The sequence below is a fragment of the Oncorhynchus tshawytscha genome, linkage group LG07 (assembly GCF_018296145.1).
Source record: "Oncorhynchus tshawytscha isolate Ot180627B linkage group LG07, Otsh_v2.0, whole genome shotgun sequence".
Taxonomy (NCBI): Eukaryota; Metazoa; Chordata; class Actinopteri; order Salmoniformes; family Salmonidae; genus Oncorhynchus; species Oncorhynchus tshawytscha.
This window is the reverse complement of record NC_056435.1, coordinates 23596642-23668730: the sequence shown is the minus strand read 5'-3', so window position 1 is coordinate 23668730 and position 72089 is coordinate 23596642. Positions and strand designations below refer to the sequence as shown.

The window sequence follows — 72089 nt, the reverse complement described above, 5'->3', positions numbered from 1 at the left end:
CAATTTAAACATTGAGAGATATTTGGTGAAATATACCAGCATGCCTCTTCCACAGGAAAACAATGGGGGGAGTTCAGCATTCCAAGGGCAAAAAGTATTTTGTGGCTAGCGATCGATGACAACGAGATACACTGCCCAGCCTTACATAATTAGAAAGAAGAGATTATCCTGATTAACGGGGGGAGCTCAAATAATGTTACCTATGTAAAGAAAGTGTTTTTAAATACTTAATTAAATCTATGGTGTTCTTGGACCATCAGTTTAATTGTTATGCTGTAAATGTTTTATTTTATGATTGTAATTGATTAAATAATCTAGCAAATATTTTATTTCAAGCATTTCTGAGTCATTTCTATTTCAGTAAGGATATACACTTTATTCAGTGACCTTAGGTATTGTCACACCCTGACCTTAGTATTCTTTGTTTTCCTTGTTATTTTGGTTAGGTCAGGGTGTGACATGGGTGATGTATTTGTCATCTTGTCTAGGGGTTTTGTATGTTTATGGGGCTGTTTCCTTTCTAGGTATATTGTATGTCTATGGTTGCCTAGATTGGTTCTCAATTACTGTTGTATTTGGGTTTTTCCACGTTTGTTGTTTTTGTTATTGTGTTCGTGTTGAGTTTCTCATATTAAAAACCATGAACTCTAACGACGCTGCATTTTGGTCCTCCTCTCCTTCGACGGAAGAAAACTGTGACAGAATCACCCATCAGTACAGGACCAAGCAGCGTGGTGACAGGCAGCGGCAGGAGGAGCAGCGCAATCAGGACTATTGGACTTGGGAGGAGATACTGGGTGGAGATGGACCCTGGGCGCAGCCGGGGGAATATCGCCGCCCCAAGGCAGAGCTGGAGACAGACAAAGCGGAGAGGCGGCGGTTTGAGAATGCAGCACGGAAGCAGGGCTGGAAGCCCGAGAGTCAGCCCCAAAAAATTATTGGGGGGAGTCACACAGGAAGTATGGCGAAGCCAGATAGGAGACCTGTGCCAACTTCCTATGCTTACCGGAGAGCGAGAGGGACCGGGCAGGCACCGTGTTATGCTGTGGAGCGCACGGTGTCCCTAGTGCGGGTACATAGCCCGGTGCGATACATACCAGCTCCTCGTATCGGCCGGGCTAGAGTGGGCATCGAGACAGGTGCCATGAAGCCGGCATACATGGCACCAGCCTTACGCATGGGTGTCCCCGGTTCGCCTGCACGGTCCGGTCTATCCAGTGCCACCTACACGCACCAGCCCTCCGGTGGCAGCCCCCCACACCAGGTTTCCTGTGCGTGTCCAGAGCCCAGTACTCCCTGTTCCTCCTCCCCGCACTCGCCCTGAGGTGCGTGTACTCGGCCCAGTACCACCAGCGCCGGCACCACGCACCAGGCCTACAGTGCGCCTCGCCTGTCCAGCGCTGCTAGAGCCATCTCTCCAGCGCCGTCAGATTCTTCCGTCTCTCCAGCGCCGCTAGAGTCTCCCGCCTGTCCAGCTCCGTCAGATTCTTCCGTCTCTCCAGCGCCGCTAGAGTCTCCCGCCTGTCCAGAGCTACTAGAGTCTCCCGCCTGTACAGAGCTGCTAGAGTCTCCCGCCTGTCCAGAGCTGCTAGAGTCTCCCGCCTGTCCAGAGCTGCTAGAGTCTCCCGCCTGTCCAGAGCTGCTAGAGTCTCCCGCCTGTCCAGAGCTGCTAGAGCCACCAGAGCCGCCAGTCTGCCAGGAGCCGCCAGTCTGCCAGGAGCCGCCAGAGCCGCCAGTCTGCCAGGATCCGCCAGAGCCGCCAGTCAGCCAGGATCTTCCAGAGTCGTCAAGTAGTCCAGAGATGCCCTTCAGTCCGGAGCTGCCCTTCAGTCCGGAGCTGCCCTTCAGTCCCGAGCTGCCCTTCAGTCCCGAGCTGCCCCTCAGTCCCGAGCTGCCCCTCAGTCCGGAGTTGCCCCTCAGTCCAGTGGGGCCATTTAGTAGGGTTGCCAATCCTAGGTTGGTGGCGAGGGTCACCGTTCCTAGGAGGAGACTAAAGCGGACAAAGACTATGGTGTGGTGGGGTCCACGTCCAGCGCCAGAGCCGCCACCATGGACAGACGCCCACCCAGACCCTCCCCTATAGGTTTAGTTGTGCGGCCGGGAGTCCGCACCTTTGGGGGGGAGTACTGTCACACCCTGACCTTAGTATTATTTGTTTTACTTGTTATTTTGGTTAGGTCAGGGTGTGACATGGGTGATGTATTTGTTTTTGTCTTGTCTAGGGGTTTTGTATGTTTATGGGGCTGTCCCCTTTCTAGGTATATTGTATGTCTATGGTTGCCTAGATTGGTTCTCAATTAGAGGCAGCTATCTATCGTTGTCTCTGATTGGGAACTATATTTAGGCAGCCATATTCTGTGGGTACTTTGTGGGTGATTGTTTCCTGTCTTTGTGTTCTCTGCACCAGATAGGTCTGTTTCGGGTTTTGCCACGTTTGTTGTTTTTGTTATTGTGTTCATGTTGAGTTTCTCATATTAAAAACCATGAACTCTAACGACGCTGCATTTTGGTCCTCCTCTCCTTCGACGGAAGAAAACCGTGACAGGTATAGACATTTTTTGACAGTTGTGTTTTTTTAAGAATGAACTGTGTTTACTATCTCTACAATGACTTGTTGGACTTCACGAGACTCACCCAAAATGGAAACAGGTTAGTTCAAGCCGTTCCTGCTGATCTGAATGTCATTCAGTTCAATGCGGGATGTAGGGCATTAAGTCCAAACAGGTTACAGAACCATTCTGGAGAGTTCTTGGAAAAAAAGATTCTTGCAATGAACAAGTACAGTATGCTTGTTATAAAGCTCACAGAGCGGCAGGCAGACAACAGCACCTTCATTAGAGGCGAGGCCACTTTGTTTGATGACGTAGACGTCCACAGAGGACCCATCTTCAACAAACTCATAGCACAAGAATCTGAAGTGTTTGATGACATGACAAAATAAGCTTGAGAGCAAATTTTTGCTAGTCTAGTGAAAGTGTGCTGTAGGTTGATCACCTAAAGCATGGATGGTATGACAATGTATCTGATGAGCAGAATAACATGTTAGAATCTGCTCCAAAAACTAATGTTGCATGTGAGAGGGATTTATCAATTAATAAGATTAAAGATTAGGACAAGCATAATAGTATTAGAGATACCATTCTTGGGAATGGTTGGCTAGCTTAGGTCCTGAGAGGAAAGCTGAGGTCCTTGAAACATCTAGGGCATCAGTTAAAGGACAGAGAGCCATATATTGTGAGTGCATGTTCAAAATAAGAGAGACTAGACTGCAGGCACATAAAGAGAAACAAGATAGACAAAATCAAAAAGACCTTCAGGGAGTCAGTAAAAAAACAACAGATTACTGTAGATATGGGCAAATATGGTGGGTTCTGGACCAGTGTGGATGAAGTGGATGAGCAGATAGCCAATTTAAGTGACGTGGATAAAATACCAGCTGTGACTGTATTTCATAGAATTGTGTTTGTTATAATATATAACTCTGTGTCAATACAACGTAGCTGCTTTAGGACTGGCAGGAAAGTGATATGAGACAGGGAGCCTACAAGGTAACTCTTTGTTAAACTTGAATGCCCGTTTATAAAATGTAACTTCAGTCATTTGATTAGATTTGCATTCTAATATATGAAGCTCTGTTGCTCTCGCAAACCCAAAACAAAGGCTCTTTTAAGAGCCAACTCCCACCTTCCCATTCCCACCCCCTAATCATACTCTTTTAAAAGACTATATATATATATTTATTTATTTGTGTTTAATTAAGTATGTACGGTTGAAGTCGGAAGTTTACATACCCCTTGGCCAAATACATTTAAACTCGGTTTTTCACGATTCCTGACTTTTAATCCTACTAAGAATTCCCTGTCTTAGGCCAGTTAGGATCACCACTTTATTTTAAGAATGTGAAATGTCAGAATAATAGTAGAGAGAATGGTCTATTTCATCTTTAATTTCTTTCATCACATTCCCAGTGGGTCAGAAGTTTACATGCACTCAATTAGTATTTGGTAGCATTGCCTTTAAATTGTTTAACTTGGGTCAAATGTTTTGGGTAGCAATTCTACCAGCTTCCCACAATATTTTGGGTGAATTTTGGCCCACTCCTGACAGAGCTAGTGTAACTGAATCAGGTTTGTAGGCCTCCTTGCTCGCACATGCAATTTCAGTTCTGCCCACACATTTTCTGTAGGAAAATCAGGGCTATGTGATGGCCACTCCAATACCTTGACTTTGTTGTCCTAAAGCCATTTTGCTACAACTTTGGAAGTATGCTTGGGGCCATTGTCCATTTGGAAGACCCATTTGCGAGCAAGCTTTAACTTCCTGACTGATGTCTTGAGATGTTGCTTCAATATATCCACATATTTTCCTTCCTCATTATGCCATATACTTTGAAGTGCACCAGTCCCTCCTGCAGCAAAGCACTCCCACAACATGATGCTGCCACCCCCGTAATTCATGGTTGGGATGGTGTTCTTCGGCTTGCAAGCCTCCACCTTTTCCTCCAAACATAACGATGGTCATTGTGGCCAAACAGTTATATTTTTGTTTCATCAGACCAGAGGACATTTCTCCAAAAAGTACGATCTTTGTCCCCATGTGCAGTTGGAAATCGTAGTCGGCTTTTGTATGGCGATTTTGGAGCAGTGGCCCTTCAGGTTATGTCGATATAGGACTCGTTTTACTGTGGATATAGATACTTTTGTACCTGTTTTCTCCAGCATCTTCACAAGGTCCTTTACTGTTGTTCTGGGATTGATTTGCACTTTTCACACCAAAGTACGTTCATCTCTAGGAGACAGAACGCATCTCCTCCTGAGCTGTGGTCCCATGGTATTTATACTTGCCTACTATTGTTTGTACAGATGAACGTGGTACCTTCAGGCATTTGGAAATTGATCCCAATGATGAACCAGACTTGTGGAAGTCTACAATTTGTTTTCTGAGGTCTTGGCTGATTTCTTTTGATTTTCCCATGATGTCAAGCAAAGAGGCACTGAGTTTGAAGGTAGGCCTTGAAATACATCCACAGGTACACCTCCAATTGACTCAAATGATGTCAACTAGCCTATCAGAAGCTTCTAAAGCCATGACATCATTTTCTGGAATTTTCCAAGCTGTTTAAGGGCACAGTCAACTTAGTGTATGTAAACGTCTGACCCACTGGAATTGTGATACAGTGAATTATAAGTGAAATAATCTGTCTAAACAATTGTTGGAAAAATGACTTGTGTCATGCACAAGGTAGATGTCCTAACCGACTTGCCAAAACAAGTTTGATAACAAGAAATTTGTAGAGTGGTTGAAAAATTAGTTTTAATGACTCCAACCTAAGTGTATGTAAACTTCCGACTTCAACTGTACATATATACTTTTTTAGGTTCATAATGTAGTTAACTCAAAGACATGCTAATCATACTCTTTACAGTATATTATGTTAATATGACTTTTATATTGTGTCTGCCTCTCACTATCTAGTGTGGGTTATATTGAAATGCCCCAAAAAACGTTTTGTTCTTGTGATTACATTCACTAGAATATGAGTGTTGGTGCAACCTTCTTAAACATAATTTTCTGTTACAAAACCGAATGCTCTTTTAAGAGCCAAATCATTCATAATAAAGGTCTAATTTCCATTGTATGTGTGTTAGAGTTGAGCTATTATAACAGCTACAGAAATAGTTTTGAACTGATTACTGTGAATGAATGACCCTTAATTTGTATTATTACCTGTATTCATGTGCATGTATTGAAATGATACTTAATTACTATTTCAATAACGATTATCAATAATCCTGAACATTAATTCAGTCACCTCATATTGACACTTTTAAGTGGGATGCCCGTAAAGAAACCTCCTGTCTTTGCTAACATTAACCCTCAAATTCAATGGATATGGACGTCCCAAGGAACCTGGATAGCAGGATGGCAAGGACCAGAGGGCACGTCATCGGGAAGTTTCCCACCTGGAAACGGTAGCCAATCAGATACATGCATTTGATTTGCTCGAGTTGAAACCGACTGCACGCAAGTGCATGCATTTCATTAGGCATGCTATTAGCATGCAATATCACCAATTTATATAACAATATAACAAAACTTTCTCATGAGGTAAAATTGACGGTCGACCACATCCCGAGTAGCTTAGATACACGGTTTTACAACCATCCAAAGATATCTGCAATCTAACATATAGTCAGGGCGCCTCGTTCATTCTTAGCCAGACATACAGGCATATTTATTAATGTTCATGGTTGGGAGAATTTCAGAAATCACATGGGGGGGAATGTATGTAGCATGCTTGTGTTGTAAACCCGATGGGGAAAAATGCAGTCAAGGATTGCACTGATAGCAATATGTCTTACACTATAGGCCTGTCAGAAGTTGCACTAATTCAAGTGAATAGCATCACAAGAATGAGGCAATTTGGTGCATTTTAATGTTTGGCAAAAACACAGCAGAAGCCAATAAACACTGTTTGTAAACGTTTCATAAATTGACAAAGTGCAGCAGTTCTCATATTCAAGTGAACGGCATCACATGAACGAAGAGATTTGGGGCATTTCAATGTTTGGAAAACAACAAGGAACATGAACACCGGATAGCACAATAAAACCTCAAATCAATGTAAGGTCAAATAAAAAAAATCTGAGGTAACTCAAAAAATAAATGCAAAGAAAATAACAGAAATAAACTGACTAACCTACCTCATGTAATGAAACAAAAAAACGCTGCAAATAATCAAAAAGCCTACCCTTACCGTGACAATTCAGATGAAGCTGGTCATTGCTATAAAGTGTGTGATTGGGTTGTGAGTGCCTCCGAAATTATCTATTAGTTCTAAAATAAATGACACCATCGTTTTCATGTGACAGATGCCCCAAAAGCTGTTTTGTTTCCTTAACTACACGTTTAGTGGTAGCATTGTCCTTCGGCCTCATACCGATACTCCCTAACTCCGATGATCAGTTCCTGCATCCTACTGATAATGTCATAAGGAGAATCCCCTTGAGCTACATTGTTTGTGCCTATGTGTACAATCAATAGCAGTGGACCACTGAAGATATGCAAATGATACAACTGCTGATGTGTTGCTCACTCCAGAGAGGTGTCAGGGTGCACCCGGCAGTGTGCATCAGGCAATGCATGTTTTGCGCCTTGAAACATATAATCTGCAAGAACACAAACACTGAGTCCTGTTGGGGAAAACATTAAGGTCATTCAAAAGGAACAGATTTCGGGTTGATTGAGATTACACAAAACAAATACTAGGCTACATGCCTGCACCGGCTCCACTGGAGGCAACGCGCCAGCGCCAGGCGTCTCTAAAGCCCATAGGGACGTGCGGGGGCGTATCTTTGGTTTTGCATTCTATAATATGGCGACCGGTACGGCTACCCTATATATCCTATATTATGCAAAACGAATGCCCCGGGCCAATCGCTATTGACTGCATACTATAGCTGACAGCCCCCCAGCTCCCACGCCCCTTCGTTCTCACAGAAGAACTCCCGCACACGCTTTTTTCTGTCCCTTTCTACACTGCTAATGCAAGAGGAAGGACGGAAACAGCATTTTTAACAGATTAATTTACAGTCAATAACACAATAGAAAAAGTATATATACAGTGTGTGCAAATGAAGTAAGATTAGGGAGGTAAGGCAATAAATCGGCCATAGTGGCGAAATAATTACAATTTAGGAATTAAACACTGAAGGGATAGATGTGCAGAAGATGAATGTGCAAGTAGAGATACTGGGATGCAAAGAAGCAACAACAAAAAACAATATGGTGATGAGGTAGTTGGGTGGGCTATTTACAGATGGGCTGTGTACAGGTGCAATGATCTGTAAGCTGCTCTGACAGCTGATGTTTAAAGTTAGTGAGTCAGATATGAGTCTCCAGCTTCAGTGATTTTTGCAATTCATTCCAGTCATTGGCAGCAGAGAACTGGAAGGAAAGGTGGCCAAAAGAGGAGGTGGATTTGGGGGTGCTACGGGCTACCTGTGCTATGGGTGGGTGCTGCTATGGTGACCAGTGAGCTGAGATAAGGCGGGGCTTTACCTAGCAAAGACTTATAGATGACCTGGAGCCAGTGGGTTTGGCGACGAATATGAAGCGAGGGCCAGCCAACGTGAGCATACAGGTTCCAGTGGTGGGTAGGATATGGGGCTTTGGTGACAAAACAGATGGCACTGTGATAGACTACATCCAATTTACTGAGTAGAGTGTTGGAGGCTATTTTGTAAATGACATCGCCAAAGTCGAGGATCGGTAGGATAGTCAGTTTTACGTGGGTATGTTCGGCAGCATGAGTGAAGGATGCTTTGTTGCGAAATAGAAAGCTGATTCTAGATTTATTTTTGCGGGCAGCGATCGGTTGAAGAGCATGCATTTAGTTTACTTGCATTTAAGAGTAGTTGGAGGCCACGGAAGGAGAGTTGTAATGGCATTGAAGTACGTCTGTAGGTTTGAGGATCGGTGTCCAGCTAGCCGGACAACTTCCGGTGAAACTGGAGGGAGCGCAATTTAAATAAATAATCAGAAATATTATGGATTTTAAAAATGTAGGTACACATAAGTGTCTTATATCGGCTGAAAGCTTAAATTCTTGTTAATCTGACTGCACTGTCTGTTATACAGTAGCTACTACAGCTAAAAAAACATGCCATGCAATTGTTTGAGGACAGCGCCCCACATTCAAATATTTTTCCACCGGCACAGGTTTCATACATTCACATATAACGATTAAATACTCACATACTGTTTGAAAATCTTCCTCTAATTTGTCATCCAAAGGGTCCCAGCTATAACATAGTGTCGTTTTGTTCGATAAAATCCTTCTTTTATATCCCAAAAACTCTGTTAGTTGGCGCCATCGATTTTGAGTAATCCACCCGTTCAACTTGCAGAGAAAGGAATCCGAAAATCTACCCCTAAACTTTGTTTCAACAAGTCAAAATACATTTCTATTTACTCCTCAAATACCCTAAAATCTAATCAAACTACAATATTTATTTCGGAAAGAAGTATGTTCAATAGGAAATCAATTTTAGCAGGTGCATAATTCCTTCAAGGCGATCGCAAACACACATTTCCAAGACTGTGTCCTTCTACTAAAACTGTTATTTCTTATTTGTTTTTGAAGTAACAAGCCTGAAACCTTTAACATAGACTGCTGACACCTTGTGGAAGCCATTGGAATTGCATCCAGGGAGCTGATTTTCAATATGTCCTTTCTCTTGCATTTCTAAGAGGATGGTCTCTCTCTCTCTCTCTCTCTCTCTCTCTCTCTCTCTCTCTCTCTCTCTCTCTCTCTCTCTCAATAAAACAATTATGGTTGGTTTTTCTTTGGATTATCTCCTACCATATCTAGTGTGCTATATTATTATAGCATTATTTTAACATTTCTACAAACTTCAAAGTGTTCTCTTTTCAATGGTACCAACTATATGCATATCATGGCTTCAGGGCCTGAGCTACAGGCTGTTTACTTTTCCTATTATATTCATTGTCACATTCTCATTGTCAAATTCATCAACCAACATAATCTAGCCGCTCTGCCTTCTCGCACAAGTAGCCAACTCAACAAGCCCTGCCAAAAGCTCATGCTGTCAGCGGCAGCGATCACTCTGTCTTCTCGTGCAAGTGAAGGGCATTTTAATTTGTTAACTGCGAGGGTTGCATTTAAATACATTTTTCGCAGGCTGTTGAAGAGGCAGTCTTTTGTGTTTTCTGTTATTGTTAAATGAGGTATTAAGATGGTTACATAATGCATGTATACTAGAGTTGAGGTTTGCGCATCTGACTAGTGATTATTTGTCCGGGTTTCAAAACTTGCTATTATACTGTATATATATTTTTTCTCTCCCAAAACCAACACAGGCCTAATACGATATATATATATATATATATATATCATGGGACATATAGGATTTTGTTGCATGCTATATTATGTCAATCAGGGTTAGGGTTAAGTTTAGGGTTAGAAAAATGGTACCATTACAGCTATAGGTGCATTGTGTTACAAATCAGGGTTAGGGTTTAGGGTTAGGGTTTTTAAGGCAAAAAACAGTATGGGTTTATAGCTCTCTTGCTCCTCCCTGTGGCCTTCTGTGGGTACTACATTACTCATTCGTAACACTTGTTGGGTTCATAATCTGAGGTAGCAACTGCATCAGATCTGCAAATCAATGAGCTAGACCTATCCATTTGGTTTGCAACTCAGTGAAACTGCGTAGCATTCGCTCAATTTGATGCATATGAACAAACATATTTAGACGCATATCAGATTCCCCAGCAGCCATTTAGAAACAACAAATCGTTAAAAACAAAAAACAAAAATCTTAATTTAAGAAATGTCTTCTGGCTGTTTAAATCGGCCACATCTTGAAAAAGAGGACAGCGATATGCCTTTTGTTCAGGTTTACACCTTTTTCTGAAAAGAATATGGTTAACCATGACCATAGAATGTTTAACATTTGATGTCTATGCGCCAGTCATCATTAACTCAGTGGGTCACAAAAATGTGTACCCAGGCGAACAGTGAGCTTGCTCACAAAGTAGTTGTAACCTTTTTTAATAATGAATCACCTGAGGTAAGCCTCCGAGTTCAATGTGGGACGTAGAACAATGGGCTGGGAATAGAATGTTCGGAAGGCAAGTTGGTTCCACGGTGCTCAATAGAACTAATAGGAGCTGGCAGGGTGAAACATGCCCTAAAATAAGGCCTGTCTTTTTGTGATTACTTAAAAATTATGGCAAGCAGCTGGGACATATTGCAATATTATGAAACTGGGCTCCACGGCGGATGCAATGAACTAGTTTTTGTCCGAAAAAAGTGTTGTTAAGAATTTCATCTGTCTAGCCTAACAGTGGATGTAAAGAATCTAGCTAGCTAAAGCATTTACTGCAAATTGAATGTACGATTTTGTAAGCTTGCCTGGCTGATATTTGCCATGCAATGCAGATAGATGAAATAACGTAGTTAGCTATGTTCTTGCTTATTGTGCAGTGGAGGATAAAAATACCTGTATGCCTGTGGATGTGTAGCTAGCTATCTAGCCGATCTGTGTATGGACCCAAACATTTGGTATACGTATTAGGTCAGAACCTAGTTATGAACCTCAGCTATCATAGCTAGTTGTATCAACTTCAAAACAGTCTGAATGACATTAATGAACCCTATAGATTGAGTACAATATAATATAACTTTGTGCCAAGGATGCAAGTTGTATATACATGTAGTTATTACCATGCATGAGATCCCCCACATTGTAGCCTGTACATTTAATATATTCACCGATCATGTACTCTACCTTGGCAAATAAAGGTGAAATGCGGGTATGAATGTCTTTGAGATTCTTTTTCAGTCATATCCAAATTCCAGTCTTTGAATTATGCTGTGTCTGCATGTATGTATTACAATTATACACTTCAACAGTGTTTACCAATCTTGGTCCTGGCACATCAATTGTTACACATTGTAACCAATAGACTGCAAACAGGATTTAACTAGTTAAAGGCTGATTTGTAATTCATATATACAGAGATGGAATTTAAAAAATAGTACACTACACTTCTTATGCATCATGTAAATACTCTAAAACCGGTTCATCTCAATGTCTAACATCCTTCATCTGCATTGATCTGATAAACACAAGATGGGTGTAGTATTTAATCAAATGAGAGACTTAATTTCAACCAGTAGAGAATGTGAAACACTTCATTATCCAAGTGTTATAAATTCTTGCATTATACATATTATAATTGTAATATTATAAATACAAAATCAATCTGTACTTCAATGCACATCTGTTGTGCATTATAAAACAGAGGAAGAACGAGGAGGTAGCGAGAGAGGTGTACAAGACAGAAAAGGAAAGCGTTAAGGACATAGGAGCAGGGAAGGCAGCATATGCTCAAAGAATCACAGTGCTACCCAAATATTCTCTCAGTTCATCACAATTGCATAGTGTATCTAGTTAGCTTGAAGATTATCTTTAAACTGTGTGAGCTGGAGATGATGGGACTGAGGGCTGGCATCCTCTCTCACATCAGAACATATCTGCAGACGAGAGACCGATGGAGGGGGAGAGAGAGAGCATGTTTAAGCCTTGTGTTTTTATTCTAACATTGCTAATCATCATAATAATCAGGAGGTGAAATGCAAAACTGACCTTGGATCATTAACTCTGGGACTACTGCAACTTTATCTGTATTTCAATGTAAAACATCTCTTTAACAATACTTCCTGTTGACCTCACCTCTGATCATGCTGTGTCCTCTATGTAGCCAGTTCAGATGCGGGAGGGGTTCTTCGACACAGCTGATATGACCTATAGGATTTAGGGAGAAGAGGAGAGAGGGGTGAAGTGAAGGAGAGAGACTGTTATTGAGAAAACAAGGTAGTTAAAGAGACAGTGTTCAACAGGAATCTTTGTGTGTGGCCTCACCTGGTGTCCACACTAAGTGGACATGCTGAAAAACATGAATGGACACACGAGGACAAACAATATAGAGTACTTCTAGAAATAATGAAGTGTCTTACTATTCTCCTTGGTTGGACCTCTTGCCTATTCTTTTACGGTGGAAGGAGCCACAGTTGTACACCTGAGCCTGCTTCTGCACAACACAATCCATCAATCAGATTGCTACATCAGTGTGTAGGTGTGGGTTATAGGGTGCCTAATTGTTCTACACTTTTTCAATATGGGTGATTTTAAAATAGCCTGTTTTGTTTTTGTACAGACATCACACTCTTACCTAAACAGCACCCTCACCTGAGAAGTAGAAATCAAAGGGAGAGAAACTGGGAATTGAATAAATGCAGTTGTCATAGCTAAGTAAATGGAAGAATACTCTTATTGCAATGTGAATGTCTCTTAAAAGAGCCTTTCGTTGTGCATAGTGTAGTCTATGGTGTTGCCAGGGAACAGCACCCTCTTTGAAGAAATAGGAGGTGAAGATCTCCCGCACACGGATAGCCTCTCTTGCTGCGTTGTTGTACCCCATCCTTGAAACATCCTGCAGAGCAGCAGACTTCTCCTCTGGAACATGTCGGCAAGCTGCAGATCCCCTCCTTGTGCTCGTGTCCATCCTCATCAAGTTATGCAGGACACAGGTAGCCTTCACACACCTGAATTCCTCCAGGAGGCAGTCCCAGATACCCCTGGTCACCCAACCTTGCAGTGCCCTAGATTTTAACTGTAGGCAATCGTTTTGAAGGAATCTCCAGTTACAAGGTATTTGTAGGAATATGGAAGACAATGTAATTATTTGACTTTTACATCACCAGGTCATGGTGGATTACTAAAGTATAATATCCCTGATAACGTCACAAGCTGCAATTTATCGCTATCTAGTGTACATGCACCGTAGGGTTGTTCCGAAAGCTCTGACCTCACAACAACAGTCAAGCACCCAAGCTAACTGGCTAACAGCGGCTAGCTACTTCCAGACACATGATGAGAGAACACCCGACTCTGACCATTTTACTGCCACTATCAGAGCTGGTTAGGCAGTTTTCATTTCATCCAAAGCATTGGTGACCTTAACAGTGCTGCTGGCAAGAATTTAATTATGCTTTGTTGCCAACGTTTACTGACACCGGACATATTTAACGGGTGTTGAATGATCAAAAATCCATCAGTTATTCTGTGCTCTGGCAAACAAAGACGAGAGTCTTTTGTTAAGAAATTTAGCTAGATAGCTAGCTTGGTAAACAATGAATCCCAATGCATGACGTAACGTTAGTTAGCGACCAGCCAACTAACGTCAGCTAGCTAGCTAACAGTACACTAACTTGAAAATACTTTGTCAAAATTAGAGTGGAGTCTTTTGTTAAGACGTAGCTAGCTAGCTAGTTTATCAATGGACTATAATCACAACTCATGACGTTACTACCCTGCATGAATTTGCAGGTAGCTAACCAACCAGGTTCAATGGCTATAACTAACGTAAACTCACCCCATTCCGTACAAATGTGCGCAACCGCAACATTCAAACAAGGCTACAAAGAAAACTAATGGGACTGTAGCGACTGTGTTGACTTCAAAATCGGGGGTGTGAACTAGGTTTCTATTCAAGCGTTGATCGACATGGTCATGGCTCTATAGTATTGGAGAAAAGTTGAAAAAAACTGACCCTCCGTTACATCGTGACGTGTCATGCCGTAACGTACAGCACGCATAAAGCTACTATTTATGTCTTACAATCTCTCTCCACCAGGTGTAGCACTTATCTCATCCTTTAAAAACAAGAAATGGACAGTGACAGGCGTAAGGGGGGGATACCTAGACATTTTGTGTCATCATTGTATGCGATCATCATTCTCAAAGCCGCTGTTTACTTCTAAGATCACTTTAGCACCTCCCTAAAAACCTGATTCAAATTATAGTGTTTTATTTACATTTTAGAGGCGATAAGTTGGACAGATCGAGTGAAAAAAAAGAAGCAATTTTCCCATGCAACATCTCTCCTTCTCACTATCACCCATTAGTTTCGCTTCCCCACCCGCCATTTAAAAAAAGACCCGACGGGGCTCATTGCCTTCTTGAATCATGCAGAAACGGGCAGCGTGGGTGTCATGTACTTGATCATGTTGGAAAGGGGAGAAATTGTGCTTTACAATGGTATTGACATTAGTTGATTAGTTGATCTGGAAGTATTACGTTTTTGGGGAGCTAAAATAAGGTCAATTGTACGGACCAAGGCGATGTACAAAAGTGAGGTGAGTTTACATTACTCAAGCAAATGTCAAAATTAGAAATGTGTAATATCTGAAAATGTAGCTAGCTAGACTATCTTTTTTATTTCAATTTTACCTTTATTTAACTAGGCAAGTCAGTTAAGAACAAATTCTTATTTTCAATGACGGCCTAGGAACAGTGAGTTAACTGCCTCGTTCAGGGGCAGAACGACAGATTTGTACCTTGTCAGCTCGGGGATTCGAACTAATATAGCTAACAGTACACTTTAACTTGACATTAGGTTTATGCAATTTTACTACGCAATACATTTTTGAATTTTTTGAATGTGTTTGACACTTACCTCAACATACTGATCAGCTCCAATAGACAGGTGCATGCTCTATGGCAGACCAATACAAAGTCTTCTCTCAGCATGTCCAGTCCACTTATTATCTCTGCCAATCACGGCTAGCTGGAAGGTTGCTCACTTTTTCTGTGGCTAAACCAACTAGGCTCGCAATTTAACAATTGTATTCGTATTTACAGATGGCATACAAGTTTGATAAGGCACATGAACGTTCACATGTTCGAGAAGGCATTTCTGCCAAAAAACACATTTTGATTTAAAAAAAAATGTTTATGTTCAAACAGGTCTCCTGTGAAGTCGTGTCTTACAACATCCGCCTAGTTTCCTGAATCGGGTCACATATGGGAATTCAGAACAGAACAAAACAAATTATAGGTGTAAAAGTCTTAAGGGGGATTATGTCCCAATTCAGTTTAGGTAGCCTTCATGGTTTTTAGGGTGAGAAACAGAACCAGGTCCTGTATATACATGGTTGTGCTCCTTGGATCAAAGACCAACCGCCTGTCTGTCTGATCATAGGAAAACACTGCCATGCTCTGGTGAGGCTTCATGCTTGTCTACTAGGTGGGTGTATCCATAACAACACTGCTGTAACACAGGCATTACAAGGCATGCCAGCTAGAAAAAAAAATCAGCCTGGTCTCATAGACTAGACGTAACATAGTAAATGTAATTACAAACACACTCAAATGAGTATGATATGTTACGCTTGGTGTGGATACATAAGACAGTTAGCTCAAAAAACGAAAGTAGGGTGGCTGGTCAGTGTGGATGGGTGGGTGTATAATGCAAATGTATGGCAACCCAAAGGTTTGAACTTCAACTTTTGCATTTTAGCAAATTAGCAAATACTCACTACTTTTTAGCTACTTTGCTACTACTTGGTATTTTAGCTAAACTTTCCCTAAGCCTAACATTAACCCTTTAACCTAACGCCTAACCCTAACCTTAATCCCTAACCCTAACAGTAGTGTTAGCCACCAAGCTATCATTAATCACAAAAACATTGAATTCGTTACATATCATACCTTTTTGCAAATTCATAACATATTGTATGAATTGCAATTTGCAACATATCATATGAATTATAATTCGTAAAATATAAAATATATGAAATGGATGATGGACATCCCTAAATGAATACATACCATACGAAAGGTATCATCATACTAATTGGAGTGTCCCGGATTTGCATTTACTATGACATGTCTACCCCTAAGTCCAGGTTGATAGACCATCAGACAATATTGGGCAAAATACAGTGACTGGACCTATACATCAACTCAACATTAGACTTTAAAATCAGCCAAAAATATCTTTAAAATTCTCTGGAGAAAAAGCCTATATTGGACTTGAATGTCCTTTTAAAATGTCCAAGATGAGAATTATCCTGCTTTTATTCCTTTAATAGGTTGATGAACATGCAATAATATTGAATGAATAAATATTGAATAAAAAATATCTAAATATTTAGTCTTCCAGTCGACCTTAGCCTATAATAAAATACTATTCTAGTGTCATTTGGATTTCAGCTAGATCCCAGCGGGCAGATGGAACATCAGCCTGTCAGGACAAACTGGAATCTTCTCTGTTCTGTATCTGATATGGGCTGCAGAAGACGCTCAGCTCTGTCTCTCTCTCTCTGTCTCTCTCTCGCTCCCTCCCTCCCACCGCCTCGTTTCCCTGAGAGCCGTGTTTTGCATCTCTCCCTAATTTGCATTTCTTCTTTAGATTTTCCGTGCGACGGTCTAGCCGCTCGAAATCATAGAATAAGGCGTAGCACCGCAGCAATATCTACATGCTCCCGGCATTTCCAAATCAATACGCACGGCGGAACCCATTGGAAAATTTGAATAATGTTACCGAAGCTTTCCGGAAGGTGAAATTGAGGAATATATTTGGATCAATCCGTTTGGTTGCGCACTAGAGGAGACACATGCCTTCGAGGTAAACAGACAGCAGGACTGGACAGCCAGATAGTAGCCTAGGTTATATCGTTTTTCTCCCGCGTTATAAGCGGTTACAGGCTGTTATAACGCCACGGTAGTGGTCCTAAGGTCGAGCAGAGCGTCATATTTTGGTTTGTGCACCTTGGTTCGTTATTGAGACGCAGTTGGAAATGTCGGAAGTACTACAAGACGAAATGAGTCATTATGGAAATGAGGACGATGAGGGACACCTTTCCTTCACCTGTCGCCTCCAAGACACCAACAACTTCTTCAGCGGCTCGCAGGGGGGCAAACGCCCGCCCAAACTTGGACAGATAGGCAGAAGCAAACGAGGTAACCATGACCAAAGTATTTTCAGTTGTGTCTCCATTGTCCATATACTCAACATTGGATGGGAAATAATGGTAGGCTATCGGCAATTCAATGGGAAGTTTATTCTGATGAATATGGTATGGGGTAATGGTTTTTAAGAATTCTGTTCGCTTTGCAACACAAGTTTGGATGCGCAGTGCGTGCGTTCTGCTGTGAAATGCCTCTAGGTCCATGTGTAAAACTCAACTCCACAATGTACTTGACATCACGGAGTTGACCGGCGACTAGTGTGTGCGGACAGGAGCTCAGACGTCACATAAAATGTATTTTTTTATTTTAAAAAACGATGTATTTCAGCACTCAAATAATAGAACGCATCGTGGATTTGAGTTTTACTTGGCTAAGTGTTGCCATGCTGTTCCACTGAATTTTCCACATGGTGTGATTCTATAGGATTGTAGAATATATTCTGTGTGTGCCTTATTTGTGTGTGTGTGTGTTACATACAACTCATGTATCACATGCGCAAATGCACACACACACCATCTTTCTCTTTGTCTTTCTCTCTTTCTACTTCCGTGCAGTGCTGTTGCCTAGTGCATGAGTTCCATGTATTCATACCAGTTAAAGATTAGATTCTTAGATGTCATAATGTGCCAAACCGCCTACTCCTCATCATCTCCCTCGTGTTCTTCACAGTCGTCGAGGATGAGAGCGGCGTTGACGAGGCGCAGAAAAACGGGACAGAGAAAACACAGACGGAGGCTTAAACACACCACCCGCGCCCCCAAAGACATTGATTCTCATTTTCTATTCAAAATCAACAGTTTTAATCCAAAGACACTGTATATAAGCACTTTCATCCCATATGGCAGCAAGCACTTCTAGACCCTCTCCCAGTCCTCATGATGGTGATCTCCTGGGACTTATACTGGCAGGATGGGGAAGCAGCCAAGACAAGAGATGGAGACAGAGATGGAGACGGACACGGAGACCGAGACGGTGATGGATACAGACGCCCAGGTGAATGCTGTCATGCCAGGGTTTACGCCCATAGAGCTTGTCTAAAACGGGGGATGACCAGCCTTCTACCCAGAGAGCTACTGGGTGAGCAGCAGGCTTTTGCTTCAGCCCTACACATTTTACACTAGTCAATTATTGGTCGTATATAACTCCTAAGCAGGTTGACCAACAAATGTAGCAGGCTGAAAACTGTCTTTTCTTGGTCCTGGGTAGCAGCTAATTCATAGCATTAGGTGTATTAGAGTAGGGATGGATCAAAACCCTGCCGGAGGGGGATAGCTCTCAAGGAGGAGGGTCTAAACCATGTGACCAGGAGAGGATGCTGATGGAGGAAGACAATGCTGTCGAACAAACGCAGAAATCAGGGAACAAACTATAGAGATGATCTTATAAACTAAAGCACACACACACACTCTTATATCAATCAAACCATATGATATTACATTTACCATTCTTTCTGCTCTTGATTCTTCTGATGACGAGTGCAAACAAATAAATAATATACATAACTTGTAAATAAGAAATGGTGCAGATGTAGGATCTTAATTTGATCACCCTGTTGCAGTAAAACTTGTAGTGTATGTGAGGTTTAAAAAGGCATCTGAAGTTAGTCATTTCCACTTTGAAATTTCAGGCATGATTTCCCTTATGAGAAATGCATCAAACCCTACAAATGTCCATTAATTATGATCCACATAATAATTCACATTTCCTGTTGCTGCAAGATAATTTTCCTGCTGTAGCAAACTGGCTCAAATTAAGATCCCTACATCTGCAGCCCCACGTTCTGTTAGCCTGGGTGCCAGTCGGTTTCTGCTCTCTTTATCAACTCCTTGTGAAATTGTCATTTTTGGCGTGACAATTGGTCGTGATATGGACCTGGCAAGATGGCACGAACAGATCTGAGACCAGGCTAACGTTTTGTTGCACAGCGGAGAAAAGAAGCAGTGAAATGGTTTGTTGTAATCTAACGTAATGTGTCTGTATAAAGAGACCTTATTTATTAAGCCTTTGGATAAGTTTTTTGCAGTGCTCAAGGCCTGAGGGACTGAGGGACAGTTTTGTATGTAGAGAATTACGATGACAGAATTAATGAAGTGATCTTTTCCTTTTTTTTACTTCTTATACATTTTGATGTCGCCTGATCAGTTTTTGTTACCATCCTTTGCATCTATAGAGTCATGTATACACATTATACAGTACTGTATGTAAGGCACCAAAAGGCCTAAAGTCTGGATTGTTAAATATAACTGTACACACTCCCTATTTATTAACTATTTCTATTGCATTGCGCATTATCACGTGTGCCAAATATCAGGAGGGATAACCAGACAACATGGTTGCTTATGTTGTGCTTTCTATACGTTTAATTGTAACAATTTTGTTATTCTTCTGTTGTTGCCATTGTTCAGGGCTTTTTCTTACCACTGAATTACCAACTGATGCATGGCAGAAATGGAATCATGCATGCATGGCAATGTTCTGAAGATGATCTTGTGTATTCTAGAACACCTTCTATACCACTTTGAATGACTATCCTCCAGAACAGTCTTAATATGACGTACGTTGTACTGTGCTGTACTATTATCTCACTGATTTGTACAGTAGTCTAATATCTTGTAATAAAGATTCCGAAGAACTTAATTAAGAAGTTTACAGTGTTTATTGTGATGTATGTTGGATAATTCTATGTTGCTGCCGAAATGGTGCTGCGTCAGAGGCGTCATGCCGATTGGGGGCACAAAGACACGTGCCCCCTCAGATGTTTTTTTTTTTCTTCTTCTGTCAGCAGTATTTTGTGGAGGGGGCACACAGACTTTGATTGATAGCCTGAAATGGAGTACCCCCACCTATTGTCCCTAGTAAAGTGGTTCCTTCCAAGGTGCACCACAGAGTATGCTATGCAGGACGCAGTGCATGCAGACAGTATCGCCAGTGGAGGAGGAGAGCGAGTGTAGCAGACTGACACATACAGCGTTTGATTTGATTTAAGCTCCCGGTGATCGGCATGACTTGAGGTATGTTTGCAAATTAATTTGATCAAGATATGTAGCCTATTGATTCCTTGTTGATGAATAAATCATTTAAAAAAATGTTTAGTTGTTTCTCTGTAATACTAGCCACCTAGCAATTTAATGAGGTTGGCTTTAGCTAGCCAGCTAGATAGGTCCCCAATCTCCCAACCTCATAACTAGCTACCAAGCCATTTCAGGCTATCAATCAAGTTAGAGTAGCTTGTCGAACTAGACTTTATAAAAGGAAGCAATTACTGCGCGAGGTGGTCAATCGGGGAGAGAAGGTCCATAGGCAGGCAGGAAGCGTGGTCTCATAAAGATGTCTCGCTGTCAAAATTAATCACCCACTTGGATGATGCTACATCAGTAACATGGTACCATAAAGCACACCACATTTAAATAATAATTCAAAAGCAGCCTTATAACTTTGTCCTCCCTATGATCCTCATCACTGCACACCTCTGCTGTCTTGCTTTCTGCTTCTCAACCTCCGGACACTGGCTGGCATTCAAATCAAAACAGCTAGCCAGCTAACGTTAGCTAGCTAGCCAAACAAACAAAATGACTTGCCAGCTTCAATATTAATGCTGTGGTGGATTCTAATGATATTAATTAGCTATATTGATTATTCAATCTTAAAACAAAAATATTGTAGGAAAAAATGTACATTAAAAATGAATTAATTACAAAATGTACAGGAGCTCTCTGCTTTAATGTATGATGTGTGTTATGATCCAATGTAGTGTGTTGAAATTTGGAAGAAATATCCTAGGCATATTAGTGCAGTAGCCTATATTGAGATGTGGTATTTACAACAGTCAGAATGACACCCTCATTAAAATTACAATTTAACAGGTAAAGGTATGCTTAGATAACCTATGCTGAACAATATACTTTACTTTTTTAAATAAAAAAACAACAACATAGAATTAGGCATAATGATTATGGAACTAGATTGCACGAAAAAGCCATTTCAGGTGTTTGCAAAATTCTCTAACTTCCTCCATCCTCATATACCTCGTGCCACCTCTACAATAATGGGTGCATGACGCCCCTGTGCTGCTTTATTGGTAAGTTTGGGCCTGTATTTGCTGAACACACAAAACACAGAAATAGAATGTATTCAAGTCAACCCTGGGCAGTTTCACAGACACAGATAACGCCTAGACCTGGACTAAAATGGCTATTCAGAATTGTGTTTAATCCAGGACTAGTCTTAATCTCTGTCCAGGAAACTGTCCCGAGAGGAATGGAAACAATACAAAATAAGTTTTGCTCATGTGGTCTCCCACTTGACAGTCAAGGTCGAGTCAGCCCTCTTTTTTTCCCCATGTGAGAAAGCCGATTACTGTTTCTGGGAAACTCAGATAAGGAATGAAACTGGAATTACAGGAACTGTTTGACCAAGTAAATAATGCTCATTAATAATCGAGTCAGTCACAGTTTTACTTCAAAACTGTTTTCAATAAGCTTAACTTAAAGACTCAAGAGAGTAGATGAATGGAGAGACTAGTGTCTCTTGGCTCTGTAAATTAAGCTTTGTTATGGTATGTCTTCATTTTCTCATCCCAGTCATAGGACTGATTCTTGATAGTATCCGTGTCTCTCCCATCCTTCACGAACAACCCCTGCTGCTGCGGTATCCAAATCTCAGTTTATCTCTTTACTCAAGGCTTCCTCCTCCTCTTAAACTCTTAACTCAGGTTGGTGTAATGTAGACAGCGTGGTTGCTGGGGCACTGAGGTATGTTGCGTCGTGATGAGACTTGACATTTCCAGCTCTGCTCTGGTGACTAAATGATTCATGTTCTGTGACCAAGCAGGCAAGCTCTCTCTATGTCAGCGAATCAACAGCACCACTTTAAGTCAGAACTTATCTGAGCCGAGACACAGTAGCAAGGAACACACATGGAACAAACACAGACAGTTTAAACACACTCTGCAGGCTGCCCTGACACACCACCAGGGTTTTCCCACCCACCACCCCAGCCCCGAGGCCAGGCCAGTGAAGGAGTGAGTGAAAACCACAGGGTGGAAAACCACACTGTCCTTCGTCATCGGGTTAGTATGTAAATGGATGCGGTGTGGTGCAGTGTGGTCCTGTGTGTGTGGCATGCAAATTACCCAGGAAATATGACCCAGCAAATTACCCAGGATAGATTTGCATCTGTTTCAGGTTGGAGTCTCCCGTCATATCGTCAGACATCGTCAGTGCTCGGAGTACACCATGCGACCACTGATAAGCAGGGAGATCGGGAAGAACAGTGGGGAAAACAGGATCTAGTGCCTAAAGAGTACCAGGAATGTTATTTTCTGATTCTCTGTATTCTAGAACGTCAGCAACCACATTTCCATCCACAGTTTCTGTGCGAGTAAGTCATCATATTTTTAAAAATCACGACGCTGTGATTGAAACAGGAAGTATCATTGTAATTTTTTAAATGCCGGCAGATAATTCTCTTTTTGTGTCAGTGAAATGTATTAAGCAGGAAATGGTGGTGGAAATGCCTTAAATATTGATATAATAACCATCATATCAAAGTCAATTTGGAGTCACACAATGATATGGAGTGTGGTCCTCCCACTATAAATGGTCATGATAAACTTCATAGGGTAGTGAAAGTGCACAGTGATGAGCTTAATGCTGCTTTCCTGTAAATATCAATGATGACCTGACATGATGATCAACGCTCGACTGTTGTTTATCCATAATAATCTCATTATCTAGACTTGCCAAACCGCACAGCCTACTCCCACTGTATCTGCGAGATGTTGACTAGAACACAGGTGCCAAGCCCAGAGTAGGCACATTTGCTATTCAATGTAACAGTTTTTGTGACCCAACTATCGGTAGAGCTGAAAATTGCAATGGAAACACATTGAACTTTAGATTTTTATTCGGTACATGAAAACTTAAGCGAAAAAAGTACATTTTGTGTGTACTACTTTATCACGCAGTGCTATTTAACCCGCATTAGGTGGAAACATACACTATATATTCAAAAGTGCGTGGTCACTATTTCAGACACACCCATTGCTGACAGGTGTATAAAATTGAGCACACACCCATTCAATCTCCATAGACAAACATTGGCAGTAGAATGGCCTTAATGAAGAGCTCAGACGTGGCACCGTCATAGGATGCCACCTTTTCAATGGTCTGGGGCTGTTTTTCATGATTTGGGCTAGGCCCCTTAGTTCCAGTGAAGGGAAATCTTAACGCTACAGCATACAATGACATTCTAGAGATGATTCTGTGTTTCCAACTTGGTGGTAACTGTTTGGGGGTAGGCCCTTTCCTGTTTCAGCATCACAATGCCCCCATGCACAAAGCGAGGTCCACTAATGCTCTTGTGGCTGAATGGAAGTAAGTCCCCGCAGCAATTTTCCAACATCTAGTGGAAAGCCTTCCCAGAAGAGTGGAGGCTGTTGTAGCAGCAAAGGGGGGAACAACTCCATATTAGTGCCCATAATTTTGGAATTAGATGTTTTTGACGAGCAGGTGTCCACATACTTTTGGTCATGTAGTGTACCACTGGTGGGAAAATGCACATATGTTCTTTATGCAGATTCTCGAATACTCACTTGAAAATCTGTCGCCAATTGGATGGAAACCTAGCTACTGTGGGAAATTGTTTTTCTGTTGTGTTTTAATCACAGTAGCCAGTTTTAAAAAATGCTGTTTTTGTAGTATATGAAAATAGATTGCTATGTTTGTGTTCAGGGTTTTTACATGTTTCTGTCACAGGTAGATTCCAAAATAGATTTGAGCTTAGGGCGTGACACCGGTTTTGAAATCTATATGCTACCAACTTCAGTCACAGCAGGAAGTGAAGATGGCACGACTCAACAATGACTTTGATCCACGACTTCATCTTCTTCCCATGTTTCCTTCTTTCTCTGGCAGCCTACTGCACCAGCTCCCAATCTGAAACCAAAGACCCAGTACACGTTTCTGCCTCATGCCTGACGCCCCCTCCTCCTCCTCACGCCTTTATTTTAACAGATGAAACTGAACAATGTCATTAGAACAGAAGCGAGAAAGACAGACAGATGGAGACCAATCTGTATTATCGTCAAACAACTTGCTGTTTTCCAAGAAATCTGTGGTCTCACAGGAGGAGAAGGGGAGAGAAAAGTATACGGGGAGAGAAAGATAGACGAGAGAGAAAGAGAGATGAGAGGAAAGATAGGAAGAGAGAGGGAGATGTTGAAAGATGTAGAGAGAGAAACAGAGAGAGCATAGGCTCAATATGTTGAAACGTGCGCCAGACAACCAGCGAAACGGTCGGTTCAGACCGACCAGGATGGTTGCCATGGCAACCATTACCAGGCTCTCTCGCACTGTTGCTTTGTTGCTGTGAAGCCTTTGGAGGGAAACGACTGACTACGAGAGGAGAGGAGAGGATTTTTTTTAGCAAGCCCGATTTTGGTGCATGTGGCATCATCATCATAAGCAGATGTTAATAAACCAACTTATTTCACAGTAACAATAATGCTGTTGTAACACTACATGTCTCATGTCCCCCCTCTCCCCTCCCCCTCCCATCTCCCTTTTCCATCTCTCCATTGCTCCCTCTCTCTATCTCCACCTCTCCTTGTGAGCTCTTTTTCACACTGTGCTGCTTGATCGCTTTCCATCCATCCCCATGCATTCGTCAATCCTTTTTAGATACTGTGTATAGTATATATCTTTTAGCATAATACAATGTTCTGGGAGTTTAAGGAGAGATGTCTGCATTGATCTGTGTGTGGCATTGATCTGTGTGTGACAGACTCCAAACTTTTGAACATTAGTGTATGTCCATGCATATGTTAACATGAAAGAGCAACTAAGACATGGTGATGTCTCTTTCATGTGAACATATGCATGGACATACACTAACATTCAAAAGTTTGGGGTCACTTAGAAATGTCCTTGTTTTTGAAAGAAAAGCAAAAGAAAATGTTCCATTAAAATAACATCAAATTGATCAGAAATACCGTGTAGACATTGTTAATGTAAATGACTATTGTAGCTGGAAACGGCTGTTTTTTTTTAATGGAATATCTACATAGGCGTACAGAGGCCCATTATCAGCAACCATCACTCCTGTGTTCCAATGGCACGTTATGTTAGCTAATCCAAGTTTATCATTGTAAAAGGCAAATTGATCATTAGAAAACCCTTTTGTGATTATGTTAACTACAGTTTTCAGCTGTGCTCTGATTAAAGAAGCAATACAAGTGGCCTTCTTTAGACTAGTTGAGTATCTGGAACATCAGCATTTTTGGGTTCAATTACAGGCTCAAAATGGCCAGAAACAAAAAACTTTCTTCTGAAACTCATCAGTCTATTCTTGTTCTGAGAAATTAAGGCTATTACATGCGAGAAATTGCCAAGAAACTTAAGATCTTGTAAAATGCTGTGTACTACTCCCTTCACAGAACAGCGCAAACTGGCTCTAACCAGAATAGAAAGAGGAGTGGGAGGCCCCGGTGCACAAATGAGCAAGAGGACAAGTACAATTGAGTGTCTAGTTTGAGAAACAGATGCCTCACAAGTCCTCAACTGGCAGCTTCATAAATAGTACCCGCAAACATCAACATTTCTCAACATCAACATTTGGGGCGGCAGTTAGCCTAGTGGTTAGAGCGTTGGATTTGTAACCGAAAGGTTGCAAGATCGAATCCCTGAGGTGACAAGGTAAAAATATGTTAACCCACTGTTCCTAGGATGTAATTGAAAATAAGAATTTGTTCTTAATTGAGTTGCTTAGTTAATTAAAAGTCAAATAAAAAAACAGTGAAGAGGCATCTCTGGGATGCTGGCCTTCGTGGCAGAGTTCCTGTGTCTGTGTTCTTCTGCTCATCTTATTCTTTTATTTTCATTGGCCAGTCTGAGATATGTATTTTTCTTTGCAACTCTGCCTAGAAGGCCAGCATCCCAGAGTCACCTCTTCACTGTTGACATTGAGACTGGTCAGATTTATTGCTTCTTCAATCAGCACTACAGTTTTCAGCTGTGCTAACATAATTGCAAAGGGGTTTTCTAATGATAAATTGGCCTTTTAAAATTATAAACTTGGATTCGCTAACACAACGTGCCATTGGAACACAGGAGTGACGGTTGCTGATAATGGGCCTCTGTACGCCTGTGTAGATATTCCATTACAAATCAGCTGTTTCCAGCTACAATAGCCATTTGCAACATTAACAATGTCTACACTGTATCTCTGATCAATTTTATGTTATTTTAAATGGACAAAAAAAAGTGCTTTTCTTTCAAAAACAAGGACATTTCTAAGTGACCCCAAACTTTTGAACGGTAGTTTGGGTGTCCATCCAACATGCATAAGGAATCATATGCATCTCTCTCTGTCCCTCTTTCTCAGCAAAACGTTACTGTTAGCTGCTATCACAGACACACACCAACACACAGATTGTATTCTCCCCTGCGTTGAACGGCGACCTCCACCACCACCACCACTTTACCCCCCACCCACTCCCAAATCCCCACCCCCAATCAGCAATATTCAAACCAGGCTGCTTGCGGCACAACAACACCACAAAAAAAAAACGGAACGCTTTCTGGCCTCATGCACGGAGATCATTTCCACCCATAGGGCTCTGGTCCAAAGTAGTGCACTGTATAGTGACTAGGGTGCCATTTGGGACACAAGCCAAATCAGGGATTGTGTATAGGGCCCCGGGGCGAAGTGGCATGTAACTGTGTACGTGTGCCGAGCTTCCTGAATAAAACATGGTGACCTAGGTGGAAATCCGCCATTGGTCACTTAATTTGTCCTACATGCGTGATTGGCTTGCATCAAAACACACAGGACAGTGAGGCGTTAGAGAAAGGTTTTTTGTTTGTATATCATGTGGATGAAATTAGCACACGTTCCCAACTGTTGTTGCTGGTTGTCCACTTTGGAGTTGGAGAATAACAATGCAATGGCGCATTTGCATACAATACAACATGTACAAATAAATAAAAAGGAGCTGAATATTGAATTAAAGTTAGTCTCAGGGAAATGTCATTGCCACGAGCAGCACCGGAGATATTGAGATGAGCGAGATGCAAGACTTCGCTCTCTCACAATCACACACAGTATCTGCGCATGGGTCCACTTCACGCTGTCACAGCACGGTAGCAAGGGGACCAAAAAAGCGGAAAAGTTGAGCCTCGCAGCTTCAACTCTCTTAGTTGTTGCGGAAATTGACCCACTATGCTGTTTACTTTCTGCATCTACATCATATCCCCGAGTCTACCTTTAAATAGATGATGAGACATGATCCAAGGACAGTGTACATCTAAGATACTGTACATATGACATGTTTTTAGATACAACATTTTGCTCTTTCTCAATATGTAATCTTGGTCATGGTTGCTCTGTTTTTACTTCACTTCTAATCAATTGTATCAGTTTTTTGTATTATGGCTTGTCGCTCTGGGTTTGTATCATTTCTCCCTTTCACAATGCGATATATCATTCACTCTTGCAAAAATAAAAAACAAAATCAGAGAATGATAAACATTTTGTCGTGCTCTCGTATCCTCTTCAGTTCAGTGATGCAGATAACAATCATGCCTGTTTCCACAGACCACATGCAACTAAACATAGCTCACTGTACTGTATGTCTGCATCCCAAGAGGCACACCATTCCCTACATCAGGTTTTCCCTGGGCCCCAATTGGTTGCATGTTTAGGTTTTTGCCCTAGCACTACACAGCTGATTCAAATAACCAACTCATCGTCACACTTTCATTATGTGAATCAGCTGTGTAGTGCTAGGGCAAAAAACTAAACGTACACCCAGGGGTTTGTTAAACCCTGCCCTACATAATTCATTACTTTTGACCAGGAACAGAGCAGTAGAGCGTCCCATAGGGCCCTGGTCAAAAGTAGTGCACTATATAAGGGAATAGGGTGCCATTTGGGACAAAGCCAATGTCTGCAAGCATGGATGAGCACAACAGACAAGTATTTTGAATCAACACGGCTATAAGACGACACTGAACCCTCTACATCACGTGTCAAACTCATTCCTCAGAGGGCTGAGTGTGTGCGGATTTTCGCTCCTCCCTTGTACTTGATTGATGAATTACGGTCACTAATTAGTAAAGAACTCCCCTCACCTGGTTGTCTAGGACTTCATTGAAAGGAAAAACCAAAGGCCCGCAGATACTAGGCCCTCCATGGAATGAGTTTGACAGCCCTGCTCTACATTATTGATATGCAATTTGATTGTCAGTATAGTATCAATAAATTATTAGGGAATTAAAAATTGTTGAGTGATGGAGGACATTGAAGCGGGGCCATGAACCTGACAAACAAAGCAAGGCAGGGAGCATCAACAGCATCAACTTGGACTAGGTCTAGGTTAAAGAAACCTTGAATGTTTTCAAAGAACCTGCAGCTATTTGGCACCCATGAGTTATGTCATGATCCAGCTGTTGAGGGAAACAGCTTGGTTTACCAAACTATAGCTCAGTTCACCCCTGAGACTCCAGCCTGCAGACTCGTTTTGCTTGGACATTACTAGAACCCTCTAAATTAGGGAGTGGACAACTAGTCATTGCATAACCTCAGAACTACTGTATTTTCCTGATTTAAAAAATAAAATTACATTCGTTATGGAATAGTTTGTTCCAATGCAAGACTGATAACCACTAACCCAGGGATGATCAACTAGCTGGTTTTCCTCCTGTTCCTAGCACCTATCTTATCCATTAATGCTACGAATAACCCAAAATATTGCCTGGATTTCCAGGTCTAAATCAGTCACTGTTCCAAAAGGGAGAAGTGAAACCTAGCAGACACAGCGGCCCTCAAGGACCGTAGTAGTGCTCCCGTGTTCAAGAAGCCACTCAGTCGGGTAAACCAAGAACATGCTTGGTATTCACTGTGGGACACATCATCATTCAGAAGTTCGTAGCAGATAGAGAGAAGGCATTTGGAATGTAATTAATGACTCCCTATCATGTCCAGTCTATCCAATGCATTTCTGTGTGCAACGATGCTCTATGCATCCCAGTGAAGAATAGTGGTGAAAACCCTAGCTAATACATGCTTCTATTATGGGATGTTGTGTCGCCATTGTAATTCCGTAGTGATGTCCAGTATGCTCCGCTCCCTTCTCTCACTAAGCCTTTGGAATAACAACCAGCCTTGATCTCTCTCTCTTTCTCTACCTCTCTTTCTCATCTCTCTCTCTCTCTAAGACAGAAAACAACTGCTGCATCACCATTTTAATTCTGGCGTGGGTGTGCATGTTTTCTGAGGGAGGCAGAGAGAAATAGAAAGAGGGAGAGAGATGCACAGAGAGAGGGAGACAGAGACATAGAGGAAGAGAGAGGGGGGGCACGGACTGCATGTTAATGTCTTCCAGGAACAGAGCAGTAGAGCGCCCCAAATGGAACCCTATCCCTTATATAGTGCACTACTTTTAACCAGGGCCCATAGGGAATAGGGTACCAATTGGGATGCAAATGAGGACTGAGGAGGAGAATCTTCTTTAATCCCTGCTATCTGACCACAGGGACCTGCAACCAGTTTACAGGATCAGCCTCCCTTTGATCTCATTCATTAGCAGACAAACAAACAACCAAACACCTTCACAATGGGACTGAGGAAACAGTAAAGACTGGATCCAGATGTGAAGGAACCTGATCATAGTAGTATTGCCATATTGACCATGGTTTGGTACCTGTAAATATGTGGCTTCGACACTGGTAAAAAATAAAACTGTCAAATTGATTTAGCCAAAGTGCATCTGAGTGAAGAGACACAGGCTTGAAGCTCAACATTTGTGAAAACAATGTACTGTCACATATACAACTATATCTACCTTATCTCTATAGTTGTCACATTGACAATGGTTTGGTACCTGCAGTAATGGTAAACACAGTCTACTAGATGTATGTAGATGATGTGGTAAATTGGTAAGTCTTGTCAGTACAAGACTTACCAATTAAATTCAAAATAAATTCCTTCTCCCTGTGAATTCAATTTAATTCAATTCAAATTCCAAGTCAGTGTTTGAATTCAGAGATAATTCCATTCCTCTCAATTCCAATGTTAGGTCAATTCCAATAATTAAATTCCCAATTCAATATTATCCCCAACAATTCTACAAATTCCAATTCTCTCAGGCTTTCAGGCTGATCGTATCACTGTTTAAACTGCCTAGCTATACTTGAAATATAGAAATAAAATGATTTAAAGCACATCTTGCAGTAAATGTTTGATACGAAGTACATTAATTCCATTAACTTGGAAATGTAAAAAGTATTGAATTCGAATTCAATTCAAATCCAAACATTAAATGTTTTTACAATTCCAATTAAGTTCCAATTCCAAAACTTGAAGACTGTTGAAGGTCGAAATTGAATTCAACGTAAATACTCGACTACATGAGTGAATTCAAGAATTTAATTGGAATTTAAAACTAAATTGGAATTGACGCCAAACCTGCTTGTTGGTAAAAAAAAAAGGCAAAATATATACAGGCACACACGCACGCACAGACACGCACACACACCCCATTTAGTTTCATTGATGTGATTATGTGTAGCACTTCTTCTTTGTCTCTTCCAAAATTCTCAGGGGACCTTAAACCTTACTTTTACACTTTCGGTTGCCATGGATACCTCCTCCAGCGCAGCCGCCAAGGCAACAATAAACTCAAGACTCCTTTTTAAGCCTTGATAAATGTATCTCCAAACTAAAGCTCTGAAAGTCCCCACACACACCTACTCCGATACCTCAACATGCACCGATGATCACTCTCGACGAGTGACATGGGAACAACGATCAAGATAGTCTTCCTCAACACAATCCAAAGCCACTGTCATCGTATACATCTTCCTCTTCTCTATCTCTCTCGCCATCCATCTAGCCATCCCGTCTCTCTCTCTGTCCATCCATCCCAGTGGAACGAGACCAAGCAAGGTGTTAAATCAATTCTGCATGTAATGAAGCAGCAGCAGTAGCCGCAGGGAAGTCAAGCTTCAGAGAGGTGACCTCTGGCTCCCTGTGGGTTTAATCAATGCTGTGTCTGGACAATGCAGCTGGACACACAAACACATGCACACACAGAGAGAGGGAGAGAGAGAGGGAGAGAGAGAGAGAGAGAGAGAGAGAGAGAGAGAGAGTATGTGTGTTTGTGAGAGAGAGAGAAAGACAGACAGACAGACAGACAGACAGACAGACAGACAGACAGGCAGGCAGACAGACAGACAGACAGACAGACAGACAGACAGACAGACAGACAGACAGACAGACAGACAGACAGACAGACAGACAGACAGACAGACAGACAGACAGACAGACAGGCAGACAGACAGGCAGGCAGGGCACAGGGTCTTTAGGTGCCCTGTGCTTCTGTGGGTCAGGGCGTTGGGCTTGCTTGCATCCAGCGGTGACAAGAGTAAATTCAGAACACAATTCCATAGACTGTCTATAAATAACTGGACACAGCCATTACATGAGCTATGAATGGATTCCTACTGCCGAAGTCTTCATCTTCATTGCAAATAGTTGCAAACTGTTCCCTAAGATCTATGAAATGACTTGAATGCAACCACTATCCCAGTTTTCCAAGACAGGATGTTTAGGGCGACATCTAAAGGCTGAGTAAAGTATTCCATATTGTGAGAAATATTTTACGGCATCTAAATTATTGAACGCATCGGCAAGTATTGAGAAAACTCCATCGGAAATACAATGTAAATGCACAACATATAATTAGAGAGTTTTGAATGCACTTTTGTTGTGCCAGTTAGGTGTTGGGAGGAACTATTTTGCTCGCTCTTGTCTCATTCTCCATCCAGACCTTTTTAAGGACGTACAGGTGCATTCCAGAGCGGTCCTCACTAGTTACCACTGACACAAAGTCATACAACCCGCCTAATTCTACAAATACTTTTCTTAAAATGAGATTTTATTCAACCTAACCGTGAATGAAGACCAAAAATCGATGTGTACTTTGTGGCTGTGGTAACTAGTGCAAACCACCTGGAGCCGAATCCCGTCACATCATTGTACAATTAGTTTATTTTTCAGACTTTGGAAACACTTTCCTATCTCAGTTGTCTGTTCGGTGTTGATACTAGAGGGGTTCCGGTGGTGAGAAGACGACGAGGGTGACTGAACAACCGCTGACATCATGGCAACGGACTCCTGGGCCCAGGCTGTGGACGAACAAGAAGCCGCGGCGGAATCGGGTAAGCACTAGCCCGAACTGCGCTTTTGACGAAATGTTAGTCCACCTGCCTATACTTCGTCTAGTTCTCTAGCTACCGCGTCCTCTGTCAATTTACCTAAATGTATTGTAAGCAATGAACATTGTATGCATGATTCAAAGACTCCCTCAATCCTAAAACCGATCAACATCACGACGACTAACGCTAGCTAGTAACCAAGTGAGCTAACATTCTAACTCGGCCAGCCAGATCAACAAGTAACAAGAGGTTTGTTTTTGATGGTAATGCATGCCATTACGCTTATGACACACAATTTGATTTCGTACTAGATTACAATTATTGCTTCTCGCGACATGTTCACGAGCATGTCATCTGTCCAGGGAGCTGAAGATTCCTAAGTGGCCGGGCATGCGTGTGTGAAATCAGTGGTTGATGTTTACCCACTCATCGATCTGTCAGTGCACAAAGTTAGCCCTTCTCATGACTCCAATGGGGCTCTCGAGAACCAAGTCAAAGCCAGCAATCATTCTTTGTTTGTAATTGAAAGGGTGCACCTGAAATGACAAGTAACAACATAATCAAAATTCCTGCACGCCCCCAAAAACATTAAAGGTTTTTGTTTCCTAGATTGGTAGCCTGCAAATCAAAGACAAGCTTGAGGGAAATGGTAAGATAGGTTCTCAGCCGCCTTAGGTCTATAAACATATTTTATTTTAAAACGTATACTTTGTTCTGAGAATACAAGCTAACACATAACATATTGAACCCACACAGGCGCAGCAAGCACGACAACAACAACCACATCAGCAGCAGCAAGTGCTTCAATGTCTGCATAGATGGAAGGAGGCGAGGGAAACAAAACAGAGGAGGAGGAAGACGACAAAGGTGGGCACAACCAAGACAACAGACCATTGCAGCTTGGCCTCACAGAATACGGTTACTTATTTATAGTATGCTTAAGCTTACTTTGACAGAAAGCCCGGGTCGCTTCAATGATCAGATGTTCATGGAAATGTTCAATGTTGTCAAAGTACTGCTCCGTTCTTCAACTTGTAACAGCATGTCCAAACTGACATCTCTTCTGGTGTATTTTATGTTCCTTAGATGACAAGGCGGCACAGTCGTTGTTGAATAAGTTGATATGCAGTAATCTAGTGAACACAACCAATCAAGTAGAGGTCCATCAGCGGGATCCTAACTCTCCACTCTACTCCGTAAAATCATTTGAGGAGCTGCGGCTGTAAGTAATGCTACAAACTGTCCAGCTATAGACGGTCAAGGGGTCATGTTTATTAGGCATCAAATGGAAGGAAACAGACTGAAATGGGCACGGAATACCTGAAATGAACTTGCCCCCCCAAAAAAATATATATATATTTTTGCTCTCTGTTGCGAAATATTTTAAAACATTTTCAGTTGTGAGTCTTATTGAACACAACCAATGTGCTTTTCCCATGGTGCCCTGTCTCCTTTTCTCTCTTTAATGCACCAATGCAGCCATTTTTTTCCCATCTCTATCAAATCATTTCTGGGTAACAATTAAGTACCTTACTGTGATTGTTTTCAAATAAAATAAAATATATATGCGCTACAGTCAATTATGATTGCATGTCTACTTATATTAACTATAGCATTATTAATATACGCCTACTGTATGATAGCTAGCAAATTAATTAGCTAACTAAGGTTAGCCTGCCTAGCTACTGCTGAAGGAACATGTTATATTTCTCCAATTTCCGAAAGCAAACCGAACAAAAACATCATTAGTTTTATGAGACCTGTTTGTGCATTAGTAGCACAATTTCAAACTTATTTATATTAGTTTTTACTTTTCTAAAAAGTTTACTCCATATCGACGTTGAAGTTTTAAGTTTTGGTGGACTTTTCTTAGCGGATGTACAATCATCACAAATTGAATTATGGGGCGTTTCAGGCTCCGAAGTGAACATAATTGTACACTCGCAAACTCCATTTCAAAACGAGGGCTGAGGGTCTTACTCTGCAAACTTCCCTTGCTTGGCTAATCATTTGGACCGACGACAAATATGGCCGTGGGGATTCCCCCAAGGGCATAAGGCGAGGGTAAGTGGACGAGGGTGTTTGAAACGCAGACTTTGTTATTGGTCTATTTAGTTATACCGCCTGGTAATGTCGCTAGGCAGGCGAAAACTCCATCCCACCAAAACAGGCTGAAATTTCAAGCAGTGTTTTCAAACCGCTCTTACACTAAAAGTGCATTATCATTTTCACAATTTCACAGAATTATTCCAACCTCATAGTGTGGAAATATATAAAACAGAAGAAAATCATGTTTTTGACTGTACTCGGCCTTTAATATTCACTGTGTCCTTACCCCCTTCCCGTCCTCACAGTAAACCTCAGCTGCTTCAGGGAGTATACACCATGGGCTTCAACCGCCCCTCCAAAATCCAACAGAACACTTTACGCCTTGATGCTCGCAGAACTGTGAGTTTACAGAGAGCTTCCTTTAGATTTGAGTTAAAACATGAGATCACTACCAAGAGTCTACCTCCCTCACTCTCTTGCTCTTCCCCATTTAAGACTGCTGCTTTCGTCCTGGCCATGCTCAGTCACGTCGACCCCAACAACAAGTTTCCTCAGGTGAGTCTGACCTCTGAACCCTGATCTCTCTGTGTCATATTCATTAGGACACACAGTTCCAGGTAGTATGTCCAAACGCGCCTAATGAACATGACCCAGGTGTAAAGGGGCAAGACTGCATGGGTGTGTCTCCATTGTTCATAGTGGCATATTTTGGGCATTAGCAGGTGAGATGTTTAATACCACTTTTATCTAACACCTTCCTCTCTCCTCTCCCCTAGTGTCTGTGTGTGTCTCCCACTTATGAGCTGGCCTTACAGACAGGGAAGGTCATTGAGCAGATGGGGAAGTACTACTCAGAGGTCAAACTAGTCTACGCCATCAGAGGAAACAAACGTAAGTCTATTACTTAGTCCTTTACTGTCTCTTAAAAGAGGTTGCAAAATGCTAGTATAAAATAAAAATCCAGGTTAATTTATGCAAATTTTAAATGGTTTAAGTTCAAAAAGTGTCTATGGTATCAAAAATCTTTCGACAAGCAATCTAAGTAAAGTCAGTCTGAACGTCTCAGCATTGGTTTGGAGTTGATGGTGAATGAGGAGAGGTCGAGAATTGGATATCTTTTTTTTTCTAGTGTATGGACCTTTTTGCCATTCGAAATGCATTGATATATCCGTAGCAACGGTGCAATTTGCTCTACTCAATGAAGCGACATAAAGAGAGGTGTTAGTTGGCTAACTGCTTTTCGTCACTCTAAACTCTGACAAACAGCTGTTATTGGTAGAATAATTATGTTCTAGATTCTGTTCCAGATTTTAATAGCACAGAAATAGACCAAGATGTCATACCCTCTAAGTTTGTGTGAGTATCCTTAGCAACAGCTCTGTTTGGGCTGCATAATGATGAGACATAAGGGGGTTGTTAGCTAGCTTTTGTTTGTCACTCTAAACTCCTACAAACAGCTAACTTTTTATTGGTAGAATATATTTTTTTGTTCAAACCAGATTTGAATAGCAGTATATGAAGATTTCATACTCTAAGTCTTTGTCTTACTTGTTGTGTGAGTGGTCAAAACAGCAGTTGTTTTGGAAATAAATGTGTTAAAACAGATCTATTGTTAGGATCGTAGCTGATATATATTTGTTCTGCAAACAGATTTGAAAGAAATATACGAAGATGTCAAATCAAATTTATTTATATAGCCCTTCGTACATCAGCTGATATCTCAAAGTGCTGTACAGAAACCCAGCCTAAAACCCCAAACAGCAAGCAATGCAGGTGTAGAAGCACGGTGGCTAGGAAAAACTCCCTAGAAAGGCCAAAACTTATGAAGAAACCTAGAGAGGAACCAGGCTATGTGGGGTGGCCAGTCCTCTTCTGGCTGTGCCGGGTGGAGATTATAACAGAACATGGCCAAGATGTTCAAATGTTCATAAATGATCAGCATGTTCGAATAATAAGAAGGCAGAACAGTTGAAACTGGAGCAGCAGCACGGCCAGGTGGACTGGGGACAGCAAGGAGTCATCATGTCAGGTAATCCTGGGGCATGGTCCTAGGGCTCAGGTCCTCCAAGAGAGAGAAGGAGAGAATTAGATTCACACAGGACACCGAATAGGACAGGAGAAGTACTCCAGATATAACAAACTGACCCTAGCCCCCCGACACATAAACTACTGCAGCATAAATACCGGAGGCTGAGACAGGAGGGTCAGTAGACACTGTGGACCCATCCGAGGACACCCCCGGACAGGGCCAAACAGGAAGGATATAACCCCACCCACTTTGCCAAAACACAGCCCCCACACCACTAGAGTGATTTCTTCAACCACCAACTTACCATCCTGAGACAGGGCCGAGTATAGCCCACAAAGATCTCCGCCATGGCACAACCCAAAGGGGGGCGCCAAACCAGACAGGATGACCACATCAGTGAATCAACCCAATCATACCCTCTAACTTTTTGTCTAACTTGTTGGGGAAGTGGTCAAAAGGTGTTGTTTATAAAAAGTTAGATAAAATGTTGTTCATGCCGTGTTACTTAAACAGCTGTAAAGTTTTATTGGTATCAGATAATTCTGTTTAATATTTCAGATTTGTATAGCAGAGAAATACAGGAAGATTTCATATGCTTTAACCTTTTGTCTAAGTTGGTTGCGAAGTGTTCAAAGTAGCTGATGTGTCAAAAGTTACATTGTTTACAGTGTATATTAGTGATGATGTCACAATGGGAAGTTTTAGAAGAGCCAAACTCAACTGGTGGACTGCGATCCGGGTCCGGGCCCAGAGAAGGGTCAATCCGGACCGGACCACATCGCATTTTGATACATAAAGTTAATAAATTATTTTTAGACGGCTTTTTTAAAAAATCTACCGGGCACAGCCCTCTCTTTAACTCCGCAACCTCTCTTTCTTACTCTCTCTCGAAGCAACGGCCACCTACTACTAGTGCCCCGTCTAATCCAATCGAGTAGTTATATGCAAATACAAGAAACCGCGTCTTACGCAATTACATCAATCCAAATATCCTCTGCGAACCTTGGGACAGGTAGACGGAAAGAAACAACGTTTTGACCGTAGTTCACAACTGTTAATATCACAGATAGAAAGAACTTAGTTACCAGTATCTTTGTTAATATAGCTTGTAAAAAAATAAAGGTTGACTCTGAAAACCGTATTTTCAAAGACAATTGGATGGAACAGCATGTATTCATTCTCCCCGTAACTAGCACAAAACTAGCACATATGTGCCTGATATGCAGTGAGTCCTTAGCTCTTGTGAAAAGTCCCAATGTTAAGTGCCATTATGAGCCCAGACATAGTAAATTGGATCAGATGTATCCCCTGAACACTGAGGTGAGAACAAACCAGATTAACCAACTCAAATCCCAATATGAGATGTTCACCAAAGTCCTTGTCAGTTTCCTGACAGCCCAACAATGTGCAATGGATTTTTCACTGAGGATAGCTTGGGTTTTGGGAAAACACCAAAAAACATGTTCAGACGCTGAGATGGTAAAATAAGGCATGTGTAAAGTTGCTGACACCTTGCTTGAAGGTAAACAAAAAGATGAGCTCAGGGAGAAGATCAAACAAATCCCACTGTCAGATTCCACAACAATGAGGACTGAAATATTAGCTGAAGATTAAACTTCACATCTTGATGAAGGCCATTCAGAATGCAACATGCATTTCATTAGCTGTGGCTAAATCAACAGATGACACTGATTATGCCCAGCTTCTGGTGTTTTGTTTGATTTCATAACGAAACAAAGAAGGGATTCTGTGAGGAGCTGTTGGGCTTAACAAATCTAGAAGCACAGACTCTGGGAGAGGATATCCATGAGGCCATCAAAGGGATAATGACAAAAAAGGGGGATAGATCTGAAGTCCGTGGTCTCCATCACCACAGATGATGCTCCAGCCATGATAGGAAGAATAAGGGTACTGGTTGCACATTTGAAAGAGGACCACCATGACCTGACATATCACTGCATCATTCATCAATCGGTCCTATGTGCCAGTCTGGGAAAATAATAATATTCTTGAGGTCATGATAACGATGATTAAACTGGTCAACATTTTGAGAGAAACATCAACTGCAGCGAGGCAATCTGACAGAGACCAATGCCAGTTTTGAGGACTTACTACTGCGCAATGTCAGATGGCTCAGCAACGGCAGGGTTTTGGAACTCTTGTGGGCCATTTGGGAAGCAAATGAGAGAGTGACCAGGCAACTCAGTTTTTGGAAGATGAGAAGATGGAAACAGTTGCATTTTTGACAGACATTACATCACACCGTTAATCAACTGAATGTTAATCTGCAGGGATGGGACGACACAGTGTATGATATAACGGCAGTCCGGGCTTTCCAGAAGAAATTGGAGCTTTTCCAGAATGATCTCCAGGGAGAACTTACTTGTCCACTTCCCAAATCTTCTGGTGTAAATGCAGGGTGACAAAGGTGTTTCCAACCGTGTTGATTTCATCCAGAAGCTAATGGATAACTTCATGGCTCACTTTGATGACTTCACTATTGGAAGAGAACTGCTGCTGCTCATCCAGAACCACTTCTTGGTCACAAATATGACAAAGTTGTCAGAAGCAAAACAGTTCTTCAGATTGGTAGGTGTTGCATCACTGCACATGGAGTTGATTGAGCTGCAAGAGAATGTGGCTTTGAAGGAGCAGGCTTGTGCTTTAACTTTGTAACCTTTTAGGGAAAGATGCTACCTGTAGCTGATGTCCCTGTTCTCAAGAAACTGGCACTCTACATCCTGACCATGTTTGGCTCCACATACAGCTGTGAATCAGTCTTCTCCACAATTAACTTCTTTTAAAAACAAATACCTCACCAACCTCACCAATGAACAACTTCTCCAGTGTCTGAGTTGATCTCACACTTTTGTGCAAAAGTTCAAAGCATTGGTAGGAGATTTCTCTCACTGATGCAATGGAAAGGCCAAGAGTGACTTCTACATGAATAATGCATGGCCCACAGTGATGTTCAGATTTGCATTCAGATGATTATTTCTGTTCAACTCTCCCTCCTTCTCCAGAATACATGCACTTTATTTTATTTAAGTGTTTTTAATTCAAGGCCCATGTACAATGGTTCACAGTACACTTTTTGCATAAGCAATTATGCAACCACTTTTATTCTTCAGCAATGTTGCACGTTTACATTCAAAAGAAAGTTGAAATAAATTAAAATACTTAGTCTCATTTAATGTACATTTTATATAACAACATGTCGACAACTGTCTTACTACGCTGTACCACAGTGCCGATAAAGGACGATGTCAACCCGGACCTTTGCCACTTAGGAAATTTGTGTCACTGGACCTTCTCAAAGAGTAGTTGACTACCCCTGCTTTAGTGTTGAAAAAATAAGTCCCATTAAACTGAATGACTGGACCAAAAGAAAGACTAATTATGAAAGATGTATACAAATCAAAAAGTTGTATGCAAGCAACCTAACCCAGATTACACATTATAAAGTTTGAATGGCGTTTCTATCTTAAACGGTGTAAGAGGAGTAGCCAGCAGAAGAATAAGAATGAGAAGTAGTATGACGAAGAGCTAAAGTCGGGACTTTTGCTTCGCAAGTCTCACCTAAATACACAGTTTGGTTTGGGTTAAGCACTATAGTGAGAAAAGGGTGATCTATCTTCCTCTCCCCCCAGTGCAGAGAGGCACGCAGCTCCAGGAGCAGGTAGTGATTGGGACGCCAGGCACCATGCTGGACTGTTGTCTGAAGTTTAAATTCATCGACCCCCAAGAAGATTAAGGTGTTTGTCCTGGAAGAGGCTGATGTCATGATTGCTACACAGGGACACCAGGACCAGAGCATAAGCATTCAAAGGTACCAATGCGCACACAAACACACAGATCCCCTCCGCCCTCTGTGTTTAAGGATATTGCCCCCCCCAAAAAAAAAAAACACCACACTGACCCTGACACCCCCCACGCTCTGTATTTTAGGACGCTACCCAAACGGTGTCCGATTCTCCTGTTCTCTGCCACGTTTGAGGAGATGGTGTGGAACTTTGCCCATTGCGTCGTCCCAGACCCCCAACATCATCAAGCTAAAGAGGAGACGCTGGACACCATCAAGCAGTACTACGTCATCTGTCACAGCAAAGAGGAGAAGTTCATGGCCCTCTGCGACATCTACGGGGCCATCACCATTGCTCAGGCCATGATCGTCTGTCATGTGAGTTAAGAGGAGTTATTCGGGGCGAGTCATCTGGACGTTTGCAGGTGCAGAATCACTAATCGTTATCACATGATGTGTAGTTATTTGGGAAGCAAGGTGATTTGTAGATCAGTGATTCGGAGCAGTCTGTCTGCATTGTAGTCGATCTCAAAAACACACAATGTATTTGATTTATTCTGAGATAAGGGATGTGGAATATCAGGACATTTTCAATCCCAACTGCCAAGCTTTAAATTTTGAAATGTTATAAGCAGTATTACCATATTGCTTACACCTATTTGATAATCTCAGATCTACACAACGGGCTAGGGGAGAGTTTCAAGTGGGTAGGGGGTTGATTTGGTATGTGGTGTTCCTCTCGGTATACTTTATCCCCCTTCTCTGTCCTCCCTCAGACAAGGCTGCGGGCTGGCTGGCAGGTGAGCTGTCCCGGGAGGGCCACCAGGTGGCGCTGCTCAGTGAGATGCAGGTGGAGCAGAGAGCTGCTGTTATTGACCGCTTCAGAGAAGGAAAGGAGAAGGTCCTGGTCACCACCAACGTCTGAGCCAGAGGTTACTCAACCAACCATTCTAACGGGAGCTTTGAATGCATTTAACTGAATTGAATGATCTGTATGTGGAAATTGTCTACAGTATAGGACTCACTCAGGGACAATACAGACATGCATCAGAACACATAGACCTGAGAGCTCTTTTAGAGAAAGACTTTCAGTTAAGGTAGTCATACAAGAGCAACTCTGACTCCTGCACATGGCTGGTCTATCTCTACTTGGAAAACTATTGTTTACACTACCTTTTTTTTTTAAATGTTAAAATCAAATTGTATTTGTCACATGCACCTGAATACAACAGTGAAATGCTTACTTACAAGCCCTTAATAAAAAACAAAGTGATAAGTAATATAGAAAATAAAGTAACAAATAATTAAACGGCAGCAGTAAAATAACAAGCGAGGCTATATACAGGGGGTACCGGTACAGTCGATGTGCAGGGGCGCCGGTTAGTTGAGGTAATATATACATGTAGGTAGAGTTAAAGTGACTATGCATAGATTATAAACAGAGAGTAGCAGCAGTGTAAAAGAGGGGTCTGGGTAGCCCTTTGATTAGCTGTTCAGGAGTCTTATGGCTTGGAGGTAGAAGCTGTTAAGAAACCTTTTGGACCTAGACTTGGCGCTCCAGTACCGCTTGCCGTGCGGAGAGAACAGTCTATGGCTAAGGTGGCTGGAGTCTTTCACATAATAGGGCCAGTCCTCTTCTGGCTGTGCCAGCTGGAGATTATAACAGAACATGGCCAAGATGTTCAAATGTTCATAAATGACCAGCATGGTCAAATAATAATAATCGCAGTGGTTGTCGAGGGTGCAACAGATCAGCACCTCAGTAGTAAATGTCAGTTGGCATTTCATAGCCGATCATTCAGAGTATCTCTACCGCTCCTGCTGTCTCTAGAGAGTTGACAGCAGGTCTGGGACAGGTAGCACATCCGGTGAACAGGTCAGAGTTCCATAGCCGCAGGCAGAACAGTTGAAACTGGAGCAGCAGCACGGCCAGGTGGACTGGGGACAGCAAGGAGTCATCATGCCATGTAGTCCTGAGGCATGGTCTTAGGGCTCAGGTCCCCCGAGAGAAAGAAAGAGAATTAGAGAGAGCATACTTAAATTCACACAGGACACTGGACAAATATTCCAGATATAACAGACTGACCCTAGCACCCCGACACAAACTACTGCAGCATAAATACTGGAGGATGAGACAGGAGGGGTCAGGAGACACTGTGGCCCCATCTGATGATACCCCCAGACAGGGCCAAACAGGCAGGATATAACCCCACCCACTTTGCCATAGCACAGCCTCCACACCACTAGAGGGATATCTTCAACCACCAACTTACCATCCTGAGACAAAGCCGAGTATAGCCCACAAAGATCTCCGCCACGGCACAATCCAAGGGGGGCGCCAACCCAGACAGGAAGACCACGTCAGTGACTCAACCCACTCAAGTGACGCACCCCTCCTAGGGACGGCATGGAAGAGCACCAGTAAGCCAGTGACTCGGCCCCTGTAATAGGGTTAGAGGCAGAGAATCCCAGTGGAGAGAGGGGAACCAGCTAGGCAGAGACAGCAAGGGTGGTTCGTTGCTCCAGTGCCTTTCTGTTCACCTTCAAACTCCTGGGCCAGACTACACTCAATCATAGGACCTACTGAAGAGATGAGTCTTCAATAAATACTTAAAGGTTGAGACAGTCTGCATCTCTCACATGGGTAGGCAGACCATTCCATAAAAATTGAGCTCTATAGGAGAAAGCCATGTCTCCAGCTGTTTGCTTAGAAATTCTAGGGACAATTAGGAGGCCTGCGTCTTGTGACCGTAGTGTACGTGTAGGTATGTAAGGCAGGACCAAATTGGAAAGAATGGGTAGGAGCAAGCCAATGTAATGCTTTGTAGGTTAGCAGTAAAACCTTGAAATCAGCCCTTGCCTTAACAGGAAGCCAGTGTAGGGAGGCTAGCACTGGGGTAATATGATCACATTTTTTGATTCTAGTCAGGATTCTAGCAGGTGTATTTAGCACTGAAGTTTATTGGGTAGGCAGAGGGAGTCTTGAAGGGCATCAAGGAATCTTTGGGTTGTCTGAGAATTTATAGCACGACTTTTGATGCTCCTTAGTTGGGGTCTGAGCAGATTATTTGTTGCGATTGCCAACGTAATAAAATGGTGGTCCGATAGTCCAGGATTACGAGGAAAAATATTAAGATCCACAACATTTATTCCATTGGACAAAACTAGGTCCAGAGTATTACTGTGGCAGTGAGTAGGTCCGGAGACATGTTGGACAAAACCCACTCGATGAGTCTGATGGCTCCGAAAGCCTTTTGGAGTGGGTCTGTGGACTTTTCCATGTGAATATTAAAGTCACCAAAAATTAGAATATCTGCTATGACTACAAGGTCCGATAGGAATTCAGGGAACTCAGTGAGGGATGCTGTATATGGCCCAGGAGGCCTGTAAACAGTAGCTATAAAAAAAAAAGTGATTGAGTAGGCTGCATAGATTTCATGACTAGAAGCTCAAAAGATGAAAACGTCTTCTTTTTTTTTGTATATTGAAATTTGCTAACGTAAATGTTAGCAAAACCTCCGCCTTTGCGGGATGTGCGGGGGATATGGTCACTAGTGTAACCAGGAGGTGAGGCCTCATTCAACACAGTAAATTCATCAGGCTTAAGCCATGTTTCAGTCAGGCCAATCACATCAAGATTATGATTAGTTCATTGACTATAACTGCCTTGGAAGTCAGGGATCTAACATTAAGTAGCCCTATTTTGAGATGTGAGGTATCACTATCTCTTTCAATAATGGAGGGATGGGGATAGCTGAGCTGACGATACTGACTGTGCTAGTGGCAGACTCCACTAAGCTGGCAGGCTGGCTAACAGCCTGCTGCCTGGCCTGCTATAGAGATCCTGGATGGCAGGAAGCTTGGCACCAGTGATGTGCTGTCCCGTACGCACTACCCTCTGTAGTGCCTTGCGGTCGGAGGCCGAGCAGTTGCCATACCAGGCTGTGATGCAACCAGTCAGGATGCTCTCGATGGTGCAGCTGTAGACCTTTTTGAGGATCTGAGGACCCATGCCAAATCTTTTCAGTCTCCTGAGGAGGAATAGGCTTTGTCGTGCCCTCTTCATGACTGTCTTGGTGTGTTTGGACCATGATAATTTGTTTATGACGTGGACACCAAGGAACTTGAAGCTCTCAACCTGTTCCACTACAGCCCCGTCGATGAGAATGAGGGCATGCTCGGTCCTCCTTTTCCTGTAGTACACGATCATCTCCTTTGTCTCCAATCGCGTTGAGGGAGAGGTTGTTGTCCTGGCACCACATGACCAGGTCTCTGACCTCCCTATAGGCCGTCTCATCGTTGTCTGTGATCAGGCCTACCACTGTTGTCATTCATAAACTTAATGATGGTGTTGGGAGTTGTCTGGCCATGTAGTCATGGGTGAACAGAGAGTACAGGAGAGGACTGAGCACACACCCCTGAGGGCCACCTGTGTTGAGGATCAGCATGGTGGATGTGTTGTTACCTACCCTTACCACCTGGGGGGTGGGCCGTCAGGAAGTCCAGGATCCAGTTGCAGAGGGAGGTGTTTAGTCCCAGGGTGCTTAGCTTAGTGATGAGCTTTGAGGGCGCTATGGTGTTGCATGCTTACGTAGGTGTTCCTTTTTGTCCAGGTGGGAAAGGGCAGTGTGGAGTGCAATAGAGATTGCATTATCAGTTGTGGCGCTATGCAAATTGGAGTGGGTCTAGTGTTTCTGGGATAAAGGTGTTGATGTGAGCCATGACCAGACTTTCAAAGCACTTCATGGCTACAGACGTGAGTGCTACGGGTCGGTTGTTATTTAGACAGGTTACCGTAGTCTTCTTGGGCACAGGGACTATGGTGGTCTGCTTGAAACATGTTGGTATTAAAGACTCGGTTAGGAACAGGTTGAAAATGTCAGGGAAGACACTTGCCAGTTGGTCAGTGCATGCTCTGAGTACACGTCCTGGTAATCTGTCTCTAGCCTTGTAAATCTTGACCTGTATTAAGGTCTTACTCACTTCGGCTATGGAGAGCATGATCACACAGTCGTCCGGAACAGCTTAAGCTCTCCTGCATGCTTCAGTGTTGCTAGCCTCGAAGTGAGCATAGAAGTAATTTAGCTCATTTGGTAGGCTCGTGTCACTGGGCAGCTCGCGGCTGTGCTTCCCTTTTGTAGTCTGTAATTTGCAAGCCCTGGCACATCCAACGAGCGTCGGAGCCGGTGTAGTACGATAACATTTTTGTCCTGTATTGACGCTTTGCCTGTTTGATGGTTCGTCAAGGGCATTGCAGGTTTTCTTATAAGCTTCCGGGTTAGAGTCCCGCTGCTTGAAAGCGGCAGCTCTACCCTTTAGCTCAGTGCAGATGTTGCCTGTAATCCATGGTGTCTACTTGGGGTATGTACGTATGGTTACTGTGGGGACGACGTCATCGATGCACTTATTGATGAAGCCAATGACTTACGTGGTGTAATCCTCAATGCCACCGAAAGAATCACGGGAAATTCCAGTATTACTCACGTCGGCCACGGAGGAGAGCCCACAGTCCTTAGTAGTGGGCCACGTTGGTGGCACTGTGTTATTCTCAAAGCGGGTGAAGTTGTTTAGCTTGTCCAGAAGCAAGACGTCGGGGTCTCGTGTCTGAGCCGTTGAATTACGACTCCACTTTGTATCTATACTGACGTTTTGACAGTTTGATTGCCTTTCGGAATGAATAACTACACTGTTTGTATTCGGTCATATTCCCAGTCACCTTGCCATGGTTTAATGCGATGGTTCGCACTTCCAGTTTTGCCCCAATGCTGCCATCTATCCACAGTTTATGGTTAGGGTAGGTTTTAATAGTCACAGTGGTTACAACATCTCCTATACACTTCCTGATAAACTCACCAATCGTATCAGTGTATTTGTCAATGTTATTCTCAGAGGCTACCCAGAACATATCCCAGTCTGCGGAATCAAAACAATCTTGAAGCGTTGATTCCGATTGGTCAGACCAGAGTTGAATAGACTTTATCACAGGTACTTCCTGTTTTGAGTTTCTGCCTATAGGAAGGGAGGAGCAAAATGGACTCGTGATCAGATTTGCCGAAGGGAGGTCGGGCCTTGTAGTGTTTTAACAGCTCGAGTACTACAGTCAATGTGCTGATAGAACTTCGGTAGCGTTTTTCTCAGATTTGCTTTGTTAAAATCACCAGCTACAATAAATGCGGCCTCAGGATATGTAGTTTCCAGTTTGATAAAGTCCAGTGAAGTTGAGGGCCGTCATGGTATCGGCTTGAGGGGGAATATGCATGGCTGCGACCCTAACCAAAGATAATTATTTTGGGAAGTAATACGGTCGGCATTTGAGGTATTCTCGGTCGGGTGAACAGAAGGACTTGAGTTCCTCTATGTTATCACACCTCGCCCTGAGCTCGTCAACTTTATTATCCAGAGAATGAACATTAGCGAGTAATATACTCGGAAGCAGTGGGTGGTGTGTGCACCTGCTGAGTCGGACTAGAAGTCCACTCTGAGTATCTCTCCTCTGCCGGCTGTGTTTTTGGTCAGCTTCTGGAATCAGTTCAATTGCCCTGGGGGATACTAACAAAGGATCTGATTTGGGAAAGTCCTATTCCTTGTCGTAATTCTGGTGAGTAGCCGCCTCTCTGATATCCAAAAGTTATTTCCCGGCTGTATGTTATAACACAAAAGAAATCTGGGCTAATAATGTAAGAAATAACACTTTTTTTTTAATACTGTGAAGTTTCCTAAGAGCTAGAAGCACAGCAGCCCTATCTGTCGGCGCAAAATGATCTGGCCATCCACCCTTTCTCATCTGTCTTTCTGACCTTTCCTCCAGGTATCGACGTGGAGCAGGTTTCCGTGGTGCTAAACTTTGACCTGCCGGTGGACAGAGACGGTGACCCAGACAATGAGACGTACCTGCACCGGATTGGCCGCACAGGTCGTTTTGGGAAGAGGGGATTGGCCATCAACATGGTGGACAGCAAGTTCAGGATGAATGTCCTCGACAAGATCCAAGGATCACTTCAGTAAGTCACGATGGAAATGCTATGTTGTGCAATATTTCTCTATATTAATTTCTGCATGCTATATGACACAGAATTATCAACCAAGAACAAAATAACAACTTTAGAATACGTCCACTGCAGAGATTTATCCAGTTTAGCTAGTCATCCATTTTCTTTTGAGATATAACATGTTGTTTTTTTCTCTCCATAAGACAATAGTCTTTAGAATGACCTAATCCTTATTCCCCATCATCCACAGATAAGAAAATTGAGAACCTGGACACAGATGATCTGGATGAGATTGAAAAAATTGCTAGCTGAAGAGAGTGTGTGTACGTATACAACCTGACTGCTCCAAGGACTTTAGCCCCCCCTCTTACATGCCACACCAACTCCTCAGACTCCTCCTCTGCTCCCCCCAACCCCACACTGACTGTACTCCTACAGTGTTTTATAGTTTTATTTAAGTTGGAGAGAGCGAAGTAGAGCAAAGGCCACAAACACAGCTATAATGTTTACATGTGGTGGAAATGTTTTATATCTCTGGTATTTTTAATAAGTCTCTGAAATGTACGGGTTTCACTCTTTGTACTTCTTAATGAATAAAGTCTGTAATATTAGGGAATATTGTCTAAGTGTGCATTGTAATGCCATGGTACAATGGTAGGCTTGGAGCACAATGGATTGTGTTTAGCTTTTTTATTTTTTATTATGCAAATGAAATGTTACTTGTAGTGCCGCTGTTTTCCCAGTTCATGCATTACTTTTGGTGGAGTGGAAACAAGTGCCATCATTTTACAGAGATTTTTGTATAAAGGCCCAGTGCAGTCGTGATATTCCTGTGTTTTATAATATTTCCACCCCGAGGTGAGAATAATACTGTAAAATTGTGAAAAATGCTAATGACTTTTTAGTGTAAGAGCCTTTTGGAAAGACTACCTGAAATTACAGCCTATTTTTGTGGTATGTAGTTGTCACCATACTGCAAATTAGTTAAACTTGACCCCCCAAAAAACATCTGGGTCAGATGGTTTACCCTTTCTTCTTTAAGGTTGCTGCCCCTATCATCGCCAAGCTTATCTCTGACCATTTAACCTGTCTCTCCTCTCTGGGGAGGTTCCCATTGCTTGAAAGGCAGCCCCGGTCCGTCCTTTATTTAAAGGGGGAGATCAAGCTGATCCTAACTGTTATAGGCCTATTTCTATTTTGCCCTGTTTATCAAAAGTGTTGGAAAAATAATAATCAATAATCAACTGACTGGCTTTCTTGATGTCAATAGTATTCTCTCTGGTATGTAATCTGGTTTCAGGCTATGGATGGGTTACTGCAACCTTATTAAAGGTCCTTAATGATGTCGCCATTGCCCTTGATTCTAAGCAATGTTGTGCTGCTATTTTTATTGACTTGGCCAAAGCTTTTGATACGTTAGACCATTCCATTCTTGTGGGCCGGCTAAGGAGTATTGGTGTCACTGAGGGGTCTTTGGCCTGGTTTGCTAACTACCTTTCTCAAAGGGTTCAGTGTATAAAGCAAAATCTGTTGTCTCAGCCACAACCTGTCACAGAGTACCCTTGGTTGTCATGTGTTGCTGCCTTGCTATGTTGTCTTAGGTCTCTCTTTATGTAGTGTTGTGTTGTCTTTTGTCGTGATGTGTGTTTTGTCCTATTTTGTGTGACACAACTATACATTTTAGAGTGGCCTTTTATTATCCCCAGCACAAGGTGCACCTGTGTAATGATCATGCCGTTTAATCAGCTTCTTGATATGCCACAGCTTTTCAGGTGGATGTATTTTCTTGGCAAAGGAGAAATGCTCCCTAACAGGGATGTAAACAAATGTGTGCACAACATTTTAATTATGTTTTTTGTGCGTATGGAAAATGTGATCTTTTATTTCAGCTTATGAAACATGGGACCAACACTTTGCATGTTGCGTTTATATTTTTGTTTAGTATGTATATGGCATTAGGTCAAATACATTTGAATGAAAAATATATCTGAATGATCCATTTAAAATCATTCCTTACCAGCTGAATACACCTACAGCATTTCTCCATTATAGTAAATTAACATTCTGAGCAGCTATCTGAGCAGCTAACTGAGCAGCTAACCGATCGCTGCAGATGTACATAGTCCATCGGTAAATAGCCCACCCATTTTATCTACCTCTTCCCATACTGTTTTTATTTATTTTATTTATTTACTTTTCTGCTCTTTTGCACACCAGTATCTCTACCTGCACATGACCATCTGATCATTTATCACTCCAGTGTTAATCTGCTAAATTGTAATTATTCGCCTACCTCCTCATGCCTTTTGCACACAATGTATATAGATTCTTTTTTTTATTTTTTCTACTGTGTTATTGACTTGTTAATTGTTTACTCCATGTGTAACTCTGTGTTGTCTGTTCACACTGCTATGCTTTATCTTGGCCAGGTCACAGTTGTAAATGAGAACTTGTTCTCAACTAGCCTACCTGGTTAAATAAAGGTGAAATAAAAATGAAGAAATTGATGGGTGACTGTTCAAAATTACAGGTATTTGGAGAACTTTCAGAGTCGTCCCTAATATGGCATGATCATTTTGTTTGATTTGAATGCTGGAATTATGTTTGTTCAATCAGAATATCCTTTACAGAACCTCACCTCACTTCTACAGTTTTGTGGATGTAAACTGATTATCAATGAGAGACAGAAAATGTTTGGAGTACATATGGTTGACCCACCATTCTGTACTTAACACTCCACACTCCTTAATTAAACCAAACTAATTTTGGTCTACGTAACACGGAGTTACCAATTTCCCACATTGGTTTATTAGATCATTTAAAAGCATGCATTAAGGTGTCTGTAATCAAATAAATGTGTTAAAAAAACAAATGCAGACATTAATAAATTGCATTTCTATAGCGTCCAAAGTATTTTTTACAATGGTGGGGGAGTTGGCTTCAATACAGCGCCCCCTGGTACCCATCCAGGGTTGATACAGACACTGTTCATTATACAGACGCTAGTGAAAGTCTACACACACTGCGTCTTTCCCCCCTAACAATCTACACAACTTACTCCACATTTGTTACGTGAAAGAACATTTTATTTTTCAAATGAATAAAAAATGAAAATGCAGGGCATTGTATGTTTTCACACTCCAGAGTTAATATTTCTTGAAGCACCTTTGGCAACAATTACAGCTGTGAATCATTTTGAATAAGATTCTACCAACTTTGTGTAACAGTATTGTTCTGTCCTTCTCCTTGCCCCAATCTTGGCTCGAACCAGGGACCCTCTGAACACATCGACAACAGTCACCCTCGAAGCATCGTTACTTATCACGCCGCAAAAGCTGCAGGCCTTGCAGAGCTAGGGGAAACAACTACTTCAAGGTCTCAGAGCAAGTACGTCACCGATTGAAATGGTACTTTATTTAACTCTCTGCAAACTGGAAACGATTTATCCGGAGGCTGCATTCATTGTAGCTGGGGATTTTAACAAGGCTAATCTGAAAACAAGACTCCCTAAATTTTATCAGCATATTGATTGCGCAACCAGGGGTGGAAAGACCCTGGATCATTGTTACTCTAACTTCCGCGACGCATATAAGGCCCTGCCCCGCCCCCTTTCGGAAAAGCTGACCACGACTCCATTTTGTTGATCCCTGCCTACAGACAGAAACTAAAACAAGAAGCTCCCACGCTGAGGTCTGTCCAACGCTGGTCCGACCAAGCTGACTCCACACTCCAAGACTGCTTCCATCACGTGGACTGGGAGATGTTTCGATTGCGTCAGACAACAACATTGACGAATACGCTGATACGGTGTGCGAGTTCATTAGAACGTGCGTTGAAGATGTCGTTCCCATAGCAACGATTAAAACATTCCCTAACCAGAAACCGTGGATTGATGGCAGCATTCGTGTGAAACTGAAGGCACGAACCACTGCTTTTAATCAGGGCAAGGTGTCTGGTAAATGACTGAATACAAACAGTGCAGCTATTCCTCCGCAAGGCTATCAAACAAGCTAAGCGCCAGTACAGAGACAAAGTAGAATCTCAATTCAACGGCTCAGACACAAGAGGTATGTGGCAGGGTCTACAGTCAATCACGGACTACAGGAAGAAACCCAGCCCAGTCACGGACCAGGATGTCTTGCTCCCAGGCAGACTAAATAACTTTTTTGCCCGCTTTGAGGACAATACAGTGCCACTGACACGGCCTGCAACGGAAACATGCGGTCTCTCCTTCACTGCAGCCGAAGTGAGTAAGACATTTAAACGTGTTAACCCTCGCAAGGCTGCAGGCCCAGACGGCATCCCCAGCCGCGCCCTCAGAGCATGCGCAGACCAGCTGGCCGGTGTGTTTACGGACATATTCAACCAATCCCTATACCAGTCTGCTGTTCCCACATGCTTCAAGAGGGCCACCATTGTTCCTGTTCCCAAGAAAGCTAAGGTAACTGAGCTAAACGACTACCGCCCGTAGCACTCACATCCGTCATCATGAAGTGCTTTGAGAGACTAGTCAAGGACCATATCACCTCCACCCTACCTGACACCCTTGACCCACTCCAATTTGCTTACCGCCCAAATAGGTCCACAGACGATGCAATCTCAACCACACTGCACACTGCCCTAACCCATCTGGACAAGAGGAATACCTATGTGAGAATGCTGTTCATCGACTACAGCTCGGCATTCAACACCATAGTACCCTCCAAGCTCGTCATCAAGCTCGAGACCCTGGGTCTCGACCCCGCCTTGTGCAACTGGGTACTGGACTTCCTGACGGGTGGTGAGGGTAGGCAACAACATCTCCTCCCCGCTGATCCTCAACACTGGGGCCCCACAAGGGTGCGTTCTGAGCCCCCTCCTGTACTCCCTGTTCACCCACGACTGCGTGGCCATGCACGCCTCCAACTCAATCATCAAGTTTGCGGACGACACAACAGTGGTAGGCTTGATTACCAACAACGACGAGACGGCCTACAGGGAGGAGGTGAGGGCCCTCGGAGTGTGGTGTCAGGAAAATAACCTCACACTCAACGTCAACAAAACTAAGGAGATGATTGTGGACTTCAGGAAACAGCAGAGGGAACACCCCCCATCCACATCGATGGAACAGTAGTGGAGAGGGTAGCAAGTTTTAAGTTCCTCGGCATACACATCACAGACAAACTGAATTGGTCCACTCACACAGACAGCATCGTGAGGAAGGCGCAGCAGCGCCTCTTCAACCTCAGGAGGCTGAAAAAATTTGGCTTGTCACCAAAAGCACTCACAAACTTCTACAGATGCACAATCGAGAGCATCCTGGCGGGCTGTATCACCGCCTGGTATGGCAACTGCACCGCCCTCAACCGTAAGGCTCTCCAGAGGGTAGTGAGGTCTGCACAACGCATCACCGGGGGCAAACTACCTGCCCTCCAGGACACCTACACCACCCGATGCTACAGGAAGGCCATAAAGATCATCAAGGACATCAACCACCCGAGCCACTGCCTGTTCACCCCGCTGTCATCCAGAAGGCGAGGTCAGTACAGGTGCATCAAAGCTGGGACCGAGAGACTGAAAAACAGCTTCTATCTCAAGGCCATCAGACTGTTAAACAGCCACCACTAACATTGAGTGGCTACTGCCAACACACTGTCAATGACACTGACTCTACTCCAGCCACTTTAATCATGGGAAATGATGTAAATATATCACTAGCCACTTTAAACAATGCTACCTTATATAATGTTACTTACCCTACATTGTTCATCTCATATGCATACGTTGATACTGTACTCTATATCATCGACTGCATCCTTATGTAATACATGTATCACTAGCCACTTTAACTATGCCACTTGGTTTACATACTTATCTCATATGTATATACTGTACTCGATATCATCTACTGTATCTTGCCTATGCTGCTCTGTACCATCACTCATTCATATATCCTTATGTACATATTCTTTATCCCCTTACACTGTGTATAAGACAGTAGTTTTTTTTGGAATTGTTAGTTAGATTACTTGCTCGTTATTACTGCATTGTCGGAACTAGAAGCACAAGCATTTCGCTACACTCGCATTAACATCTGCTAACCATGTGTATGTGACAAATAAAATTTGATTTGATTTTACTAGCTAGCAATTTTACTCCGATTACAGTTGCACAACTCTTAGTGCAACATATTTCCATTGTTTTTGTCAAAATCACTCAAGCTCAGTAAATTTGGTTGGAAATCATTGATGGACGGCAATATTTTTTAAACATTGTCTCTGATTTTCAAGCAGATTTAAGGACTGAGATTGGAAAGGATCTGTGCACTGTCAACAGCCAAACAATAACTTCTCTGAAAGAGGTTCCCAAACTTTTATGAAGTAAGACATGATTAAAATATATTAAAGAGACTGTGCAAAACTAGTTTTATCCATTTAGGGGACCCCTTAGCATCCCCAAAGGCATGCGTCCTATATAGCCTCTTTAAACATCAAACTTGTTCAGCACATCAACATGCATTCATACTGTGTTCAATGCAAATTAAAGTCGAGAAGGGATCACAGGGTACATGCTGTCACTGGGTGGTTGGGTGTCACCCTGGTAGCAGTGACATCGGATGCCCTCTGTTCTGGGGTATAAAACCCTGGTGAGGAGGTTGTGCCATGTCATGTCAGAGGCCTGTGTTTTTTTGCAGTCTGTAGCTCGCTCATCATGTGGAACTATAAAATTGGACAGTGTGGAAATCAGATCAGCTCTAAGGTAAATTAACTGTTTTATATTAAAATGGGTAGATAAATATTTTGGGGGGTACATTGTTCATGCTTTCGCTCTATGCTCATCTTGTTTCCACTACAAATACAGTACATGCGGTGCCTTTCGGAAAGCAGTCAGACCCCATAACTTTACCCACATTTTGTTATATTACAGCTTTATTCAAAATAAAAAACAGAAATACCTTATTTACATAAGTATTCGGGCACTTTGCTATGAGATTCGAAATTGAGCTCAGGAGAATACATGGATCATCCTTGAGATATTTCTACAACTTGATTGGAGTCCACCTGTGGTAAATTAAATTGATCAGACAGGATTTGGAAAGGCACACCTGTCTATATAAGGTCCCACAGTTTACAGTGCATGAGCAAAAACCAAGCCATGAGGTCGACGGAATAGTCTGTAGAGCTCCAAGACAGCATTGTGTCGAGGAACAGATCTGGGGAAGGGTACCAAAAAGTGTTCTTCTGCAGCACAGGTCCCCAAGAACATAGTGGCCTCCATCATTCTTAAATGGAAGAAGTTTGGAACCACCAAGACTCTTCCTAGAGCTAGCCGCCCAGCCAAACTGAGAAATTGGGAAGGTGGGGAGGTGACCAAGAACCCGATCGTCACTCTGACAGAGCTCTAGAGTTCATCGGTGGAGATGGGAGAACCTTCCAGAAGGCAACCATCTCTGCAACACTTCACCAATCAGGCCTTTATGGTAGAGTAGCCAGACAGAAGCCACTCCTCAGTAAAAAGGCCCATAACAGCCCGCTTGGAGATTGCCAAAAGGCACCTAAACGCTCTCAGACCATGAGAAACAAGATTATCTGGGTCTGATGAAAACAAGATTGAACTATTTTGCCTGAATGCCAAGCATCATGTCTGGAGGAAACCTGGCACCATCCCCACAGTGAAGCATGGTGGTGGCAGCATCATGCTGTGGGGATGTTTTTCAGTGGCAGGGACTGGGAGACTAGTCGGGATCGAGGAAAAGATGAATAGACCAAAGTACAGAGAGATCCTTGATGAAAACCTACTCTAGAGCGCTCAGGTCCTCAGACTGTGGTGAAGGTTCCCTTTCCAACAGGACAATGACCCTAAGCACACAGCCAAGACAACGCAGGAGTGGCTTTGGGACAAGTCTCTGAATGTCCTTGAGTGGCGCAGCCAGAGCCCGGACTTGAGCCCGATCTAACATCTCTGGAAAGACCTGAAAATAGCTGTGCAGTGACGCCCACAATCCAACCTGACAGAGCATAAGAGGATCTGCAGAGAAGAATGGGATAAACTCCCCAAATACTGGTGTGCCAAGCTTGTGGTGTCATACCCAAGAAGAATCAATGCTGTAATCGCTGCCAAAGGTGCTCCAACAAAGTACTGAGTAAAGGGTCTGAATACTGTAATATTTCATTTTAACATTTAACTTTTTTTTTTAAATTAACCAACATTTCTACAAACCTGTTTTTCTTGTCATTATGGGGTATTGTGTGTATATTGATGAGTGGGGAAAAAAACTATTTTAGAATAAGGCTGTAACGTAACAAAATGTGGAAAAAGTCAAGGGGTCTGAATACTTTCCGAAGGCGTTGTACTTTCAATGACTTTCATAACACATTTGGACCGTGGCAAAGATTTGAACAATGGTAAAGTATTATTTTATTTACTTGCAATGATACTTATAAACAGTTGCAGTAGGGTATGTTACTTGATGATAATGTTGATGCCATTCATATACTATTATCAACACACGACTGACCTATTAAAGTAAACCGATTGACATTTTCTTCAGCCTAATATCATTTTTTATAGTGTACGTATATGAAATGCGTCATTGGGTGCTGGCACGTTGCCACTGGCGGTTGTTGAATGTGAGTGAAAGGGTGTTCCCCAATGGGGACTCTGCTCAGAGATAAGGAGGAAGTAGTAGAAGGCAAGGGTGGGAGAGTTTTATCATAGCTGCTTCTGAGAACAAGCATAGTAAGAGCAACAATATTATGTGTCAGATTCAGGTACAGTTCACCACTGTAGGCTGCTCGGACATCAGCATAATATGAGCAGTGCATGTGCATAATAGGGCGGGCTGAGCAATGTGTGTGGCTCTGAGGCAGGCTTTGGGGCATCAACAGGGCCCTGAGATTTTCCTGACCTAATGACCCCAACATTGATGCAACACTGAAATAGCTTTACTACGTACCCATCACGTCTTTACTGTGTATCAGCATTGAGGTCAATTCCATTTAAATTGGTCAATTCAGGAAGTACACTGAAATTCCCATTACAATTCTCTTCAATGCTTTTAAATAAGGAAAAAATGGATTGAAATTAGATTTGGTCACCCATCTACACACAATACCCCATAATGACAAAGTGAAAACACGTTTTTAGAAATGCTTGCAAAGTTATTTAATTAAATACAGAAATATCTCATTTACATAAGTATTCACACCTATGACACTCCAAATAGAGCTCAGGTGCATCCAATTTCCTTTCATCATCCTGGAAATGTTGCTAGAACTTGATTGGGCTAATTCAATTGTTTTGACATGATTTGGAAAGGCACACACCTGTCTTTGTAAGGTCCCACATTTGACAATGCATATCAGAGCAGAAACATGAAGTCCAAGGAACCATACATCGCTGAGATATAATTGTGATGAGGCATATATCTGGGGAAGGGTATAAAACTATTTCTAGGGTGTTAAGAGTTTCCAAGAGCATAGTGGCCTCCATCATTGGGAAATTGAGAAAAAAAATGGAACTACCCAGACTCTACTGAGAGCTGGCCAACCGGGCAAGAAGGACCTTGGTCAGGGAGGTGACCAAGAACACAATGACCACTCTGACAGAACTACAGAGTTCCTTGGCTGAGATAGAAGGACAACAATCTCCACAGCACTTCTTCTTTGAGATTGGGTTGGCGGCAGGGTAGCCTAGTGGTTAGAGCGTTGGACTAGTAACCAGAAGGTTGCAAGTTCAAATCCCCGAGCTGACAAGGCACAAATCTGTTGTTCTGCCCCTGAACAGGCAGTTAACCCACTGTTCCTAGGCCGTCATTGAAAATAAGAATTTGTTCTTAACTGACTTGCCTAGTAAAATAAAGGTTAAATTAAATTTGAAGGCAACCGCACACACCGCAACCTACTGTATCAGAGTGAGGCCAGTCATGGCCTACCAACATTCAATTATCTTCATTAGTCCTGTCCTCAAAGAAATAAAGCCCTAAACACCACTTCCCTCCCTTTTCTTCCCCCCACTACACCACCCAATCCCCAAACCCGTCCAGCCTCTTTCACACAATCTCTCCCTGTCTATCTTCATACCAAGATGCTGTAGCAATAGGAAGTGTGTATTTGTCTTTGTCTTATCCTGTGTAAATAGCCGGTCTTTTTTGTATATATCTTAATCTCACTTTCTATCTATGAACTAAATATACTTTCCTGCAACCCGCCTCACCCAATGTGGTACGGTTCTGATATTTTTATTCTTTATAACTGGAACTTCCATCAGGAGCTAACTAGCTACGAGTCATTGTTAGCCACGGCTAGCGGTCTTCACCTTTTTCTCGGTCAACAGCCAGCCTTAGCTCGGACAACACCTGCCAGTCTGCACAGCGCGATATCAACCCAGAGCATATCGGACTGCTTCTCTCTACCATATCACCGGATTCCTGCCGCTCTGGATCATTACACTGGATCATCGCATCTAGCTAGCTGCATACGAGTGGCTACTGTTAGCTAAAGCCTCTGTCCGAAGCAAGCACCAGCTAGCCTTGAACTAGCCTCGAGCTAGGCCCATATACCAGCTAATTCTAGGGCTACAATACTTCCTTTGCCAATTGGCCTGGACCCTTTATTGTCGACACGGAGCCCCGCCTATCCATCACGGCTGGACTGCTGATATGATTGCCCGATGTGGTCTCAACAGGCTATTCTGTTACGATGTCGCCGAAAAACCATCTACTAGCCCTGGCCCGCTAGCTTTTATGAACGCTGTGTACCTTGCTCGCATAGCGTAGTAGTGACTTCCGAACTGCACCTTGATTCACCTATTGCGGCTCTTCTGACCCTATGATCCCTCGACTGCACAGCTGATGCCCCCTAGACTGTTTCAATAACACGGTACCTTACCTGTCGGCCCCAGCCTCGAACTCAGGTCCTGTATGTACCTAACTCACCCGCTCTGCCCATTCATTGCCATTTACCCGTTGTTGTCTTAGCTCTCCTGATCAACACCTGTGACTGCTTTATGCCTTGTATACTGCTGTCTTGGCCAGTTCTTATTGTTTTATTTCACTGTAGAGACCTCAGTCCTGCTCAAAATGCCTTCGATAGTTATTTTGTCCCACCCCACACACATGAGGGGACCTCACATGGCTTAACTGGTGCCTCCAGAGACTAAACCTCCACTGTACTCACATCCTACCATACCATTGTCTGTACATTATGCCCTGAATCTATTCTACCGCGCGCAGAAATCTGCTCCTTTTATTCTCTGTCCCCAATGCACTAGACGACCAGTTCTTATCCTGGCTTAGGAAGGCCACCAAAAATGCAGACATTTCCATCCACAACTACAACATCTTCAAGATAGAACTGCCAAAAGAGGTGGCGTTGCAATCTACTGCAGAGATAGCCTGCAGAACTCTGTCATGCTATCCAGGTCTGTGCCCAATCAGTTCAAGCTTCTACTTTTACAAATCCACCTTTCCATATATAAGTCTCTCACTGTTGCCCCCCTCAGCTCCCAGTTGTGCCCTGGACACCATATGTGAATGAATTGCCCCCCATTTCTCTTCAGAGTTCGAACTGTTAGGTGACCTAAACTGGGATATGCTTTAACACCCCGGCCATCCTACAATCTAAGCTAGATGCCCTCAATCTCACACAAATTATCAAGGAACCTACCAGGTACAACCTTAAATCTCTAAACACGGCCACCCTCATTGATATGAGGGATATCCTGGCCAACCTGCCCTCTAAATACACCTCTGCTGTCTTCAACCAGGATCTCAGCGATCATTGCTTATGTCCATAATGGGTCCGCGGTCAAACGACCACTGTCAAACGCTCCCTAAAACAATTCAGCGAGCAAGCCTTTCTAAATCGACGTGACCCGGGTATCCTGGAAGGACATTGACCTCATTCCGTCAGTAGAGGATGCCTGGTTATTCTTTAAAAGTGCTTTCCTCACCATCTTAAATAAGCATGCCCAATTCAATTTTTTTTAAACTAAGAACAGATATAGCCCTTGGTTCACTCCAAACTTGACTGCCCTTGACCAGCACAAAAACATCCTGTGGCGTACTGCATTAGCATCGAATAGCCCCCGCGATATGCAACTTTTCAGGGAAGTTAGGAATCAATATACACAGGCAGTTAGGAAAGCAAAGGCTAGCTTTTTCAAACAGAAATGTGCATCCTGTAGCACAAACTCCAAAAAGTTCTGGAACACTGTAAAGTCCATGGAGAATAAGAGCACCTCCTCCCAGCTGCCCACTGCACTGAGGCTAGGAAACACTGTCACCACTGATAAATCTATGATAATTGAGAATTTCAATTAGCACTTTTCTACAGCTGGCCATGCTTTCTACCTGGCTACCCCTACCCCGGTCAACAGCTCTGCACCCCCCACAGCAACTTTCCCAAGCCTCCCCCATTTCTGAAAGAGCTGCAAAATCTGGACCCCTGCAAATCAGCTGGGTTAGACCATCTGGACCCTCTCTTTTTAAAATTACAGGCCGCAATTGTTGTAATCCCTATTACTAGCCTGTTCAACCTCTCTTTAGTATCTTCTGAGATCCCTAAAGATTGGAAAGCTGCCTCGGTCATCCCCCTCTTCAAAGGGGGAGACACTCTAGACCCAAACTGTTACAGACCTATATCTATCCTACCCTGCCTTTCTAAAGTCTTCAAAAGCTAAGTTAGCAAACATCACCGACCATTTTGATTCCACCGTACCTTCTCCGCTATGCAATCTGGTTTCCGAGCTGGTCATGGGTGTACCTCAGCCACGCTCAAGGTCCTTAACGATAGCAGAACCGCCATCGATAAAAGACAATACTGTGCAGCCGTCTTCATCGACCTGGCCAAGGCTTTCGACTCTGTCAATCACTGCATTCTTATCGGCACACTCAACAGCCTTGGTTTCTCAAATGACTGCCTCGCCTGGTTCACCAACTACTTCTCAGATAGAGTACAGTGTGTCAAAACGGAGGGCCTGCTGTCTGGATCTCTGGCAGTCTCTATGGGGGTTTCACAGGGTTCAATTCTCAGGCCAACTCTCTTCTCTGTATACATCAATGATGTCGCTCTTGCTGCTGGTGATTCTCTGATCCACCTCTACGCAGATGACACCATTCTGTATACTTCTGGCCCTTCTTTGGACACTGTGTTAAAAAACCTCCAGACGAGCTTCAATGCCAAAGAACACTCCTTCTCTGGCCTCCAACTGCTCTTAAATGCTAGTAGAACTAAATGGCTGCTCTTCAACCGATCGCTGCCCGCACCCGTGCGCCCGTCAACATCACTTCTCTGGACGGTTCTGACTTAGAATATGTGGACAACTACACATACCTAGGTGTCTGGTTAGACTGTAAACTCTCCTTCCAGACTCACATTAAGCATCTCAATCCAAAATTAAATCTAGAATCGGCTTCCTATTTCGCAAACAAAGCATCCTTCACTCATGCTGCCAAACATACCCTCGTAAAACTGACTATCCTACCGATCCTTGACTTTGGCGATGTCATTTCCAAAATAGCCTCTAACACTCTTCTCAGAAAATTGAATGCAGTCTATCACAGTGCCATCCGTTTTGTAACCAAAGCCCCATATACTACCCACCACTGCGACCTGTATGCTCTCATTGGCTGGCCCTCGCTTCATATTCGTCGCCAAACCCACAGGCTCCGGGTCATCTATAAGTCTATGCTAGGTAAAGCCCCGCCTTATCTCAGCTCACTGGTCACCATAGCAGCACCCACCCGTAGCACATGCTCCAGCAGGTTTATTTCACTGGTCACCCCCAAAGCCAACTCCTCCTTTGGCCACCTTTCCTTCCAGTTCTCTTGAGTTTGATAACTGGAACTAATTACAAAAATCACTGAAGCCTTATCTCCCTCACTAACTTTAAGCATCAGCTGTCAGAGCAGCTTACCGATCATTGCACCTGTACACAGCCCATCTGTAATAGCCCACCCAACTACCTCATCCCCATATGGCTATTTATTTTTTTGCTCCTTTGCACCCCAGTAACTCTACCTGCACATTCATCTTCTGCACATCTATCACCCGTGTTTAATTGCTAAATTGTAATTATTCTGCCAGTATGGCCTATTTATTACCTTACCTCCCTAATCTTACTTCATTTGCACACACTGTATATATACTTTTTCCTATTGTGTTATTGACTGTATGTTTGTTTATCCCATGTGTTACTCTGTGTTGTTTGTGTCGCAGTTGTAAATGAGAACTTGTTCTCAACTGGCCTACCTGCTTAAATACAGGTGAAATAAATCAAATACGTCACACAGTTCACAAAATTCTAACACATGCTCCGCCGTTTCCTCCACTGAACACTCATCACACAGACCTATCATCTACAACGTGGCATTCAAACCTGTGTGCCCAAGCCGTAGTCTACTCCACACAACTTCCTCTTTCCTACTGTACACCCCATAATCCCCACGTTTTCCTTAACCGACCGGTGCACATGATACAATTGCCTCCCCTTACTCGTAGCATCCCACTCCCTTTTTGCCAAAGACAGAGTCCTTTTGCCCGGATCAAGGACTTGACTCTTAGCCACCACATCAGCCTCCACATCCACATGGGCAGGAACTCAGCAAAAGCTTACCACCACTCCCATCCTCTTCAATCCCATCAACAACACTGTCATCTCCACAAACAAGTCTCCCCTATCTGACCTACCCGTCTTCACACTACTCAACACTGCAGCCTAATCAGAGCAGATCACCAGTGGTTTCACCTCCTCCACCCATCTCAAACCTATTATCATGGCCATCAACTCGGCTGCATACCCTGACATATAATCAGTTAAACTGCTGACATACTCTAACATTGAAATCTGGGATATACACCCCTGCCCCCACCCTTCCACTGTCTGGATCCTTTGAAACATCTGTATATGTCCTTAAAAACAAATAAAACCGATTATCTGGGGCCTCCCGAGTGGCACAGCGGTCTAAGGCAATGCAGTGCTTGAGGCGTCACTACAATCCCGGGTTCAATCTCGGGCTGTTTTTCAGCCGGCCGCAACCGGGAGACCCATGAGGCGACGCACAATTGGCCCAGCGTCGAATGGGTTAGGCCGGCGGGATGTCCTTTAGTTGGTGTGGCTGGCTTCCAGGTTAAGCGAGCAGTGTGTCAAGAAGCAGTGTGACTTGGCAGGGTTGTGTTTCGGAGGATGCATAGCTCTTGACCTTTGCCTCTCCCAAGTCCATATGGGAGTTGCAGTACTGGGACAAGACTGTAACTACCAATTCGTGAGAAAAAGGGGTAAAAAGTATATATCTCTCCACTCCCCATTCTTTCCTACCTTCAATCATATCCACACAAATACATTGGGGGAGCACGTTCCCCAATGCAATTGCCGGCCCTGTCTCCCTCTCCCCCAGTCCATATTTTATCACTTTCTACCCAATTGTCCACTCATACATCCTCTGCTTACCCACTTACATTCCCCAGATGCCATGACCACAGGATGTCCTTCTGAACTCCCTTTCAACCTCGCCCAGTACGCTAATGGAAGTTTATTTTGTTAATTTACATTTCAGTCATTTAGCAGACGCTCTAGTCCAGAGTGACTTACAGTAGCAAGTGCATACATTTTCATTTCTACTGGTACCTCGTCGGAATCTAACCCACAACCCTGGCATTGCAAGTGCCATGCTCTACCAACTGTGCCACATGGAACCGCCTTATCCTCAGTTGCAGTTCTCCACTGTCCACCTGCAATGTCTAATCAGGTGTCATCTTGAAGGCACCCACACACAATCTCAGGGCCCTTGACTGCACCCTATCCAGGAGCTCATGAAGCGTTTTGGCTGCCGATCCATATACAAAGCACCCATAATCCAAAGATGACCTGATCAATGCATGGTACATATACAACAGTGTTTTTCTATCTGACCCACATTCATATCTTGCCACTGCCCTCAGGAGGTTCAGCAGCTTCCTACACTTCATTTCAATACACTCAATATGTCTCTTCCACGTAAGCCTCTCATCAAACCACATACCTAAATACTTCAACTCAGACACCCTACCTATAGTTGACATTGGAAGTTTACATACACTTAGGTTGGAGTCATTAAAACTCGTTTTTCAACCATTCCACACATTTTTTGTTAACAAACTATAGTTTTGGCAAGTTGTTTAGGACATTTTTCCAACAATTGTTTATAGACAGATTATTTCACCTAGAATTCACTGTGTCACAATTCCAGTGGGTCAGAAGTTTACATACACTAAGTTGACTGTGCCTTTAAACAGCTTGGAAAATTCCAAAAAATTATGTCATTGCTTTAGAAGCTTCTGATAGGCTAATTGATATAATTTGAGTCAATTGGAGGTGTACCTGTGGATGTATTTCAAGGCCTACCTTCAAACTCAGTGCCTCGTTGCTTGCCATCATGGGAAAATCAAAAGATATCAGCCAAGACCTCAGAAAAAATATTGTAGACCTCCACAAGTCTGGTTCATCCTTGGGAGCAATTTCTAAACGCCTGAAGGTACCACGTTCATCTGTACATACAATAGTACGCAAGTATAAACACCATGGGACCATGCAGCCGTCATATCCTCATATCTGCCAGGCACGCAGAGATCTCAGCTTGGATGTCAGTACACCACCTCAAGCTCAACCTCGACTAGACAGAGCAGCTCTTCCTCCCGGGAAGGCCTGCCAGTGCCAAGACCTCTCCATCACAGTTGACAACAACACCCTGTCATTCTCTGCAAACATCAAAGCAGGGACTCGCTCCTGTAGCTTCATGTTCTACAACATCCGTAGATTACGACCCCACCTCAAACAGGAAGCATTGCAGGCCCTAGTCCAGGGACTTGTCATCTCTCCTCTGGACAACTGCAACTTGCTGTTGGCTGGGCACCCAGCTTGTGCCATCAAACCCCTGCAACTTATCCATAATGCCGCAGCCCGCCTGGTGTTCAACCTTTTCAAGTTCGACCCATGTCACCCTGCTCCTCCACATACTGGCTTCCAGTCGAAGCTCAGATCCACTATAAGACCATGGTACTTGGCTACAGAGCAGCAAGAGAAACTGCCCCTCCCTACCTTCAGGCTATGCTCAAACCACACCCCAACATGAGTACTCCGTTCTGCCACCTATGGTCTCTTGGCCATTCCACGCCTACAGGAGGGCAGCTCCAGTTCAGCTCAGTCAAAGCTGTTCTCTGTCCTGGCATGGTATTGTCTGAAAATGGTGGTGGGAAAAATACATTCTATTAAGACAGTACACATATTTTCCTTTTTTTCCTAAAGCTTGCCATTTCCTGTTTTTTTTGTGGAAGAACCTGCAATTGGACACGGACATCTATAAGATACTTTCTTTGTACTTCATTTTTTTTTTTTTTTTTTTTTTTGGGGGGGAGGGAGTGTGTATCTGCAAAACCAGGTTAGTAAAAAAAAAGATATGACTGCGTTTTCCATTAGCCATGCCGTAACGTCGACTACGGAGTTATCACATACCGGCATCACAAGCTGTAGTTAGCTAGTACCAGAGTACCAGAGGGGAAATATTTGAGACGCCTATTTATCTGTCTTTATTTAGATAAGCTTTATCTAGCTAGCTAGACATTCTGCTTACAAAGAGCTCAAATCTAACCATTTTTTTACAGCTTTATTTATAGATGAAACAATGATTTTCCTTTCGTTCTGAACGGAACCATAATTTAAAAAATTATGTTCCACTGTTCAGACCAGCAAAATAAAGTTCTGAACCGGTTCAAACCCCCAAAAAGTTGCTTTTTATATCATTCCTTTTTAAACCTCTGAAATTGTATTTTTTTTTTGGAGGGGGGGGTTGCATTTAACTCTACATTAAATTACTTCACCAATGGATATAGCAGCTTGCTATGGAGCGGGCAAGCCGTGTACATGCATTGGACAAACTAGTGCAACTGAAATACTGTGGGTTAGGAAAGCGCTGGGCATTTTATGACATGCATTATCTGAATTAGGCCCACAGAATTATACCTACAGAGGAGTGGCTTCTATGAAGGAACTGAGGGAATCCAAATTGATGTTTGGTGTCAATTTGACCAATATTCATCAATCCATGATGGGAGAGAAGTCATGACTTGTTATTGAATCGTCGTAGCCAAGATTTTGGCAAGAAACGTGGCTTGCTGGCCTTAGACACCAATCACGTAACGTTAGCTAGGCGTTAACATGGATAGTACACATTTTGATTGGTTTACAGTTTAGTACTCTGCAGTGTTTGCCTGAACAGCTATTGACCTTAAAAGGAAAAAAGGAAAATGGAAATAAATATGCACAATGTAAAAACCAGCTTCTTCCTCGAGATAGATTGATCGATCGCCTCAAACAAAAGCATATAGTTTTCTATGGCCCACTAGTACATTTATTAGCTATTCAGCATTAGCTGCAATTTGGTGGATGACTCAAGTAGAGGTGTAAACTATAAAAACGGAGTGGAAGGTCACATATCTTTATAGAAGGCAAAGTAAAAACCCAATCCTGTCAATACCGGTATATAGTAAAATATGGTATACCACCCCGCCCTATTAACAACGGCAAGTTTGTGGGTTCACTTCTTGAAACTGCACAGTTGTTTTGGATAAAGGCATTTGCTAAGTAGCATGTATTATATACCTGGAATAAAAGTCTGAATTCCCTCTCGTTCTTGCTGGTGGATTTCACGTACCCGGCCAATGTCAGCACCGGCAGCAGAGACCTGAAAGGCAAGCTGCTGAAACACAACCCTCTCCACAGGCTCCCTATCCAGGGTGTCCTGACCCATCCCTGGGTGGAGGAGAACTCTACCAAGACGCCAACCGCCATGTCACACAGACCTGAGCAAAGCAAATGAGGACTGAGATCCTAATAGGGTAGGGTTGAGAAAATTAGGAACTCCTAGGTTGTGTCTAAAATGGAAACATATTTCCTATATAGGGCTCTACTTTTGACCAGGGCCCATAAGTGCCCTATATAGCAAATAGGCTGCCCTTTGGGATGTACACCAATGAACTGTCCTACACATTACTGTGACCGGTGTCTTGTTCATTAGGGCACGCAACGGAACATGTTTCAGTGCATTTTATTACGTTTGGTGCCCAATGACACAACCCATGCTTACTGCTTGACTTCCATACTACTCACCATGCTATGAAATCAATGTTTCGTCATCTTTATGCCCTTGTAATGTCTGCCGCCTTTTACTTTTCTATGGCATTTTGTCTTTGTAATCGTTTTACTGTATGTAAAATTGAGAATTTCCTGTCATTTCTTGATTAAATAAATGTTGAATTTAAATCTTGTAGCAATGTTCATGAGGTATAAATATGTGGAATTAGTTATTTTTGTTATTGCTTTGACGTAGCCTATATCTAATGCACAGGTGCTCTGAATGACAACAGTACATATTGTTAAAATATAGACCGCAAACCAAACTGTACAAACAATCATTCAATACACAAATGCAAGGACTGTTTTCCACCTGTCATTGCAATATACTTTATTGCCACTAGATGGGCCCCACTCATTTTGATGAAGAAGCAATGCATCAACATGTTGATTTATGGGAGAAATAAAGAATTTGTTTTGACTTCATTTTCATGTGGCTTCTTGGTGCGTACATGTGTCACGCAATTCCAATGTACTTTAATTTACTATGAAACACAAACTGTGATTGGTGTTTAAACATAGGGGACGTAATAAATTCACCTGCGTCTCAGTGGTAGGCTATGCCTTCTTACAGTTATAGACCTATGGTATGCAATAGACTGTCCCTTCCTGTGCCTCGTCGACATAAATGTTTCTCAAGTGAAAAAAAATGTGCATGAAAACGAATCATCTCTTGTTGAATGACAAACAATACATTGAATAATCCCGTCCACAGCTCACACTCCTACGAGTAATACTGTTGACCAATCACCGAAGAAGGGGCTTCGATTTGCTTAACGAAAAAAATGTGTGCACGAAAAACCGAAGACCAAACAAACTACGTCATGAACTGTTTTGACTGGGAAGCATAAAGTAAGCTTTATACACGTGTCCAGCTGTCAATATCGTGTTAAAATGGGTTGATAATTCAACACTTCATTTTGGACAATCCAGCTGGTTGAGCATATGTGTCAGGAGAAGTAAGTGGTTAGCACTGGTCCAATAATGCGAATGGTTGTAACGTCTTTCTCCGTGTCTATAATGATCGGTTGGTTTGATTGCAGCCTACCTGGTGCAATCAGTCATATCACCACTGGGAGGTGAATGTCAATAGTTAACGGTAATAAAGCATAGTTTAATAAGAACTGTTTGAGTGATGTTTTGTTCATAAATATTTCAGTTTTACAAAATTACATTTTTGTAGATATATATTCTGTGTAAATATCTGATTTCTCACTGGTAGATTCAGAGCACCGTCTGTCATACAGTACCCATCAAAGGTTTAGACACCTCATTCCAGGGTTTTTCTTTATTTTTTACTTTCTACGTTGTAGAATAATAGTGATAACACATATGGAATCATGTAGTAACCAAAAAAGTGTTAAACAAATCCAAATATATTTGAGATTCTTCAGAGTAGCCACCCTTTGCCTTGATGACAGCTTTGCACACTCTTGGCATTCTCTCAAACTGCTTCATGAGGTAGTCACCTGGAATGCATTTCAATTAATAGGTGTGCCTTGTTAAAAGTTAATTTGTGGAATTTATTTCCTTCTTAATGTGTTTGTGTCAATCAGTTGTGTTGTGACAAGGTAGGGGTGGTATACAGAAGACAGCCCTATTTGGTAAAAGACCAAGTCCATATTATGGCAAGAACAGCTCAAATTAGCAAAGAGATATAACAGTCCATCATTACTTTAAGATATGAAGGTCAGTCAATCCAGAACATTTGAAGAACTTTTCAAGTTGCAGTCGCAAAAAGCATCAAGCGCTATGATGAAACTGGCTCTCATGAAGACCACCACAGGAAAGGAAGACCTAGAGTTCATTACAGTTACCAGCCTCAGAAATCAGAGCCCAAATAAATACTTCAGAGTTCAAGTAACAGACACATCTCAACATCAACTGTTCAGAGGAGACGTAAATCCGGCCTTCATGGACAAATTGATGCAAAGAAACCACCACTAAAGGGTTCTTGGGCCAAGAAACACAAGCAATGGACATCTGTCCTTTGGTCTGATGAGTCCAAATTTGAGATTTTTGGCTCCAACCAACGTGTCTTTGTGAGACGCACGTATTAACCCTTGAATGAGTAGGTATGTCCAAACTTTTGACTGGTACTCTGGCTCAAATAGTCAGACAGCAACGCCTTTTTTGGTCTCATCTTTTCTATCTTATAACCTCATCCTCTTTAGTAGCCGAATTTCAGACACAGAGGGCTAACAGAAGGTGCAAATTGGGTGCAGGTTGTCACGTATGCTCCCTCTCTGGCCTCTAGGTCACCAGGCTGCTCGTTAAGGTGCACACCTGTCACCATAGTTATGTACAATAGCGCATAATGACATTCACCTGGACTCCATCACCTCCTAGATTACGTGTCCTATATATGTCACTCCCCTTGGTTCCTTCCCCAGGTATCATTGCTTCTGTTTCTTTTCAGTGCGTTGTTCGTGGTTTTGTATTATGTTACATTTATTTATTAAAACACACTCCCTGAACTTGCGTCCCAACTCTCAGTGCACTCGTTACAGAGGTAGGCAGCTTCTGTAGACCTCTGCAGAATGCAGTTTTATAAGCATAGGCCTGTCCCACTAATATACATCTTTATCAACATATTATGAACTGTAATGAGAGACTGTGCAGGTCCTTTCAAATAAATAAACTACAGTCCAGATGTTTTTTCTGAACACAAATCCACATGTTCAGTGAACAGGCAGGCTTATCTGCTTGTGCCCACAGCATAAATCTGGCAAATAGCATACCGTCTGTTAACCTAAAACTTATTTCCATATACATGATGATGAACCAAAGTGGACAAGTTCTACAAGCGTCACATACCTTCAACTATTAGCCTATACCAGGTGTCTTCAACCTTTTCTTGCCCTGGGACCCCTGCCCAGGGAAACTTTTGACCCAGGGATCCCCATCATATGTTACCAAAAAAAATGCACATTTCTTATCAGGTGCATGATAATGGCAAGGAGAAATAATCAACATTTAAACATGACTAGATTTGCTAGGTTTTCATTATTTTCACATCCCCCAAATGTACTGAACAAAAATCTAAACGCTACATAAAAAGTGTTGGTCCCATGTTTCATGAGCTAAGCTAAAATAAAAGATCCCAGAAATCTCCATACGCACAAAAAGCTTATTTCTCTCAAATTTTGTGCACAAATGTTTTACATCCCTGTTAGTGAGCATTTCTTCAAGATAATCCATCCACCTAACAGGTGTGGCATATCAAGCAGCTGATTAAACAGCATGATCATTACACAGGTGCACCTTGTACTGGGGATAATAAAAGGCCACTCTAAAATGTGCAGTTTTGTGACACAAAAAAAAAGCTTGCCACCGATGTCTGAAGTTTTGAGGTAGCGTACAATTGGCATGCTGACAGCAGGAATACCCACCAGAGCTGTCCTCTGAGAATTTTATGTTAATTTCTCGACCATATTTCTCTACCATCTTCGTTACAGAATTTGGCAGTACATCCAACCGACCTCACAACCGCAGACCACGTTTAATCACGCCAGCCCAGGACCTCCCCATCTGGCTCCTTCACCTGTGGGATCATCTGAGACCAGCCACCTGGACAGCTGATGAAACTTTGGGTCTGCAAAACCAAAGAATGTCAGCACAAACTGTCAAGAAAGGTCTCAAGGAAGGTCATCTGCGTTGCTCGGCGTCCTCACCAGGGTCTTGATTTGACTGCAGTTCGGCGTCGTAACCGACTTCAGTGGGCAAATGCTCACCTTCAATGGCCACGCTAAATAAATGTGCTTGTGACGGATAAATCCCGGTTTCAACTGTACTGGCAGGCGTGTGTATGGCGTCGTGTGGTTGACGTTGTGAACAGAATGCCCCATGGTGGCGGTGGGGTTATCGTATGGGCAGGCATAAGCTACGGACAACAAACTGGATGGCTACTGTTTTGTAATCAACAACCCGACTTTGCTATTTTGTAATTCTTTTGTTTTCTATTTATTCTCTATTTTCACGAAATACATGCGCTTTTCTTATAACTGACAAGAACTCTGGAACATCAGATCGGCAGCTACTTACCCCAATTACGGCTTCTATTTCGACTCATCCTCCCTGGGCTCTCTCTGTAATTCCAACCCAATTTTTGGGCTGCCCAAGGGGAAACGCCGGCATTACATAGACAAGATAGGGGGGATCCTGGTGAGATTAAGGTGAAGGGAAAACTGGCCACCTCTTCCCTCCATTCTACTGGCTAATGTACAGTCACTTGATAATAAGGTGGATGACCTCCGATCGCGGATTTGCCTACCAACGGGACTCACGGAACTGCTTTTCAGAAACATGGCTCTCAGACAAGATACTGCTATCCAACTCGATGGATTCTCCATTCACAGGGTTGATAGGACAGTGGAGTCTTGGACATCGAGGAGGAGGGGTTTACCTCTTCATCAATTCCAACTGGTGTGCTAATTCCAGCTCGGTTCATGTGTCAACCCACTGTTCACCCGTCTTGGAATACTTGATGGTCAAATGCCGGCCCTTCTACCTATCGAGTCAGTTTTCAGCTGTGATTGCTGTATACATTCCACCTCAGGACAATAAAAATAACAAGCTGGCGCTTAACGAACTGTACAAGGCTATAAACAAGCAGGAAACCCTACACCCAGAGGCTGACTTTCTGGTTGCCGGTGTCACTACACCCAACTTCCATCAACACGTCTCCAATGCCACTTAGGGTGACCACTGCTATTCCAGCAAGCATACAAGGTCCTCCCTCGTCCACCATTCGGCAAATCAGATGATGACTCCTGATTCCAAGAAGAATCTGAAATAGGAAGTACTCGCGATTCGCTCTGTTGAGAAATGGTCACCAGAATCAGAGGGTATGTTGCAGACTGCTTTGCTAGCACTGATTGGAATATGTTTCGAGACTCTGCCGATAACATTGACGAGCTAACCACCTCCATCACCGGCTTCATTAGAAAATGCATTGGCGTTGTTGTACCCACACTGATTGTTCGCTGTTTCCCCAATCAAAAGCCCTGGATTAACACAGAGGTTGGAACTAAACTAAAGAGCAGGGCTATCGCACACAGAGCTATCATAGACAACCCTGATGCTACGGCCGAAGACAGGAATAAGTACAAGAAGGCCCGCTATGACCTCCACAGAGTCATCAAATGAGCAAAAGGACAATATAAGGTGGCTATAGTCCATTATGGATTACAAAGGACGACCCAAACATGATCTGCCCAATGATGCCTCTACTAGAATCAATGCATTCTATGCATGCTTTGACAACAACAACATCGAGTCACGTGAGGCCGATGTGAAAATTGTGTTTTAATCAGGTCAAAATCCGCAAGGCCGCGGGCCCCGTTGGTATTCCAGGGCACGTACTCAGAAAATGCGCAGAACAGCTGGCAGGCATATTCACTGTAATTTTCAAACTCTCCTTGTCCCAGTCTGTTATCCGCACATTTTTCTCCACACTGCCTGCACCCACCTAGATAAGAGGAATATCTATGTGACAATGCTGTTCATTGACTA

The 72089-nt window shown here is 42.8% G+C and overlaps 1 protein-coding gene and 1 pseudogene across 1 annotated transcript; both read left to right on the top strand.

Annotated features, from left to right (window-relative positions):
* Positions 1-16728: 16728 nt before the first annotated feature.
* Positions 16729-18099, top strand: LOC112254154 (calcium/calmodulin-dependent protein kinase II inhibitor 2). The gene is made up of 2 exons (XM_024426434.2): positions 16729-17336; positions 18015-18099. The coding sequence occupies exons 1-2, from the start codon at positions 17174-17176 to the stop codon at positions 18083-18085; spliced, it is 234 nt and encodes a 77-aa protein (XP_024282202.1). The 5' UTR covers positions 16729-17173; the 3' UTR covers positions 18086-18099.
* Positions 18100-32215: 14116 nt separating this feature from the next.
* Positions 32216-48522, top strand: LOC112254153 (annotated as a pseudogene).
* The last annotated feature ends 23567 nt before the right edge of the window (positions 48523-72089 follow it).

What these genes read in the sequence shown, in the direction of transcription:
- LOC112254154 (XM_024426434.2), top strand. Translation starts at nt 17,174, where the DNA reads ATGTCGGAAGTACTACAAGACGAAATGAGTCATTATGGAAATGAGGAC. An exon ending in GATAGGCAGAAGCAAACGAG is followed by an intron (nt 17,337 to 18,014) that starts GTAACCATGACC and finishes TGTTCTTCACAG; the next exon opens with TCGTCGAGGATGAGAGCGGC.